Genomic DNA, 72,089 nt, shown 5'->3' on the forward strand with positions numbered 1-72,089 from the left:
TTATTTAGTTTAGTCAAACAACTCAAAACCCCCAACTTGTGACTCAGACAGACCGAATAGACAAGTAGATAGTGACCGCCTCCCTGTGGAGATCGACCCTACTTACCGCTGACTTCTGTCGGTAGTAGCTAGGTATTTATTTTTGGTACATAACGACCGTATTAAATTTTGGCGCCGTTGCCGGGGAGGCAACTATTTATTTGTTTTTTTAACTTTGTCTGTTCTTAGCCTCAAGGGATTTTTCCCTTGAGGCCATTCTAATATTTTCCTTTAGTGCTGTTTTGATAGGCCTTACAGGTTCTACCTAGACAGTTCTAGGTAAAAGATCGTCAAAGGGAAGGCTTGAGTACCTTTGACCCGTCACCTTTGTCCCATTATATGGCGTAGCAGGTGATTTACTGCGGGAGATGTGGTGCTGCTGAGCACAATGCAGCTTTTTGCATGGCAGAAAATGACGCGGTCTATGAGTTCAGGCTTTGGGGACGAGCTAGCCATTCCTCTGTAGTTGTGCTGCCGCATCTACTCTATCAACGGGGCTACCAACAGCCTCCGTTTGTCTGGCCATCGAGACAAGAAGCTCCTCCCCCTGATAGGCAGAAAGAAGAGATTGCGGAGCTAATATCTTTGATGAAGGAACTTGCACTCAAAAGGCAAGAACATGATAGACAATTTTTTGCGCAAATTGATGAGCTCGAGTCTGAAATAGCTCAGTTAGCTACTGAGTTGAAAATTAGGCAACTAGAGGAAGCTTGCGTTACCTACGTAGAGAGCGGTTTTTCCCATGAAGAAACCATGTTGCCTGATGCTGATGATGATTTCTATGACTCGGATTACGAAGTTCTATCATATAGTGACGCTTCAGACGAAGATTCATGCACTGTACAGCAAGAATCACTCGATCGAGTGACATTTATTAGTCGATCGAGTGAAATACCTGAAGAAAGGTTCGATCGAGCAGAAAATTCCACTCGATCGAACAACTGCTTAAAGGGAGTACTCGATCGAGCGATTATCAAGAGGAAAGTCCTCGATCGAGTAATAATTCTGCTCGATCGAGTGGTTTGGCCATTGAGAGCAATGATTTGTTACTTGGGTTCATTTTAGACGACAATTTTGATGATGACAACGGTTATGGTGAGTCTCCCCTATTCAAAGCCGAGTTAGATGCACTTGAGGCTGCGATTTATGGGATGAAATCCACTGAGGAGGGTGACGAGGAGGCAGCTGAGTCGGTAATTACTCCTAGCACGGAAGAGGTAATATCTTCCTTTGTCAATGATTCCGTCATTGAGAGCAACCAACCCGAGGTAGTAGACGATAATTCTATTATTGTTTGTTTAAATAGTACATTGCCTCATTTGACTTATGCTTCGCATTTTAATGCTTTGCCCCTTCCCAGTTGGTCATGCAATTTAACGATTTTTCACCGTCCTTATCATTTCAATTTCGTTAATCTGAAACGATATCCTAATTTCTTATTAATTGCTCCTGAGCTTCTTTATTTTGTGGACAAATTTAGGAGCTCTCATAGGAAATTTGTTAGGCTTAAACAGTTGTACATTTTAATTTCCTATATCTTTATTCCATTATGGTGCTACTTATGCTCTTGTGTAGCACATGCGCAGATATATGATCTCATGCTGAGAGCTTTGAGCTGCTTTGATTGTAATTGACTGGAGCAGCTGGATGAAGAAAGAAGGTCGAGCTGGGACCTGTCTGAAACTAGCGCTACCCGGGGAGGCAACCCGGAGATTTTATTTTTAATTGTTTTTCAAACATTTCAGTTTTTATTTTGTTTAATAATCGGTTCCCTCGATCGAGTTTTCTTGCTTTGATTCGCTTCCTATGACGCCACTATGAAGCTGTTTGTGACCTCCCATGTTGCTGGCTGGTTTGGGGAGGTCTCTACTTCGCGTATTCTTGTAAGTTTTTCCGCATTTCTTCACTCTCCTTTTTTAGTTTGCATTTCCTTTCCTTATTTTTGGGTACAATGAGGGCATTGTACGGTTTGGTTTGGGGTGGTTATGCATCCATATCTGTGTCTGCATTCAGCTTTTATTGTATTCCTGTTATCACGTTTAATTTTCATATTTCATATGCATTGTTATTCTAAAAAAAAAAAAAATCAAAAAACGAAAATAAAAAAAAATTCACGTTTATTTTTTTGCATATAGATTGAGTCGGAACGGTAGATTTCCGTGATGATATTACACTTTAACTTGTCATTTTTTTACTTGAGTCTTGCACTTTATTGACAGTTATTAGCTGAGTCTTGCGCATATCTACGAGTTAATGTCAAAAATTTAGCTGACTGTTTAGACTTGACCGATAAATTGGCAACCTACTCTATAAATTCGAGTTTTAGAGCCTTATAACTGGTGACATTCATGACCGGTTTACATAGGAATTGAGAGTAGTACTCCTTGCATAACATGTCTATTACTTTTGCACATTTATGAAATTTAATTTCTTGTCAATTGCATACATTCGGGTTTGTGGTCGGTGTCACATGCAGGGAGGTGCTTGCAAATTTCCTTTTTCTTATATTTTTCACCCATTTAGCTCCACTTAAGCCAAAACTTGCCTTTTTGACCCACTAGCTACATCCCAAACTGAGCCTGCCTAATCAAGCTAGTTTAGCATGTCTTTTGTGGTATATTTTTCCGTCTGCTATTTGGCCCGTGTGTATATGATTGGAGTTGGTGGAAATTGAAGAAAGGAAGAAAAAAAAGAAATTGAAAAAGAAAAAAAAATGAGAAAAACGTGAATGAAAAAAAACAAAAAAAAAAAAAATTGAAAAAAGTTGAAGTTCACGTGAAACAGAAAGAAGAAAAGAAAGAAAAAGAAAAAATTGAATTGAGTTGTATGAATAAAAGAGACCGACTGTGTTTATTTCTACCTTGTGACGGTCTCACTCCTCTGTTTTTCTACATCTTTTTGAGGAGATTGTGTATTGGGTAGTGAGTTTTGTGCCAAAGAAGGGCACTTGTGTTTATTTCTTAGTCAGTTGAGATTCGGACGGTCTTATATGGTCCTGTTTAGGAACTAGCTTGACGCTTTTACCTCCACATTTCCATAACTTGTTTTGCCTTTTCTCACCTGAACCTCACTATTCCCATATTATTTGTAAGCCCTCTTTGTGACGGACATTGTTGGTTGGAATCTATGTGTAGTACTTGAATCGTCTATCATTTTTGTTGCATGCATGTTATGTACGTCGCAGTCTAGGTGAGTGACTGTTTTCTCTTTCTCTCTTATACATATATTTTCACCCTTTGCTTCATGAGAGAAGAGTGGCCACGTGAGAGTCCGATTTTGTTGGTCTTGCAGGGTCGATTGGTCAGCTTTATTTATGGACTTTTTATAATTCGTTTGCGTAATGACCATTGTAGCTATAACTGTTGATTTTAGTTTGCATTTAACTGGTTTAAGTAGACACGTTATAGCTAGCTCTGAGTTATCTTTTCCGTTCCATTAGTTTGCATTTAGTTTACTCGAGAACGAGTAAAGGATTGGTTTGGGGAGATTTGATACGTGCATTTTATATAGTCCTTTTAGGCCTTTTTATGCACGTATTTCTATGCTATTATCGTAGTTTTATGCTACGAAATGCCCCGAATATGCTACTTTGGTTTGTTTTGTCTTATTTGCAGGAATGAACCAGAAAATAGTGAAATCGAGCCTTTTACCGTCTGTTTAGCATGCATTTGGAAGAAGAGTGAATTTGGAGCGGGAATGTAGCTATTTTGAGATGCGCAAAGAAGTAAGATAGCTAGGCGAGCAAAGGAAGAACTTTAAATTGCTAGTGCCTACTTTGAAGAGCCATATCTCGAGTTCTACAACTGATATTCAGGTTATTCCAATTTGAGATGAAAGCCTGTCCTCTTAGCTTTCCAAATCCACCGGAATCGCCCTGTTTGCCCAAGTAACGAAGAAATGGCAGCCGTTTGAAGTTCAGTGCGCAAAGCAGGAAATTGTGCGCTGGAAAGTACTCGATCGAGTACAATTATGTTCGATCGAGTCCTTTTTCTACTCGATCGAGTAGTTGCATTTTAGGACTTACTCGATCGAGTAGATTTTCTATTCGATCGAGTGGTTTAAGCTTTATTTTACTCGATCGAGTAGTTTTAAACCACTCGACCGAGTGGTTTCTCTTATGCGCTCGGGCTTTTAGCTTTAATCCGTCATTAGGTTAAATAAAATCCTATTTTTCTTATAAATAGGAAGGGGAGACGTAATTTGTAACTCTACACACACATCACACGTTACTTTTTCCTCTGGTTATTGTTGAATACTATTTTCTCTCCTATTTTTCTGGATCCTTTTCTCTCGTAACTTTCTTCCTTTCCCTTTTTCTTTAATTTAATTAATGCTTATTGTTTTTCTTCCCTTTATTCATGTTCTTTCTTTATTCATGTTTAGCTAATTCTCTCTGCTAGGATTAGGTGATTCAATGGACTGATGTTAAATTGCTAATTAGGTTTATAGGTTGTCGTTGTTGTTGTTGTTTTAGTCTATGTTGTTAATCACTGCTATAATTGTATCCTGCTAGTTGAATCGATGCAATTAGCCTTTTAATTTTGGTAAGCCTTGACCTAGACCGAAAGGTTGGAAGGGGTGAGACCCGCAGTGAACAATGTGATGCTTTAGTGAAGGCGAAAGTTAAGCTAATAGCATTTTAGGGCGAATTGAGACCGAAAGGAGATATTCGTTGCCCCTTAGACCGACACATCGACTGATCTGTGACCTTAACTGCGATTGACTGACGTTCATTGATAACCCGAAATCCTAGTTCCCTCTCTCGTCCTTGTTAATTTCTCTTATCTTATTTCTCTTGCTTTATCTTATTTAGTTTAGTCAAACAACTCAAAACCCCCAACTTGTGACTTAGACAGACCGAATAGACAAGTAGATAGTGACCTCCTCCCTGTGGAGATCGACCCTACTTACCGCTGACTTCTGTTGGTAGTAGCTAGGTATTTATTTTTGGTACATAACGACCGTATCAACTCACATTCTCATTGTTTATCCCTTGTTCTTGCATGATGGGACAAGACTCCACCGGGTGTAGACCTTGACAATAATTGCACTCTGCATTGGATCTTTGTGCTCCATCTTGATTGTTTCCCATTAGTTGAGCTACCATTTTTGTGAGATCATCCACGGTTTTCTCAAGTTTTTGGTTGGAAGGAGAGGGTGTTTCAATTGAGTGGAGAGTCTTATACCCTCGGCCCCCTCTCCTATAGCTTCTTGCGCTTGCGGCTAGCCTCTCTATAACCTCATTTGTTTCTGCCACGGAGTAGTTGTCAACCCCTCCACCCGTAGCGGCATTCACCATTATTTGGTCTTGTTGAGTAAGACCGTCACAAAAGTTTACCAATAGGTCATCACCACTTAGTCCATGGTATGGACATTGGGCAACCAACTTCTTGAACCTCTCTCAATACTCATACAAGTTTTCACTTGAATCTTGCTCCGGAGAAGTGATGGCCTTCTTGGCATGGTTGTGTCTTGAATCGGGGCAGAACTTTTCAAGAAATGTCGATTTCATGGCCTTCCAAGTACAAATGGTACCCGGTGGAAGGTAGAATAGCCAATCCTTTGCCGCATCTAGTAAAGAGAATGGAAAGGCCCTCAATTTGAATTGGTCTTCAGTGACACCATTTGGTATAGCACTCTCACACATCAGATGGAATTCGGAGAGATAACGGTTGGGGTCATACCCCGCATGCCCATGAAACTTGGGTAAATTGTGGATAAAGTAACCCTTCAACTCAAAGTTTGCATTGGCTCCCATGGGTGGGTAGCCAATACATAGGGATTGAGTATCATAATTTCTTGCCCGGAGCTCTCGGATGGTTCTTGTATCATTAGCCATTTGTGGATATTCTACTTCTATAAGTTCAACCGAAAGTGGTTCGAAGGTCTCTTGTTCAAATTGTCCTTCCCTTTGAGGCCGAGTATACCAAGGGTTTGTGAACAACCAAGAATATGCTCCAAATTCGTCTTCTCCTTCTAAAGTGGACTCACTACCTTGTTGTTGGGACCTAGGTATAAACCTTTACACTAAACAAGATAGATTAGAACTACCACTTACTTTTAACAATAACAAGGAAATAAGAACAACAAAGCATAAATCACAACTCAAGTTCTAGTTACGTTGCCTTCCCAACAACGGCGCCAAAATTTGATAGCAAAAAGACTAGGTGTCGTAATACTAGAATTAACCACCAAATTAACAATTTATAAGCCTAACTAAACTCTACTAACTTAAAGCAATAAGGTAGTAAAATGGTAAGCTAGGTCGAACCCAAGGGAATGACTTTTGAACTAAAGACTTGAATTTTAACTATATAGCAACTAATTAGGAATCTATGGACTAATTAAGACACTAACCATAATTAAGACTTACTAATTAAGTTTATCAACAAACAATGATTATGAACAATGGTTAACATGTAGTATGACATAAATGGAGAAAGTTTGATTTTGAAGTAGCATAAGGAAAAGTAAAGATCCAATTTTCTTCATAGAAGAAAAACAACAAACACTAGATATGCAACAATCAAATATGGGAAAGGACTTGATGTAATTCTCTCTTAGTATCCCAACAATGATAAAGTTTGACTCTTTTCTCTCTATTATTATCTATCCAATACTATCATCTCAAGAAACTGACACACACAATTAAACCATATATGTGAATCCTTCAATTCCAACCACAACTCATTAAACCATGAATGAAAACTAGAATTGAGCATGAAGCTTTCGCCAAGAGATGTAAACTAGAATCAAATCCTACTAGATTAAACCATGCTAGCAAGAAAAGACATGTAATTTCCTACTTGATATATAAATCCTTTAAACCAAATCAACATACAACAAGTTTGCTCCAAACAATTCTAGATATATTAAGCCATTTCTCTACAATATGCAATAGTTGGGTAAATAAGATACAAGAGTGATCAATTTATACATTCATCTACTCAACATAATAATTTAAGAACAAAGGAAAGAACAATAGATAAATTTAGAGAGATTTAAGAGTCTTACAACATCAAAGTTGGATACTTTGATCAAATTACACCAAGTTAAAAGCTTAGCCTTCCATATCCTTAGAAGAATCCAAGAAATGTGGAAAGATTGACATCCAAATTGAATAAAAGATTACAATTTTTATCCAAATACTAAGTCTTTCTTTCATATAAGTTTTTGAGATTTTTTCAATAATGAGATCATAATCTAGGTCTTCAAAACATGGACTATATATAGGGCTGCACTCCCCTCTAGGTTAAACATGGTTTTGGGTTCCCACGAAGTGATTAAGGATGGAAGATCAATGCTCCAAGGCTGAGGAGGACGCAGGCTGCGTCATCCACCGCAGGCCTGCGTCATACGGCGCAGGCTGCGTCAATAGATGCAGGCTGTACCTTGGACTGATCTCCTCTCCAAATTTGCTCGTTCTTTTCACGATCCTTTCATCATTTGGCCTCCAAGCTTTTCACCAAGGTTTGTCAACTCCTATGCTAGCTCATGTGGAACCGTCTTCACTTGATTGCTTGCTTAGAAGTGTGGCTAGAGGCTCTTGCTCGGGATTCCGAACTCTCCTCTCAAAACAATGCTCCACACATGCATTAAAACTCATTAATCACGACAAACAATGGGTCGGGAAGACTAGCTCATTATTCCGACAAAAAGATCCTTAAATTAAACCAAACTAGGCCTAAGAAGGCCTTATTAACTCGACACTATGGGCTCTATCAAAATACTACTCATATCAACAAAGTACACTTTCTTTTCTAATTATCCATGCAAAAGAACTCTACACGTTTAACTGTGAGTAGTCTTAGGATGGGTGACGCTCCTGATCCAGAGTTTGGGTCGGGATTTTACAATTGGTAACAGAGCACTGCACCAAATATGTTATTATTCGGGTGCGGTACCCCTTAAAGAGGTCTATTGATACGCTTAAAATCTGACTAGTGCTTAAAAAGATTTAAAGTATCACTAATATCAATAAAATGACTTTCTTTTCTGGTTATCTATGCAAAAGAACTCTACAGTTAAGCGTTGGAATGGGTGACCTCGTGGGAAGGCTCATGGGATACGCATGAGTGAGGACAAAATGCGTTGGAAAGGATGCGTGTTGATCTATGGGCCATGTACACAGCCTCACGAGTTACCGTAAGTGACTGCTCCCGAACCAGGGTTTGAGTCGAGGTGTTACTGGTGTTATCCAAGCAACCATGCGGCCGTGTTATGAGCCGGTGGTCAGAAGTACCCGGGTCACCCACCTAGCGTGGGAGGATTTTGGGCTTGGCTATGGTCAGATGTTGTCAGGCGCAACGCCCAAGTGGGGTGTGTAATACTCCACTGAACCGAAAATGTTGATCGGGTGGGGTACCCCTTGTAAAGGTCCATCGATAGTCTTAAAATCTGACTAGTGCTTAAAGGGCTTTAGAGTACTACTCGAATCAACAAAGTAGTGCACTTTCTTTTCCGGTTATCCATGCAAAAGAACTCCGCAATTAAATGTGCTCGGTTGGGAGCAGTATTAGAATGGATGACCTCCTGCGAAGGTTCCCGGGATGCGCATCAGTGGGGAAAAAATGCGCTGAAAAGGACTCATGTTAATCTGTGAGTCATGTACACAGCCCGACGAGCTACCATGAGCAACCGCTGCCGACCCTAAGTTTGGGCAGGAGTGTTACAACTATTATTATTATTATTATTATTATTATTATTATTATTATTATTATTATTATATTTCAAAACCGGAACTTTTATTAAAAAGTAGAACAAAAAATATGATAAACTACTTTTTTTATAAAAAGAATAAAGTAATTACAATAAATTTTTCATCTCATATATCTGAAATGGTACTTATTACCACACTCACAAGAATAAAAAAAATTAATAACCGAAAATTTGATCAAATAAGTTCAACTATTTGCATGATTGATGTAAAATAATTATTTGCTAAAAACCAAAAAGACAATGGTGTAAAACCTAAAAACCACTAGTTTTTCTACCTTTAGGCTAGAATTTATATACAGCCTTAATCACACGAGGTAAATAACTTTACTATGATGAGCTGAGTTTAAGAGTCGTTTTTTTTTTCCTTTTTCATAATTTGATAACCTATAATATATAATCAAAATTTTGTTATAATGGATTTTTTAGCCTTTAAACTGTGAAAACAAAAAGGTCAAAGTAAATACTGTTATCATCAACTTTCACATATACTATTGCAAAGTGGTATTTTCTTATGCTTTAGAAAAATTGAGCGGTATTTTATTATCCTTTGAAAATTGTGTTCCCCAAATGATATAAGATAGCATCAAAACATGAAATATCTCAAATCAATCAAACTATAATACTCGTTTAAGAAAAATATCATAAAACCAATGTGTATTTCGAACAAAACCTAAAAATATTCTAAGACTTATGCTACAGAGGTTGTCGACATAATTATGATATTCAGCTCAATCGAAATTAAATAAATGAAAATAACCTAAAAAATAAATATTCGAGGAGATTAAAATATGTAGCGTCAAGAGGAAAAATATGCGAAGATGGATGCATGATGTACGCAATAGATGCATGTTCACACATGTAGACTGAAATTATTGAGAACATTTTATATAAACCACTTGCATTTACTCTATTGAAAATATTAATTAAAATATTAATCATGCATGCAAGTGCATGGGTTTGTGCAACTTGCCAGTTGCCACAAATTAATCGAGGTTGAGGGCCTAAGGCTTCTTACATTATTCTGTAACTCAAGGAAATTATCACAACTTTACGTAATAACATTGTTTTTTTCTAAAGATTGTATTATCTAACTAAGGTAATTAAATTGTTTTTTTTTTTTAGACAAAGGTGGTAATTGAATTGTTGGTGACATTTAAGTAATTAACCAACAAAAATGACCTGCGTACCTCTATCACTAAACTTTAGACATTGTGCAAAATAGCGAATGGACAGTAGTCTAAGTAACCAACGCCTACATAAACGTAGTTGATAAGACGTATTTAGTAGTAGATGTTAATTTAGATGAATTTGTGCGAATTACGGGTTTTGCGTGTGGTTTTGTGTTAAAATCACCTACCTCTATCTCAAGTTTAGTTTCCTATTATTGCACTTTGTAGTTTTGTGTTTCCTTCGCGTCTAAATATAGAAATTTAATTCATACGAGTATTGTATTACTAAAATAAGCTAAGATAACTTGGAAAATGAGAAAATTGGTTTAACAAGAAACAAAGATTGTGCAAACATTGGTTGGCCTCCTGAATTTGGGAAGAAATAGGTTTGATAATTTTGGAGCCTTATCTCGACTAGCTTCATCATCACTGACTCACCATCCATGTGGTATTTCACCCATGCAGTCAATTAGCCTTATCTAGAACTTGTTTCAAATGGCCAGATCCAAATGAGTTTAAGTGTGATTATGAGTAAGGATGTTAATCCGGCTGATTTAAGTAGGTATCGTTATTACATTTGTTTCAGTTGGAGCCAGTATGAGCATATAATTACAACATGAAGTGATAGACTTTTTTTTTTTTTTTTGGTGAAATGTGATATATATATATATATATATATATATATATATATATATATATATATATATATATATATATATATATATATATATATATATATATATATATATATATATATATATATATATAATAGAGATTGAATCATGTGAGACCCTTCTTAGGGTGAGGTATATGCATCCATTCTAAACCATTGGATCTAAAAAATTGTAAATTCATCAGATTATGACACATGTCCCTATATTATCTAACACATACACTTTACATCTCAAAGCCATTTACGGTGTCCTCCTTCTCTCTCCTCACTCTAAACTTCATCTTCATCTCGTCACTCGCCATTAACGCAGGAGCTTCCGACCGCCATTGATAGTGAGCTTTTCATCCGCCATTATCCTCCTCAACTTAGGTACTTTCGATTCAATAGTTTTCATTTCAATTCATCCGTAATTTTCATTCCGTCTTCTCCGATTCATCTCGTTTTCGCCATTATCACTGTACTTTCATTTATTTTAATGCAGGTTTTAATCGTTATTGATCAAAATCGAGCACAGTATGAACGCATAAAATCAATTCACCGAAGAAGACGCCTATTCTCTCCTCCAACGGTTTTTTTTCTCTTATTCTCTTATTCATTTCTAATTTATAATCACTCCGTCTCAATCATTTGTTTACCTTTTCTATTACTCCCTCCGTACCAATCTTGAGACGGAGCGAGTATTTACAAATGATTGGGACAATTCAATTTAGTTTCTTATTAATTAATTAAAGAATTAAAAATAGGTGTCCGGCATCGACGATATTATCAGTGCTGCGAGAAGTGGCGCAGTATCCATCGGTAAAGATAAATTGGGAAAACTTGTTGAAGAAGACAAGTAGTGGTATAAAGTCTGCTGTTGAGCTTCAATTGCTTTAATTAATTAATAAGAAACTAAATTGTGGTAAGTGTGGTCTTACTTATGACTCTTTATTCTAAATCTTATGTTATTTTGAAACACGTTTAGTTTGGTATTATTATCTGTATCACTTGTTTTATTAATTTGTACAGTAATTGGTTAGCATTATAATCTTGCAGCTACCACTTACTATGACTTTGGGTGAATACACAGGGGTTGTGTGATACAACCATTTTCACCTGGCTTATTATTATGCTTCTCCTGGGTGTTAATTTTTTGGCATGTTGGTCAGCTTCGTCTGGTCACTGTGATCAGATCTTATATGAGCAGGAGTACATACATCACTGTATGGTATGGGATGCTGGCTATTGCTTCGGCTTTACCGTTATGCTTTCAGTATTCACTAGAATTGCTTATGACTTAAATTTTCAAGTTAAAAGGATGATCAGTAATGGTAGTAGGTGCTGTGGTGTAGTGTGTGAACCTTTTGTAGAATATAGTTATAATGGATATAATCGTAGTTGTAATTTTACCCTCGTTCATGTTGTTTAGATTGTAATTTTAACCTTTTGTAGAATATAGTTATAATAAATATTGCTGAAATTTGAATTGCTATGATATTGGTACGAACTAGTGGTGATTTTTGCGTCGTGAAAGGAATATGTTAGTGTATGTCAATAGTTTTTTTCACAATTTCTGTCATTCTAAAGTTTGATTATGTGCATCCATCTAGGGTACCGTTTATGTGGAGGTAAGGTTTATGAGGAAACTGCTATGGGAGAAAGGGAGGCTTTCAGTTAATCGTGGGTCCGTGGCTTGTTTTCTAAGGTTTACTGGAAGTTTGATTTAGGTTATAGCTTCTGATTCGTATAGATGACAGTTGTGACCGATCGTCTGTTTTTAGATGATGTGCTGAACCACTGCCAACATTTTGATAATCGGATTAGCCTACGTAGAAACATTCGTCTTTTTTATGTGTAGATAGTACAATATTACATGTGAGAGTGAGAGTTGAGACCAGTTTGGAGCAGTTGTAAGTTAGATAGAAATCTCTGTAGTTAGCATTAAGGCGTAGAAAAAGACTGCCTGAAACCACTGTTTGGCTGATTACGATACTGTTATTGTTGTTTTGAGAGGGAATTCATTTCATTTTATATAGAGCCGCAGAGTCAGTATAAGTTGCTCACGAAATTGGTTGTGATTTTTGACTTTCCTGGTTGCGATCCATGTGGCCTAAATTCTGTAACTGAACAAGAAGACGTTTATGGACGGAGCAATAATTGTATGGCTGTCAATGAAAATAACAAGAATCTCACTTCAGGCAGCTGTGAGAGAGACTTTCAGAAGTTCGTTCCTGATGCCCGTTCTACAATCACGGAGTCATATGGTAATGAATCTAGGGTTGTTCATCACATTGACACTCAATCGCAGGTTAGTCTTTTCATTGTTGCATATCTAAAGACTATTAGCTTAAGGTTCCCCTTATTTAATCTTTGTTATGTACTCGTATATCTTAACGGCTATTAGCTCAAATGGGAGAGCAATGTGCAAATCTTGCACAAAGGCATGAGTTCGAATCTCATATAGCCTAGTTAATTTAAGAGCAAAAAACGTGATTTTAACCACTTATGATGATCAAGTTTCACAAAACAAGCTCTAAGATTCACTGAACAAGGTCTGAGATTCACAAAACACAGTCTGAGATTCACCTAATAAAGAAAGGAGCAAAATAGGTGATTTTAACCACTTATGATGATCAAGTTTCACAAAACAAGCCTTAAGATTCACTGAATAAGGTATGAGATTCACAAAATAAGGTTTGAGATTCACCAAATAAGGAAAAGAACAAAAAACGTGATTTTAACCACTTATGATGACCAAGTTTCACAAAACAAGCTCTAAGATTCACTTAACAAGGTCTGAGATTCACAAAATAAGGTCTGAGATTCACCAAATAAGGAAAAAAGCAAAATAGGTAATTTTAACCACTTATGATGATCAAGATTCACTAAACAAGCCTTAAGATTCTTTGAACAAGGTCTCGAGATTCACAAAACAAAGTCTGAGATTCACCTAATAAAGAAAAGAGCAAAATAGGTGATTTTAACCACTTATGATGATCAAGTTTCACAAAACAAGCTCTAAGATTCACTGAACAAGGTGTGAGATTCACAAAACAAAGTCTGAGATTCACCTAATAAAGAAAAGAGCAAAATAGGTGATTTTAACCACTTATGATGATCAAGTTTCACAAAACAACCCTCAAGATTCACTTAATAAGGTATGCGATTCACAAAATAAGGTTTGAGATTCACAAAATAAGAAAAAGAGCAAAAAATGTGATTTTAACCACATTTTTATAATACCTTCATTCGTTCCGAAAATATTTTTGTGAAAAACTTATTTACATACTATGAATTTAAAAATATTAATAACATGTTAATATTTATAATATTTTAACAAGTATATAAGGTCAAATTTTGTTAACTTTGACTATGAGAAGTCGAATATTTATAATATTTATAATATTTTAACAAATATATTAATATCATGTTAATATTTATAATATTTTAACAAGTATGTTAATATCGAGCTTTGAGATAAAGTGTATATTTATAATTTTTGACGGCCATTAATTTTCGACAATGATAAATTTCATAATTAATGGATTATTGAGATCGTCCATGGATCATTATAAACTCGTCGCAACTAATGGATTATCTAAATTGGGTGCAATTGGACATGACAGAAAAGGCCAAAATCCAAAAGTCCACTACAGAAATACTAATTAGGCTTTGAAGTAACACTAGCAGTCAATAACCAACATGGGAGTTGAACCCACACCTTGTGCATTGCACAACGCTCTGCCATTTGAGCTAATTGGTTTTAAAATAATTAAATCATTCCACTAGTTTTCATCATGTGAGTTGTTCCCTTATCTTTTTCCACCTTCATGTTGAGGAACAAAATTAATTGCGGTTTTTTTGAATATGTGCTACTTTAGTTCATTCCATCTTGAAAGAATGTGAAAGAAAATCATACCCCCATTTATTTTAACCACTTATGATGACCAAGTTTCACAAAGTAAGGTTTGAGATTCACCAAATAAGGAAAAGAGCAAAAACGTGATTTTAACCACTTATGATGACCAAGTTTCACAAAACAAGCTCTAAGATTCATTGAACAAGGTCCTAGAGATTCACAAAACAAAGTCCGAGATTCACCGAATAAAGAAAAGAGCAAAATAGGTGATTTTAACCACTTATGATGATCAAGTTTCACAAAACAAGCCCTAAGATTCTTGAATAAAGTATGAGATTCACAAAATAAGGTCTGAGATTCACCAAATAAGGAAAAAAACAAAAAAGGTGTTTTTAACCAAGGACTGAGATTCCTAACACTTATGGTGACCAAGTTCTAGAAAATTATCTTACAAGTTCACAAAACAAGCTCTAGGATTCACAACATAAGGACTGAGATTCACAAAATAAGGCAAAGACCAAAATAGGTGATTCCTAACACCTATAATGACCAAGTTTAGAAAATTATCTTACAGATTCACAAAATAAGCTATAGGATTCACAACATAAGGATAAATATTCACAAAATCAGGAGAAGAGCAAAACAGGTTATCTCTTATCACTTATAACAAAATTTAAGAATATTAGCTTCTAAGTTCACAAATTAAGCTCTAAGATTAACAGAATAAGGTCTGACATTCACATAATAAGGTTTGAGATTAACGAGAATAAGGTCTCCGAGATTCACAAAACGAGGTCCGAGATTCACCAAATAAGAAAAAGGGCAAATGATTTTTGGTTGATTAATGGCCGTCAGACATCTACCAAGTAAAATATCTTACTCCGCAGAAAACTGTCTTTCAACGAGTCAATGCACTATCACTACAATATGTATTCTTTCATCTTTATTAGTCATCTAAACATAGTATCTCTGTCTCTTCCCCTGCCATAGTGCCATGGGCAAAATTCTTTGAGACAGCAGGAGTTGTTTCCTTAAGATGGTGTTCAGAGCAAATGTTGAGATTCTCATACACATAATGAGCTTCTTTTGGTTATGTACTTATCTTGACTGAACTCTGCAATGCACAAAATCATTCTACCACTATTCATTGATCCATGAAAATGACTGTATTTTTCAGGTCAACACTGGAAAACTAACAGCTACGGTATGTTCTAATTGTCTGGAGTCATAACTTTATCAGGCATACTATTTATTTGCTTTCATTTTCATTATTTTGTGAATTGGTGGGAGCTACTCATGCTTACTAAACCAGTATATCTTGATTAGATGCTGAACAGATTCTCATGTATAGCATTGGCCGGAGTTGCAACTGAGTATCTCTTATATGGACAAGCGAGGCGGCCTAGCTGATATCAACAAGGTTTGTTCACCTTGGACCCATTTTCCCTTGTATCTCATTCAGATTTCAATTTTATTTTTTACAGAGCCACAAAATTCATTCACTTTGACCCATTTTTTATTGCAATAACCGATAAACTAAAGGACAGAGTTTTTATTGCAAGACTGACAATTTACAGCCAGCACAAAAACAAACCAGGAAATTTATACTGATGCAATTTAGTGCAGACAGGCGACAGCAGACGCTTATTATCAAATGCTATTTTAACAAGTTGGACTATAGTCACTACAATAGTGCTTCTTCAAGAAAATTTCAATTCCGAAATCCACCAAGACTGTCAATTTACAACCAGCACAAAACAAACCAGGAAATTTATAAATTATACTGATGCAATTTAGCGCAGACAGCAGACGCTTGTTATCGAATGCTATTTTAACAAAACTTGGACTATAGTCACTACACTAGTGCTTCTTCAAGAAAATTTCAATTCCGAAATTATAACAAGTACAACAACAACAACGAAAAAGATCGCAAACAAGAAAAGAAGAAATCTTCGCATAACAACTGATAAAAATTAGGTAATGGGTAAAAAAAGGAGAAAATAAAAACCCGTGTAATTGTCGGACAAGGTTAAGTTACCCAAACCCATGATTGAAGAATAAGACTCATCATCATCATGTTTTAGTCTTATTCTTATCCGCAAATGATCCAAATTTGTGGATGCGGGTAGGTCATGCAATTGGAAAATCGCTACAATTGATCTGAAAATGCTCAATTGATCAAATTGATCGAAAAAACGCCGGAATTGATCAAATTGATCGAAAAAAAATCTGGAATAGATCAAACTGATTGGAAAATCGCTACAATTGATCGGAAAATCGCTGCAATCTACGAACAATTGCTTCACTTGATTAGGTTATGGAGATTGATTTGGGAAAGATGGCTGAGAGGAGTTTTGATGATGAAGAAAGAACGTTGTTTGTATAGGGTTGAGTGTGTGTTTGTAATAATGTAATTGAGTCAATTTTAATCTAAGCCCGCGCAATATATCACAGTCCGGTCAACATGTATCATTTTGGTGAGACCGGCCGCCTCGCCATAATGAGGTGCCTCACCTGATCCGGCCTCTATATATATATATATATATATATATATATATATATATAGTGAGCATCCCATGAGTCTAGCATCTTAGATGAGTCTAGCATATCAATAAGAACCGTTGGATCTTATTGATCCAACCAAATCCGATTATGACACGTGTCTTAATTTAAAAAAAAAAAAAAAAAAGTAGGCGTTACTGATATAATAAGAACGACACATTCATTATTCCTCATAAATTTTCACTTCCTTTTCTCTCTCTAAAACGCCTGTCTCTCCCTCTAAAAAACCGCTTCACGTTCTTTTTCTTTGGCGTTAATTCACTAAACCATAAATTTTTTCCGTAAATTTTATTACATCAAGCAAAATCGCACTAATCAAGTGAAGATCATTATTATATTTACTCGAACAATCGTTTGAAGATGACGAAGAGGTATAAAATCGCTCTATTTCATTATATTGTTTTTAAACTTATTTTTACTTGCATGTTGTTTCTTTGTTGCTATTATTGTTGTTATTGTTGTTGTTTTTAGTGTTGATTATACTCTTTTTTCTTCAAATAATCATCGACTTAGGGTTTCTATTTTGCTCAAAGCAGGAAATTGATTTTTCCGCGAAAAATTAGGTTATTATTGTTGTTGTTGTTATTGTTGTTGTTGTTAGTCTTGATTATAGTGATTTGAAGCGTTTATTAATTGATCGAAGAAAGAAATTGAGTTTTAGGTAAAAAATTAGGTTATTTTTGTTGTTGTTGTTGTTGTTGTTGTTATTGTTGTTGTTGTTAGTCTCGATTATAGTGATTTGAAGCGTTTATTAATTGATCGAAGAAAGAAATTGAGTTTTCAGTAAAAAAAATTAGGTTATTACAGTTCTTGTTGTTAATGTTGCTATTGTAATTGATTTAGGCTAACTGTTTTGCTCGAAGAGAGTAGCGATTTTTCTGCGTTCTAGTTTTTCGCTTCAAAATTAGGGTTAATGATTTGTAATAAATGAGTAATTAATGTGTGTTACCGTTCTGCTTTCGATTGATTTATTTGTTCGTCGTGTTGAGTTATTTGTGATTTGCAGGGAATGTTCATTTTCCTGAAGTTAATAATATTTCGAACAAATCTCTGAGAATAATATTTATCAAAACTGTCATAGTAAAAGTGTATCCCCTATCGTTTTAAAGAGCGCAATTTGCTTCAATGATGTTCTTGTAGTTTTATATTAAAACAATTGTTTGACAATCCGTAACTTTGTCTCATTCTGTGAGGATACTATCATTCTTATTCCATTCCACATTCTTTCTCAGACTCGTCCACCATCATTCCTCTTGATTTAATATTTGTAATTGTTCTAGTTTTAATGTTATTCTGTTTTGGTTTTTTGATAAACAATCTCGGAAAGCGAGAGGTAGTACCGAAAAATCGACGTCGATAAGAAGGCCAAAGTGGAAGCATCGGAAAAGACAGCGAGCAAAAAGCGCCGACACGAAGCCTTCCAAACCGTCGGCCACGAGAAAAACGTCGAAGCATCTCATGTTGATCAAGTATGTCCCTATAACTCTTCGTCGTGTTGGTGATTTGCATGAAATGTCCCTTTTCCTGAAATTAATAATATTTCTCAACAGATCTACATTAACAATGTTCTTTGTAACACTATCGAGTAAAAATGTATCCCCTATCCTTTTCAAGAGCAAAGAATTGCTTCAGAATGAGTGTTTCTTTGTAGTTTTATATCAAAACAATTGTTTGACAATACTTGTAGAACTGTCTCATTCTCTCGAGGATACTATCATTCTTGTTCCATTCCACATTCTTTGTCAGACTCGTCCACCATCATTCTGCTTCAGTTTAATAGTTGTAATTGTTTTAGTTTTAATGTTATTCTGTTTTGGTTTTTGATAAACAATGTCGGGGAAAGCGGACGTAGTAACCGAGAAATCTGCCGTAAGTAAGAAGGCTAAAGTGGAAGCTTCGGAAAAGACAATGAGCAAAAAGCGGCGACACGAAGCCTTCCAAAATGCCAAAGAACGAAAAACGTTGAAACATCTCATGCGGATCAAGTATGTCCCTATGACTCTTCGTTGTGTTGAGTTGTTAGTGATTTGCATAAAATGTCCCTTTTCCTGAAGTTTATAATATTTCTCAACATATATACATTAACAATATTCTTTAACAGAACTCGATACAAAGAATAACGTATACTATCCCCTATCCTTTTAAAGAGCAACATCATTACCTATCGTGTAGTAGGCGTAATTGATTTACTTTTAATCATATTCGATTTTGATTTTTGGAAAAACAATGCCAGGAAAGCGGAGGTGCCCGAGAAATCAGCTGCGACGAAGAAGGCAAAAGTAGCAAAGATCGGAGAAGACACCTAGCAAAAAGGTGCGACACGAAGCCATCAAAACCAACAAAGACAGAAGGAAGTCGAAGCATCTCATGCATCCGAGTATGTGTCTAAAAATATTTACTCGGCCGCAAGTCACTACTATTAGGGTTTATGATATATTGTCTCATTGTTACGGTAAAGAAAGTAATCAATTGATCTTTAAAAAATTATTCGACCGCCATTATTCGTATTCCATTTGTCATTTCTTCAACTACTTGACTACCATCATTCCTTTTCAATTTAATAGTTGTGTCATGTTATATTCTTATTGTAAACTTCGATTTTAATTTTTGAAAATAATAATGTCGGGAAAGAAGAGGTACGAGAAATCGGCTCCCACTAAGAAGGCTAAAGTGGCCGCATCAGAGAAGCCACAGAGCAAAAAGGTGCCGACAGAGAACGTGCCAAAGCCGACTAAGAAGATGCAAACCGAAAAAGTGTCAAATCCTACGGTGAAAAAGGCGACGAAGGTGCCTACAGAGAGTCTACGCCAGAAACACCGCTCCTTCAAAAAGGTGCCGGTGAAGGAAAGTAAGGTGCCTCGAAAAGGTGCTTAAGCCACTAGCAAGGTACCAAAGGAGCGGTGCGAATGTTCCGATCCAAACAAAGTAAAAAAGAAACCAATGTGCCGAGGAAGAAAGCGTGAAAAGCCGTCGCATGATGTGCCGGTGTTGTCGAAGGAGCAATCGGTGCCCATTGAGAAGCAAGCAAGTGCACCTCCTCAAAAGGCAGCAACTGTGCAACGTCAAAGGCAGCGACTAAGCAATCAAAATCGGTTGCAAAAGAGACAAAAGAAGAGGTGCCCAAAAAAGTTAATGTAACAAAGGGTCAGACCCCGAAGACAGCAATGGCCAAATCTGCAGAGTTGGTGACAGAAGAGGTGGCAAAGAAGGTGCCCAAACAAAAGACGGTGGAGAAGGTTGTCGCAAAAAGAAAGTTTCGGCGGCAAAAGAGCCAACACGAGAAAAGGTAGTAAGCAAGAAAGAGAGTGTGAAGGTGTCGTAAAAAGAAACCGACAAACGCGAGTGCCAAAAAAGGTGGCGAAACAAAGAAACCAAGACGAGTAACAAAAAAGAGACCTAGAGATAAGCCCATGTCATCTGAAGAAGAAAGTGATAGAGGTTATGAGGTTTCGGATGACTCGAGCGTCAGCTCCAAAATGTCGAAGAGGGCTAAAACAGAGAAGAGACCAGCCAAGACGGTGGTGAAGGCTGAAAAAGAAGAGGTCTATAAAAAATATGTGTCTTTCTAGTGGCCAAAACTTGTATGTTTAAACTTTCGGTTTGATTTGATATTACAAAGAACACCTATCTTGTAACATTTTTATGTTTCAAGATTACTCTACCGTAATGGATGTCTTTGTAACATTGTCGATTATACTTGTTTGTTAATTGATCTTAGAAGGAAATTAATTTTCCATTAAAAAATTAGGTTGTTCTTTGTTCTTGTTGTTATTGTTATTGTTTGTGTCGATTATCTTTGATTCGTAATAAATTTAGCCTAACTGTTTTGCTCGAAGTGAGTAATTGATTTTCTGCGTTCTAGTTTTTCGCTTCAAAATTAGGGTTAATAATTTGTAATAAATGAGCAATTAATGTGTGTTACCGTTCTCCTTTCTACTGATTTATTTGTTCGTCGTGTTGAGTTGTTTAAAGTTTCAGTGTTACGGTAACACCTTTCTTCGTATCCTTGTTTTGTTGCTTTCTTACTATTTGGTTTGTTGGCATAAAATAGTGTCACACTTTGTTTAAGCGCAGTGGTGCTAATTTACACTTCCTTATTACAGGCCGGATAAATACCCAACTAAGTGCGGGCCCGGTCGTTGGTCGATGTTTTGAGCAAGTTTTCCGTAAAAAGCAAAAGAAAGCCATTAAAGAAATTGGTTTTGGAGGACTATTGAAGATGAATATATCAGTAGTCCCTTCCGGCTAATGAGACTTGCTTGTTGAGGCTTTTGATTACGACAGTTTCAAGGTTCATGTTAGTGAAACAAAGGAGTTTGTGCTGTCACAGTATGATGTTCATGACCTATTTTTACTGCCGGTGAAGGGTAATAATGTGGTGCTGACCGCGACTGGTCGCGGATCCCAGGCTGAGGACACTGAGTTAAAAACAAATGAAGAAGGAAGTTCAACATCTCTACAAAGACAAAACATCAAGCTAGATTTGGTGACTAGTTGGTTTAAGAATAACAAGGGTGCCTGCGGTGATGAGTTCAAGCAGATGTTCGTTCTTTATGCGCTCTCCACTTTTTTAGCGCCGACTCCAAATTATTCTGTTGATTTCAGACTGTTGAAGGCTGTGGACGATGTTGAAAAAATAAAAGGTTTTAATTGGTCAAAGTATGTCTTTGAGAAGGTAGCTGAGGGTGTCAAGGGGTTGAAGACAGGAACGGTTAAGTGTCTTTGTGGGTGTATTGTGGTGCTACTGTTGTCCTACATTCACCGGTTTGAGTTCCATGGCGAGGTACAACCAAGCGACTTACCTACGATACAAAGCATTGGACAGATGAAAGTCTTTCAAAAAGAGTCAAAGACGAAGGAAAGATTGGCTGTCTAGGAACTGATGAGATGTCAGAAACTGTCTATCCTATTTGTCTTGGCAAAGGATCCCCAGATGAAGGTAATGTGGCACTGTCAGTGTAATATGGTCACTGTAATATGGTCACTGTAATAATGTTACTGTAATGGCTTTACTGTAATAACATTACTGTTACCTTACTATATTATTAATTATTAATATTAATTACTAATTACTAATATGTTTCTGTAAATAGGATAGGCAGAATCTGATGAGGGTGAGGATGACGAGGGAGTTTTTCTTAAGAGTAGTGAGGGAAGGGAGTACATCTTGATGGAGAAGCTTCCTGGCATTGAAACAGATGCGGAGTTGAAGGAAAAAGCTGTTGATGTGAGTTGTTTTTATAAATTTAATTGTCTGCAATTGTTACAACTCCCAAATCTGGTATCTAATTCGTTTCTTTCTGTCTGGTTTATTGACTTAGGAGACCGACCTGATGTTGCTGATGTATAGAAAGGATTCCAACCTTGTTCACGAGAGATTTGCTCAGCGACTGAAGGTTTTCGAATCAAAGCAGAAACAGAAATCACCACTAAAGCCTGAATACCTTAAATATGCCGAAGATGTTGTGAGAAAGGCTGAATCGTTGAAGAGGAGGGCGAATGACTTCCCGGTATATACAAGGTCCAAAGTCAGTAGGAAGTTGGAACCATTTCCAACAGAGAAAAGTCCTAGGACAGTTAAGTCAGAATCCCTGGTAAAGGAGGTATTGAGCAGTTTAAGTGAGCAACATCATGAAGAAGATGATGAAGAGGATGAGGAGGTTCATGACGAGGACAGGCAAGATGAGATGGAGGACGGAGTGGAAAGTGATGATGAGGACGGGACTGATGATGGCAACGATGATGACGGGACTGATGATGGAGAGGATGATGATGAGGACGGGGATGACGATGGCGGCGATGTTGAGAGTCGTCTTAAAAACAAGAGGCTTCAAGAGGGTTGCACGGACATAGATAACGATGAAGAAAGTGCCGAAGAGGAGGAAGACGATGAACAGGATGAAAAGGAAAAGGAGGATGAAGAGGAAGAAGGCCAAGAGGACAAAGAGGAGGATGTAAAGGATGTTGAAAGCCAATCTGGTGAAGGTAATAGATCGAGTAACAATGATGTTCTGTTATTACTTTTAGTTATAGTTTTACAATAACATCTTTATTCTTGTAATATTTTATATATATTAATAGTTAGTAATATAATATTCAATTACTTACTTCGATGCGAGATGAAGAGGATGATGCGGAGGAACAGGATGATGCAGATGAAGACGATGATGCGAGATGAAGAGGATGAATCGGCAAAGGTCAAGAGGATGACGGAGATGAAGAGGAGGAGGATGATAAAGACGAAGAAAATGAAGACGACAAAGAGGGGAGTGGCGAGGATGATAAAGATGCATCTGATGAAGGTAATATAGTAACAATACTACAATAATCTAATCACTTGCACTAACACTGTTACATCATCATTGTTATAGAGTTTTCATTTTACAAATAATTACTAATAATCAATTACTTTCCTTTTAGATGAAAACGATGATCTTTGATGAATATGATGCGTCGGGCGGGGTGACAAAACAACTAGCGAGCCAGGAAGATGGATATGGTGAAGGTAATAGTGTAATGTTTGTTATAGGCTTTACATTCTTGGGTGCTTTTTTAACAAACAATTTAGTAATATATTTTCATTCATTATCTTTTGCACGAGATGACAAGGAAGAGGCCGAAGGTGATGCATCGAGCCACCTGAAGATAACCCAACTAGTGAGGCGGTGAAGAGGCATCTCTGAAGGTAATTGAAGAATCTATTTAAACTCTTTGTGTCGGAGGATGTAAGCGTAACAATGTTCTTTGTGACGTAATTTTAATGTAGAAATTTACGAGTGTATCTATTGTGTCTTTTTTGGTTCAAAGAAAAATTGTTAATATATATTGAATCCAATTACCTGTGACACAGATGACGAAGAAGAGGCAGAAGTTGATGAATCGAGGCAAGCACGAAGACAACCTGACCAATGAGGCGGTGAAGAAGGATCTCCGAAGGTAATAGAGAAATCTATTTGCACTCGTTGTATTAGCCGATGTAACATTTAGCATTATTCTTTCGTAACATCTTTGTTATAGTGCTTATTTATTCGTGTCGTAGTTTTATCGAAGTTTGAGTGATATATATATTCAATTATCGCTACACAGATGACAAGGAAGAGGCCGAAGATGATGCATCGGGCCAAGTCAAGAGAACCAACGATCGAGGCGGTGAAGAAGGATCTTCGAAGGTAATTGAAGTAGCAAATTTGAAAGAACACTGTTAGTATAACTATGAGGCATTGTTGGTCCGAAAAACATTAGTAATTTATATTCAATTCAATTACTTGTGCCCGAGATAATAAGGAAGAGGCCGATGATGATGCATCGAGGCCAGGTTGATGACCAACCAACCAAAGTGAGGGAAATGAAAAGGAAGATGACGATAAAGATGAAGAGGATAATGGGAATGAAAAACCAGATGAAGAGAACGATGATGATAAAGATGAAGACAGATCTTTGGCGATAAAAACGAAGATAACGAGAAGGAGGATGAAGCAACCGGTAATGAAGACGCCGATGGGAATGATGAAAAAGGCGAGGAAGGAGAAAAACCCGGTGAGGTGATGATGAGACGGTTGGCGGACGAAGAACCAATAACTACTCGGTGCGGTCAGGTAGCGAGAAGATGACAGCGATGATGAAGTTGATATTGTCGATGATTGCGATGATGAGATCTGTATGACGATTACGACGAAGATCTGGCGACCACTATTTGTTACATGTCGAAACAACTGAAGACTGGATGCGCGTGATGGATCCTCGCTATGGCTGCACAATCGAATGTGGCCTACCAGCTCCGGATCTAACACTTGTGTCCAAGACTTTGATAAAACACAAGGAGATAATGGCGCCTATTCTTAAAGTTAGGAAAGAAACAATTGACTATTGTTTTATCGACGATGACGAGAACCTCTCAGATACGTGAGTACTTTATTTACTCTTGCACTGTGATAAACAAAACGTTTTACTTTGCAAGTGAATACTTGCATTTCAATTGAATAGTTATTCTTGTTAAACCGTTACTCTATTAAAAGGTGTTCTGACTATTACATATCATTGTCCAACAGGGAAAGGCTTGTCTCGTATGGGAAGTATCACTTCATTCCAAGGGAAGATTTAATTTCATTGGCTCCTGGTGAGCTTATTTATATAATGGTGACTGAATGTTGGTCAATGTTGCTCAATGACTTCATCTCCAGAAAGGTAGCAAGTGATACATCATTGAGGATCTTCATGGGCTTGGGCAATCTGTATGTTACTGTAATAAATAAATTTTTATTCATATTGATTTTGTGTTTTTATAATGTTTATTGACTTTGTATTTATATTTATTTTTGTAGGACGCATTAGCAACTATGTCTGTTGGAAAACCCGTTCAAAAAAGACATTTAGAAGGTGAAGTTTTGCTGTCCTTCACACAGTGGATCAAATACAACCCGAGTCCACTGAATTTAGACTGTGATATGGTAAACCACATTACTGTTAATATTTTTTTTATTCTTATATAAGTAGTGTATAGAAGTTCTGTTTAGCAATGATATATATCTGCTTAATTGCAGATATTCATTCCACTCATTCTGGAGGACCACTTTTTCTGTGCTTGCATAAATTTCATGTCGCAAACCGTTGACTACCTAGACAACAAACCCTTATATGCCAGATCCCGAAAAGCAAAAATGGCAAGAAATGCGGTAAGTTTCTCTACTTACAGTAACAATGTTATACCTTTAAATTTCCATTAAAAAATTTGGAAATCATTGTTATAGTAACATAGATACAGTAACAGTATTACTTTTTGTGCAGGCAAATATCATGGGGAAAATGTTGTCAGAAATGCAAATTGCAAAAGGCTCCAAAGTGGAAAGTTTCCCACTGCAGAATGTGAAATTTAAATGGCAGAGCATTGCAAAAAATGTGGATTGTGGGGTTTTCATGATGATGCACATGGCTTTCTACACGGGGAAGGTTTTTGACTCTGAGATGGGGGATGAACGGAAAAGAATGTTGTACCGTGCTGAAATATGTGCAATACTTGTTCTTAGCGACTTGAATCAAGTACGAAAAGAGGTGCAAGGGAGGATATCAAAATTCAGGAATGAAAGGGAACAGATGAAGGAAAAGCTCTGCAAAAAGAAGGTGGAAGAGAAGAAGGAAAAAAGGAAGAGGAAAAAGGAAGAGGAAAAAAGGAAGAGGAAAAAACAAAGAAGCCACGGGAAAAACAAAAGGAGGAAGAGCCCAAGCAGAGGGTGAAGTCGGTTGCTTACAAGCGTTCTCCTAGAGCAATTGGTGAAGATAAGGAGATAATATTTAAATTTCATAAAGATGATGGTATGGGATGTTCTCTAGGTCACGGTGAAATTGACGGTGATATATTCCTAGTCTCTGAATTTATGAGAGCAAATCGAAAGCTGCTTTGTCAAAGTACAACTAATCCGAGAAGGCACGTTCTTGATTATGCGTTTATGGATGATATCGACTTCCACAAAAGGTAAAATACTTGTTGTTACTGTGAAAGTGTTCTTTGTTACTTTGTTTTTCGTAAAAGTGTTTTTAAACACTTTGTTTATGTTACATTGTTTTAATGAAAACTCTTGAGTAATCGACTCTTATGGTTACGAATAACGGTGAGATCGATTGCGTTTGGAGACAACGGGAGGTTGACAAGAGCGATATACTCTCACTACGTCCTAGGAGTCACACAAATTGGATGGTGTTTGAATCTTTGGTCTCTACTCTTGAATTATGTCGAGAAACTGACAAAAAAGAGGCACAAGGGCAGTAGGGCCAACCATACTTTACTTAGGACTAGGTTACATGGTAAGTTGCATCGGTGTTAAATGTCTGCTTCTGTTCAATAACATATGATTCTTTTACAAGGGAAATCTAACCCTTACATTTTTTTTTTTTTTTTTAAAACTACAGCATGCTCTACTGGCTGTGATGCAGGAGGATAGTGAACGATCGATATAAAGAACGAGTTGTTTGAAATTTGGGATAATTTCATCAACGCGAGCAAGGCAAATTACAGACTTGATGCCGAACTTATTTTTATATCTTGTTTGGCTGGCTATCACTACTTCTGTGTGTGTATTAATTTCCTTAACAAAGAGATTAGTGTGATCGACAGTCAATCGTATGCTAACTGAGAGTCTTCATTCACTTACGACATCGCAATGGCAGCAGTAAGTCCCCTGAGTTGTCAAATTGTATGTTTACGATTTGATTTGATTTCGGTGTTACGATAATCATTATCTTTGTAAAATTTTTATGTTGTTTCAGTGTTACTGTTACACCTATACTGTAACATTGTTGATTACTCAGATTTCTTAATTAATAGTAAAAGGAAATTAATGTTCTGTTTCTGACAGGCCGGTTGCATGAGTGACTACCTGGACACAAAGGGCGACGTGAGGGTAACTGAAATGCTCCGCTATCCTGTGGTAAATGTGAAGTTTAAATGGCAGAAACGGGCTTCCGTATTTGAAGAGTCAGCCTGTATCACTATGACAACTAGTCTCCAATTTTTGGGATATGCAAACAAGTCTTCTTTGCTCAACAACACATTTTATCGGCGGGCATGTGCTTCCCAAATTGCTGCATGTTTGCTCATGGCTGACATCAACAAAATACGGGCTGAATTGTTGGACGCTGTTGAAATCTTCAAAAAATCAAAGAAAACAATCTGGCCTGATATAGCTGCAAGGAGGGAAGCCGCTAGAATGCTCAAAGGGAAGGCAACGGAAGATGAATTGTCAGACAAAGAACCACCGATTGAGAATGAACCGAAGCCACTCAACACCGAAATGCCTGTACTTCGTTTTAAAGTGAAAATCAAGTGATGTACTCTAAAACAATGTTACTTTAACAACGTAATAGTGGCTGTCATAGACAGTGGAACATATTTTGGAATATATTACAAATAAGTTTGTTACTATAACAGTAACTTATTATATGCAGAATTCATTAACTATGTTACTGTAACAGTGTGACAGTTTCAAAAGTGAAAAGAGAAAACATAATTTGACGTTTTGAATTCTTCACTCTTGCAGCTGTTATAACTGCACTTCATAGGGAAAACGAAACATGGGTTGGATAAATTTCATGTCTTATTTTGTCTTTTGGAATTCAAAAATTAACTGTTTTTTTAAAGCATTTAATTTTGAAAACAGTTTTTAAAATGTTAGTAACAAAAAAAGTCGAGACAAAATGAAAATAATGTTACTGTAACACTGTGATAGTAATAAATGAAAATTATAATAAAAGATTTTGACGCTTTGAATTCTCCACTCTGTGCAGCATTTATAACTGGACTTAATTATGGGGAACATGCACGTGGTTAACATCAATCATCATTTAAAAACAGTTTTCAAAGCAGTTAATAAAAGTGGTTTTTAAAGCAGTGATTTTTTTTTAAAAAAAAAATAACTGTTTTGTTTTTTACAATTATCTATAAATAATCTCATTTTAAAAAAACCACAATTATGTTACTGTAACAGACGGTTTTGACGCTTTGAATTCTACAATCTGCAGCAGTTATCTTTCTAAAACAGTTTTTCACTTTGTTCAAAGTGACATTTTTCAAGGCAGTTATTTTTTTTATTTTTTTTTTTTAAAACTGTTTTGTTTTTTTCAATTATCTATAAATAATCTCATATTTCATTCAACATTTACACTTCATTTTCTAAACAAAAAAAATAAGCCAAGACAAATTCAAAGGTTTTTCATGTCTAATTTTTTTTAAATCTTTTGTAATATTAAATATCTATAAAGATTATAGATGGTTTAATATTACAACTGTTGCTAAAATTTCATTTATTATATGACTACCTTGCTCTAATTGAGGGAAAACAGTTTATGTTTGTTTATAAATAGATTTTGTTTTCTCTAATTTAGGGAAAACAGTTTATTTTTCTGTTTTAATAGGTTTTTTTTTTTTTTTTTTTTTTTTTTTTTTGCAGCAAGAGAAAAATGGAACGAATTCAAAGGAAACTAGAAGACACCAAGTTTGAACTGGAAGAAATGACAAGGCATAGAGATTCATTACTTGAGCAGGTTATATCATCTGATAGTAAGGTAATAGAAATGCTAGAACGAGTACAAGTGCTTGAAAATGACTTGAAAAATGCTGAAGCTCATATCAAGTTTCTGATGGCGGAAAACAAGTGTATTGGGAAACTACTAGAAGAAAATAAGTGAAGAAATACAGAAACCGATTTAGACCGTCAATTTCTCCTTGGTGTTACTGACTCTTAGGGAGTCATATGCTAAACTCAACCCTTCGATTAACAGGAAGTGGCCTCTTGTTGTCAAAGCTATTTAAGAGATGGAAGGTTACGGGAATAATCGAAAAAGGAGTTGCTAGAGGGCGAAAGCGTGATTCATTCTCCTCCGTGAATAAACGACTAAGAAGGGAGTAAAAGATTTAATATTTCCTTTATTTATTACGATTTTTATTCTTTGTGATGACTTATATTTAAGTTAACTATCATTCTTGTTTGTAAGTATTTCATTTTTAATCGGTGTTTGTAACACTTGTTTTTAATGAATGACATCTTAATTCGGTTAATTGTCCAATTTACTATTAGAATTGTGGTATATTAAATTGAACAACGATTATGTAACTATGTTTAAAATTGTCAAAAAACGCTCCTAAAACGGGACGGAAAAGGGTTTAGGGTTGGATTAGGCGGCACCGCTTCGCGGAGCCGCCTAATCCAACCCTAAACCCTTTTCCTTAAACAAAGGTTGTTCGTAGTACAACATCATTACGGTAAAACCAAACTAAACCCTAGGGAAAGACGGGAGCTAACCCTCTGTGGACGGGATTTAAATTTGGGGAAAAACACTCCTAAAACATACGACAGGATTTAAATTTGGGGAAAAACGCTCCTAAAACGGGACGGAAAAGGGTTTAGGGTTGGATTAGGCGGCACCGCTTCGCGGAGCCGCCTAATCCAACCCTAAACCCTTTTCCTTAAACAAAGGTTGTTCGTAGTACAACACTTTAAAGGTAAAACCAAAACTAAACCCTAGGGAAGGACGGGTGATACCCTGTCGTGGACGGGATTTAAATTTGGGGAAAAACGCTCCTAAAACGAGACGGAAAAGGGTTTAGGGTTGGATTAGGCGGCACCGCTTCGCGGAGCCGCCTAATCCAACCCTAAACCCTTTTCCTTAAACAAAGGTTGTTCGTAGTACAACACTGTTACAGTAAAACCAAACTAAACCCTAGGGAAGGACGGGAGCTAACCTGTCGTGGACGGGATTTAAATTTGGGGAAAAACACTCCTAAAACGGGACGGAAAAGGGTTTAGGGTTGGATTAGGCGGCACCTCTTCGCGGAGCCGCCTAATCCAACCCTAAACCCTTTTCCTTAATAAATCGTGGTGCAAAAAAACCAAAACTAAACCCTAAGGAAGGACGGGTGATACCTGTCGTCGTGGACGGGATTTAAATTTGGGAAAAAACGCTCCTAAAACGGGACGGAAAAGGGTTTAGGGTTGGATTATGCGGCACCGCTTCGCGGAGCCGCCTAATCCAACCCTAAACCCTTTTCCTTAAACAAAGGTTGTTCGTAGTACAACATATTCAAGATAAAACCAAACTAAACCCTAGGGAAGGACGGGAGCTAACCTGTCGTGGACGGGATTTAAATTTGGGGAAAAACACTCCTAAAACGGGACGGAAAAGGGTTTAGGGTTGGATTAGGCGGCACCTCTTCGCGGAGCCGCCTAATCCAACCCTAAACCCTTTTCCTTAATAAATCGTGGTGCAAAAAAACCAAAACTAAACCCTAAGGAAGGACGGGTGATACCCTGTCGTGGACGGGATTTAAATTTGGGAAAAAACGCTCCTAAAACGGGACGGAAAAGGGTTTAGGGTTGGATTAGGCGGCACCGCTTCGCGGAGCCGCCTAATCCAATCCTAAACCCTTTTCCTTAAACAAAGGTTGTTCGTAGTACAACACTATTCCAGTAAAACCAAAACTAAACCCTGGGGAAGGACGGGTGATACCCTGTCGTGGACGGGATTTAAATTTGAGAAAAAACACTCCTAAAACGGGACGGAAAAGGGTTTAAGGTTGGATTAGGAGGCATCGCTTCGCGGAGCCGCCTAATCTAACTCTAAACCCTTTTCCTTAAAAAATCGTGGTGCAAAAAAACCAAAACTAAACCCTAGGGAAGGACGGGTGATACCCTGTCGTGGACGGGATTTAAATTTGGGGAAAAACGCTCCTAAAACGGGACGGAAAAGGGTTTAGGGTTGGATTAGGCGGCACCGCTTCGCGGAGCCACCTAATCCAACCTTAAACCCTTTTCTTTAATAAATCGTGGTGCAAAAAAACCAAAACTAAACCCTACGGAAGGACGGGTGATACCCTGTCGTAGACGGGATTTAAATTTGGGGAAAAGCGCTCCTAAAACGGGACAGAAAAGGGTTTAGGGTTGGACTAGGCGGAACCGCTTCGCGGAGCCGCCTAATCCAACCCTAAACCCTTTTCCTTAAACAAAGGTTGTTCGTAGTACAACAGTGTTACAGTAAAACTAAAACTAAACCCTAGGGAAGGACGGGTAATACCCTGTCGTGGACGAGATTTAAATTTGGGGAAAAACGCTCCTAAAACGGGACGGAAAAGGGTTTAGGGTTGGATTAGGCGGCACCGCTTCGCGGAGCCGCCTAATCCAACCCTAAACCCTTTTCCTTAAACAAAGGTTGTTCGTAGTACAACACCTTTATTCTGATAAAACCAAACTAAACCCTAGGGAAGGACGGGAGCTAACTTTTTGTCGTGGACGGGATTTAAATTTGGGGAAAAACACTCCTAAAACATACGACATGATTTAAATTTGGGGAAAAACGCTCCTAAAACGGGACGGAAAAGGGTTTCGGGTTGGATTAGGCGGCAGCCGCGGAGCCGCCTAATCCAACCCTAAACCCTTTTCCTTAAACAAAGGTTGTTCGTAGTACAACATCATTAATAAAACCAAACTAAACCCTAGGGAAGGACGGGAGCTAACTTTGTCGTGGGACGGATTTAAATTTGGGGAAAAACACTCCTAAAACGGGACGGAAAAGGGTTTAGGGTTGGATTAGGCGGCACCTCTTCGCGGAGCCGCCTAATCCAACCCTAAACCCTTTTCCTTAATAAATCGTGGTGCAAAAAACCAAAACTAAACCCTAGGGAAGGACGGGTGATACCCTGTCGTGGACGGGATTTAAATTTGGGAAAAACGCTCCTAAAACGGGACGGAAAAGGGTTTAGGGTTGGATTAGGCGGCACCGCTTCGCGGAGCCGCCTAATCCAATCCTAAACCCTTTTCCTTAAACAAAGGTTGTTCGTAGTACAACACTATTACAGTAAAACCAAAACTAAACCCTGGGGAAGGACGGGTGATACCCTGTCGTGGACGGGATTTAAATTTGAGAAAAACACTCCTAAACGGGACGGAAAAGGGTTTAAGGTTGGATTAGGCGGCACCGCTTCGCGGAGCCGCCTAATCCAACTCTAAACCCTTTTCCTTAAAAAATCGTGGTGCAAAAAAACCAAAACTAAACCCTAGGGAAGGACGGGTGATACCCTGTCGTGGACGGGATTTAAATTTGGGGAAAAACGCTCCTAAAACGGGACGGAAAAGGGTTTAGGGTTAGATTAGGCGGCACCGCTTCGCGGAGCCACCTAATCCAACCTTAAACCCTTTTCTTTAATAAATCGTGGTGCAAAAAAACCAAAACTAAACCCTACGGAAGGACGGGTGATACCCTGTCGTGGACGGGATTTAAATTTGGGGAAAAGCGCTCCTAAAACGGGACAGAAAAGGGTTTAGGGTTGGACTAGGCGGAACCGCCGCGAGCCGCCTAATCCAACCCTAAACCCTTTCCTTAAACAAAGGTTGTTCGTAGTACAACGAGTGTTACGAAAAACTAAAACTAAACCCTAGGGAAGGACGGGTAATACCCTATCGTGGACGGGATTTAAATTTGGGGAAAAACGCTCCTAAAACGGGACGGAAAAGGGTTTAGGGTTGGATTAGGCGGCACCGCTTCGCGGAGCCGCCTAATCCAACCCTAAACCCTTTTCCTTAAACAAAGGTTGTTCGTAGTACAACACATTACTGATAAAACCAAACTAAACCCTAGGGAAGGACGGGAGCTAACCTGTCGTGGACGGGATTTAAATTTGGGGAAAAACACTCCTAAAACATACGACATGATTTAAATTTGGGGAAAAACGCTCCTAAAACGGGACGGAAAAGGGTTTCAGGTTGGATTAGGCGGCACCGCTTCGCGGAGCCGCCTAATCCAACCCTAAACCCTTTTCCTTAAACAAAGTTTGTTCGTAGTACAACAGTGTTACAGTAAAACCAAAACTATACCCTAGGGAAGGACGGGTGATACCCTGTCGTGGACAGGATTTAAATTTGGGGAAAAACGCTCCTAAAACGGGATGGAAAAGGGTTTAGGGTTGGATTAGGCGGCACCGCTTCGCGGAGCCGCCTAATCCAACCCTAAACCCTTTTCCTTAAAATATCGTGGTGCAAAAAAACCAAAACTAAACCCTAGGGAAGCACGGCTGATACCCTGTCGTGGTCGGGATTTAAATTTGGGGAAAAACGCTCCTAAAACGGGACGGAAAAGGGTTTAGGGTTGGATTAGGCGGCACCGCTTCGCGGAGCCGCCTAATCCAACCCTAAACTCTTTTCCTTAATAAATCGTGGTGCAAAAAAACCAAAACTAAACTCTACGGAAGGACGGGTGATACCCTCTCGTGGACGGGATTTAGATATGGGGAAAAACGCTCCTAAAACGGGACGGAAAAGGGTTTAGGGTTGGATTAGGCGGAACCACTTCGCGGAGCCGCCTAATCCAACCCTTAACCCTTTTCCTTAAACAAAGGTTTTTCGTAGTACAACGATGTTACTGATAAAACCAAAACTAAACCCTAGGGAAGGACGGGTGATACCTGTCGTGGACGGGATTTAAATTTGGGGAAAAGCGCTCCTAAAACGGGACGGAAAAGGGTTTAGGGTTGGATTAGGCGGCACCGCTACGCGGAGCCGCCTAATCCAACCCTAAACCCTTTTCCTTAAACAAAACAAATCGTATAACAAATCGTATAACATGTTATCTTTGTAAAACTTAGGAAATATGCTCCTAAACGGACGGACAATGGTCCTAAAACAATATTTATTCTTTGTATAAAATGTTGTAAGTCTTTGTATAAAATGTTAACTATGATGTAGGAAAATCGAATGACTTTTTATTGTGACATGTTATTGCCACAAAGAACACACAATTCTAATTTTTATTTTTTCTTTGTGACATATTATTGTCACAACAACACAAAATCCTACTAATTATTGCTAAGGTCACAATGTTCTTTGAAACATCATAACAAGTATCAAACTTTTTCTTTTTATTTGCTTTCTCAAGACTACATCACTATGCGAAGAGGGCATGTTCTCGGTCGTGGGTAACTCTTTCTTTGCGGTATGCACATAGCCTCTTTGGCTTGGCTGCTTTTTCAATGGCCTGTTGTTTAGCAGACTTCAATCTTTTTCATTTGCCCTTGTTGCGTGCTTGTTCCGGAGGGTGGATAGTGACTACAGACGACGAGCTGCACCCAACAAAGATCTCCATCTCTTGGTCTTTTGTAAGCGGTTCAATACATAACCTGCCTTTAGGAACTCAACTAGGAGGGATGCTAACTCTTCCGTGTGTTCAAGCAGTAAAGTTTTTAACCCCAACTATCGACGGAACTCGACCATACGTTGCACAAATGACTGTTATCAGAAGTAGCCATATATGAATCCTCAATGACATTCCCATTCGAATCAAGCCTGGAAGTAAAATAGCAGGTTACTGTTTATCATGGTGACAATGTTACTATAAGAAATTATGGTTACAATGTTATCAGAAAACAATTCTTGTAACAAGTTAAAATCCTTTGTAATAATGTTTTCGAATCAAACCTGTTCGCTGCGTGTGTGTTATTTAGCCAACGATCTACAATGTACTTGCTTGGTATTCGCCCAATTCCTTTGCCCTTGTACACCCACACAATATGCCTGCAGAGTAATCCAATTCTTTCGAACAGTTTACACTCGCATCGCATCTCGTGCTTCTAAGGTCCAACCTCACCTTGAAAATTCTGTCTGTCTCAGCATCGATTACATGAATTATGCGCACATGCTCCTCCTTCTCAAAGTCATCAACACCACATGAATCGGCAGCCATTACTTCTTCTTGAAACACCTTGAACACAGCATGTGTGTATATATTAGCGCCATGCTTTTCTATAGGTAATTCTGTCTTAAGCTCGGGGAATGAGTGGTCATTTGTTATAATCATCGCACCTTCGTGTATATAGCGGCTTTGGTCCATAGCGATTTGGAACCTGGTTTTAATGCAACAAGGATTCGGCAACAAATTATTTATGTAACAATGAAACAATGGTACTGTTGTAACATACTTTGTTCCCTGCATCTGTAAGGAATGAAAAAGAGTTGTTTACCTCATCCAAAATTCGACCAGTGTACCAAAGTGATTCTCATAGCGCTTGAAAAACGAATTTGTACTTTCTGATCACTGTGTTGTTCTTAATATGCAACCCAAGGCAAGGTCACGATGGTAGGCAGGAATCCAATGGTGTCTGTCGTCGAACATTATGGTCAACCAATCATTATCTTCCAGCTCGAAATCTGAAATGACCTTATGCCACTTCTCTTCGAACTCCGACGCCTCCATATCAGGGTCCCAAACAACAGCGTTGAAGCGAGGAAGGAAGTCCGTGTCTCGCAGCAGAGTCTTGAACCAACTTTTGTCGTGATATTTTGTGTAATATGCCACATACAATAACGATGCCTATTTGTCTTGAAAACGAGAAGGAAAGCTTTGTTGTATGCGTCATAATGAAACAGCAAGTCGAACGTGATATTGACCGGTGATAGGGAAAGAGCAAGTGAGTAAATTTAAGTAAGTCTCATTCGTTGAGTAACATTGTCACACTATTACCTTCTTTATGCCAGGGCATTGATCCGTGATCATGAAGCTGCGGCTCTTTTGTCCCATGGCGGTCAAGAAATCTTTGAAAGGTCCATTGGAAGGAGATGTCATCCTCGTGTAACAGGAGACAACCGACAAACAACACCGACTTTCTGTGGTGATTAACACCTGTGAATGGTGTAAAAACCATATCATAGTTGTTGGTTCCGTAAGTAGGGTCGAAGCTCACAACATCCCCAAAGAATGAGTAGTTTCTAATACATGTAGCATCAGCCCAAAAGAACTTTGTTAGACGGTTTTGCGGATCAACATCATAGGCGAAGTAGAACTGGGGTTGGGTCGCTTTGAGTTTCTCGAGTCGATCGATGAAAAGGTCAGCATCTCTTAACCCAATGTAGCACTTGATATCTCTTTGAAAGTTCTTTAAATCTATCAATGTAGCACCGATATTTTCATACCCATTGACAAGTTCCTTAACTGTCTAAAAAGGTCAATCAGCGCCAATATTCAACTTGGAGTTGTCCAAGATAAGCGTCTTCGGGAACATATCAAGGGATCGTGAAATCTTATCGAGATCTCTGTCTGAGGCGGATGTGAGACGATGATTGTGGACTTGAAAACTCGTCAATCATAGTGGGCTATCAAGGCCATGTAGAAGGGCAAATCGGACGTACGCTCGGCATCCAATTCTAGTGATTTTAACTCGCCGTAATCTGTACTAGTTGTGGGACGAACCATCACCCATATTCTCATCATCCTTGGTTACGGGACGCTGTTGTTTCGGTTTAGATTTCTGAACCCTTGACGGTTGCGGACTACGAATTTTTGGTGTGCAACACCATCTCGTAGTGTTTTCGTCTTTGTGCTTCCGAGGGGTAAATCCACATGCCCGAGCATAAACCTCGTAGAACTTGATTCCAGCCTCAAAGGAGGCGAAAAGCGCACCAATGGTAGGTCTAAACTTGTGCTCAACCACACGCATCCAAAGACTCACCTCCATTAGGCATGTGAGATAGAACAAGCTGATTATTTGGTTGAGGATTGGGTTGCTCTTGGACAATTGGCGTAGAATGGCGTTGAGTGACAAAGACTTGAGTCAGTAATACAAAAAGGAAAATACGAGTATTAGTGACCGAAATACAACGGTGGTATTACAAAGAGTAACATTGTTCTGATAATACTAGTACTATGACAATGTAGTGACATAAGGATGGACGGGAGAACAGGAAATATGCGAAGAGGCTGGACTACAATTTAGAACAAGAAACTAAAGTACATTGAAGTAACAGCAGAACAAGAGGACATCCAGAAGTGGTACAACATATGTTATATGTGCAATGGAAATGAATATATGTGATTGTGTTACAGTAACATTGATATTGTAACAAGCTGAGCCTGTAAGCATTGAATGTAACAGGAATATACAGACAAGGGAACAGGAATATACAAGACAGGAAAAGAGGTCAAATATAATGAAATTTGACCGAAATTGAACGAGAAAATCAACAAATACAAGGATATGTGACCTAATATTTAAGACAAAAGCAACTACGAGTATAATCAAAGGAAAGGAGACCGTAAATTGAAGTAGAAGTGAACGGATTTCATTAAAATTGAAGCAAACAGAAAATCGATTAACCTAAAAAACTGAAAAGCAACAGAATAAAGACAAATATAATCAAAATTGACGGAATGTGACGATAAAGCAACTGCGATTGTAAGCAGAAGCAGAGGAGAACGCAAATATGAAAATTCGATAGGAAAAACAACAAATATAAGGAGATTGCACCTAATATTTAAGAGAAAAGCAAATACGAGAATAATCAAAGGAAAGGAGACCGTCAAATTGAAGTACAAGTGAACGGATGTCATTAAAATTGAAGCAAACATAAAATCGATTAACCTAAAAAACTGAAAAGCAACGGAATAATGAAATTACAATAGCGAATGATCAGCGACATAGAATCCAGATGAAATCGCGAAAAGGAAAACTGAAAACGAAAGGATTACGGAAATTACCTGTTTGCATGTTAATGTCGGTAGAATCTGCATCCATTGTAGCAACGAGAACCTTGAAAACACACGAATTTGATTGATTTGTGAATGAATTGATAAAAGCGAGTAAAAAACAGGAACCTAGGGTTTGTTTGCTTGATTCAGAGGATTATTTTGACTTAGAGAGATAGAGAAAGCGAGGGAAAGAGACGGAGGAGAGAGAAAGTGAAACTGAATTATGAGGGGAGGCTTGAATTCTTAGCTTTTATAGGTTTGTTATAATTTCTGAGATTTAATCTCAGCCGTTGATTAGGAGTAGATCTAATGGATGAGATTAAAATGCTAGACTCACCTAAGATACCTAGACTCACTTGATGCAATTTATATATATATATATATATATATATATATATATATATATATATATATATATATATATATATATATATATATATATATATATATATATATATATATATCAAAAATTAAATGTCAAGATACATAGTTCAAGGCATTCAAAAACAAACTACATGACCCCAACTTGCTTAAGCTAATCTAAATCTGATAAAGTCATAAGCTTAATGTCTCTTCCTCGAGCTCTCATTCTCATGTCATCAACAACCTGATCTGCAACCTTCTCAGGCCTCAACAAAACACCTTCATTCCAACACTGATTTCTGTGATGCCAAACATGATACACAGCTCCCACAACCAGACCTGCATGCACCCCTTTCTGCAATTTTGATCCCTGAGCTTGGATACACCAGTTAAGCACATTAACAGTTGGAATAGGTAGTCTAGTCTTCTGATGCAGACATTGTACTACCTTTTTACTGTAAGCACACCTAAAGAATACATGATCCAAATCTTCAGTTGCCTGCCCACATAAGTAACAGCAGTCATCTATGTCCATCCCATAACTGACCAGTTTTGCTTTGGTTCTGAAAGCTCCATGGGCAAGTAGCCAGCCCAAGAATTGATGTTTTGGTACTACCCACTCATTCCAGACCACTCTAAACCAGTTATTCTTAGTTCTGGATCCCTTGAGCCATTCATAACAGTAAGCAGTAAAGAAGCCTACTCCTTGTATATCCCAGCTTCCATTGGTATATGCAGCTGACAGATCCTGTTTCACACTACATATTCTCCTCCACACCCAACTAGTATTGGCACTAGGCTTATACTGCATCCACTCCTTTCCTTTTAGATGATTATGCTGCACCCATTTAACCGAAATAGATTCCTTTCCTTCAACAATCCAGTTTACCAGCTTACCTATCATAACTTTGTTCATCATTTAATTTCCTGGTTTTTAATCCCTAGACCACCCTCTTCTTTAGGCCTGCAAACAGTGTCCCAAGCCACTAAGGGAACCCTTCTGTAATCATGACTATTATCCCATAGAAAGTTTCTACAGGTTGCCTCAACCTTTGCTAGGATTCCCTTTGGTATCACAAACATAGAAGCCCAATAAGAGTGTAAAGAAGTCAGTACAGCTTTCACTAGGACAAGTCTCCCAGCATAAGAGAATTTCCTAGCTCCATAGCTGTGTATTCTGCTACAAATCTTCTCTACTAGGCATTCACAGTCCTGTTTCTTCAATTTGGCAGTCTGGATTGGCATACCCAGATATTTAAAGGGCAGCCTACCCTCTGCAAAACAAAACACACTCAGAATGTCTTGTTTGAGCTGATCTGGTACCCCCTGAAGTAGGCATTAGACTTTGAGGCACTAATTTTTAAACCAGTTGCTTTGGAAAAGGTCGAATAGGATTGGAGTAAAAGCATCATAGATTTAGCATACCCATTTCAGAATAAAAGTACATCATTTGCAAACATCAGATTGGCCAATTGCAGTTGCTTACACATTGGATGGTACCTGAAATCATATTTAGCAGCAGCATATTTGATGGTTCTTGTCCAGTATTCCATGTAGAGAGTAAAGATTAAAGGAGATAAAGGATCCCCCTGTCTGAGTCCTCTTTTGCCTTGAAAATAGCCAAACATTTCCCCATTAATGGACAAGGAAAATGAGGCAGTAGTTATGCACTACAAAATCATCTCCTTAAACTTCACAGGAAACTTAAGCTCATCAATAAGCTTCTCTACAAATGTCCACTCTACAGTATCATATGCTTTTTGCAGATCTATCTTAAACAAACATCTTGGAGATGCATTAGGACGTCTAATTAGATCCTGACAAATAAGAATATTTTCCTGTATGCTCCTATTCTGGATGAATGAATCATGGTTATGATCAATTAGGAATGGCAGTACTTCAGCTAGTCTGGCACACAGCAACTTGTATATAATATTATAAACTACATTACAGCAGGCTATAGGACGGAATTGTAGCACGGTTTGAGGCCTATCACACTTTGGAATCAAAGTCAAGTTTGTTGCATTCAGCTGCTTCAACAGCTGCCTTTTTTGAAAAAAATCCTGGACTGCATTGATTACCTCCCCTCCTACCTCATTCCAAGCATCCTTAAAGAATTTGCTTGTGTATCCATCAGGCCCTGGAGATTTGATATCGGGGATACTAAAACACGATTGCCTAATCTCCTCCCCAGTGACAGGTCTCAGTAAAATAGCATGGTGCTCCTCCCTACATCTGTGTCCCTGATCAATAATTTTCTTGTGTATCTTGGATGTATCTTGCTTAGTCCCAAGAAGTTTCATATAATAATCCAGGAATGATGCCTGAACTAGCTCAAGATTGTCACACATATTGCCATTCATGTCCTCTATCATGATCACCCTATTCCCATTCCTTTTCTTTTTAAGTAGTCCATGAAATATGAACTATTTGTATCTCCCTCTTTCATCCAAGTCTGCTTTGCCTTTTGTGCCAGGTAGCTGTCCCTAGCTATGCTTAGCTTTTTTAACTCCTGAGAAGCCTCATATTCTGCAGTGATAAGCTGCACATCAGAAGGATTCCTTCCAATCTGCTCCTGCAGGTCCTGTACCTGTTTTTGGAGTCTACTAGTAGTATGTTCAATATCATTATACCTCTCCCTATTCAATCTTTTCAATGCAGGCTTCAAGTTCTTTAGATTTTTAGCCAGCTTAAACATATGTGTGCCAGCAAGACTTTTGTCCCAATTGCTTTTAACAGTAGGTAAGAACTCATTTGCATCACCCCACATGTTGAAGTATTTGAAATATCGTTTCCCCTGGGTACTTTTTGAGCTACTTAAAATGCAAGGAGTGTGATCCAGCAAGCCCTCAGGCAAGAAATGAGCATACAGGTCAGGCATATGATCACACCAATCCTTATTGATCAGGAACCTATCAATCCTACTGTATATACTTTCCTTAGGTTTTTGTTTATTGTTCCAAGTAAAGAGGGATCCTGTAGCAGCAATATCAATAACTCCACAATCTGCCACACACTGTCTAAAAGGTTCAATCTCAACAGAAGGAGTATTACCACCTACCCTCTCAGTAGCTGATAAAACACAGTTAAAATCTCTTGCAATAGCCCAAGGACCGCTAACATGACTAGCAAGTCTCCTCAAATGATTCCACAAAGGAGCCCTCTCATGTATTGAATTGAAAGCATAGACCATTGTCATGTAAAAAACACTTCTATTCTATAAGAATTCAACTCTCATATGGATGAATTGTGCATTATATTCTAAGAATTGAACCTTGACTGCCTATGGTTGCCACACTATCCATATCCTACCACCATTCTGATGCCCATTATTAGTTGAAATGCACCAATTATTAAAATTATTTACAGCTTTATTCAAAGATTTGTTCTTTATTTTTGTTTCCAGCAAACCAAATAACCTAATATCTTTATTGTGTAAGAAATAATTTATTGCTTTTTGTTTTCCTACTATATTCATACCTCTCACATTCCAGAATCCTATTTTATCCATTGGAAAGTGTAGGTTTTAGAATGTGACCATTTGCACCACCACTTCTTCTAGGAGGAGACGAGACAACCTCCTTGTATGAATGTGCTCCAAAAGATTCAGAACTATAACCATCTGCACTATGCTCTGCCTCTGTAATTTGTACCACTTTTTAACTGGTGTGATAGTCCTAGAACCTGTGTTCAGAATTGGTCTTTGAATACTATTTTGAGGATTAGATATAGGTGCTATTGTGGCCTTTTTCATGACTGGTCTCCAGACCATCTGAACAGGTTTATGACCCGTTTTCTTGTGATCTCCCCTCCTGCAATTCTCCTCTTCATGTCCCATTCCCATGCATTTTTTGCAATTAATCGGCTTCCACTCATAGTCTACCTCAATTTTGATTACAGAACCCTTTTCATCTTTGAATTTTATCTTTTCTGGCAGTTCTTGATCAACCATTAACACTACCATCACCCTTGCATATCCTAAACGGGTTTTTTCCTCAGTAGCTACATCACATTTAATGAATTTGCCTACCAGGGATGTAATCTTTGGTAACCCCTTTCCCCAAAATATCAATGGAAGGTTATGCAACTTAATCCAAGCAGGTACTGAACTTACCTCCTTTTTTTTCATCTCTAAGTCTCGTGTCCATGATTTCAGAATCATTGGCTTATTGTCAAACATATAATAACCAGAATTTAAAACTTTATCTTTCATTTCTAATGATTTGAAACGAACCAAAAAGACTCCATTAGGCATAAACGATATTTTGTCAATGTTAAACTTTGTCCAAATCCGCCTAATGAACCCTTCTATAACCTCCTAAGGGAGATTAGCTCCTAAAATATAGCATACAACAGCCTGACTCTAGTATTCAATCTCCTCCTCCACATCATCTTGCTCAATCTGCAACATATCATCACACTCTGTTTTTGGAGCCTCATCAGGTGTTTCAGTCCCCTGTTCTGCAGTATCTCTCACAATTTCCACATCATCCTCTATGTCATCCACATCTTCTACTTCGTCCTCAGTTTCAACCTCTAATTCAGGGATGCCTGTTATCTCATTAATATTCTTTGTTTTCCCTTCAGCCTCAACATCTGGTCTAGTTTGCAATACATTAGGGTTTGCAGTTTCTTCATTTTCCTCTATTGTCTCGTGTGACGAAGATGCCTCAATGATAGAACTGAATACTTCTTCCTCTTAGTGTCATCTCACGCTGCTTCTGTTGAATTGATTTCCTAGCCATTGGCCCGAAAATCAAAAAAAAATCAGAATTAAATTGCATTAAATTCGCATTAGGGGTTTCATCGCTATAGGGTTTTTCTTTTAGCTAGAGGATTATTCTTGTGATAGACTTGTCTTCCTTAAAATTGGTTGTTATAACAGAAGCAAGAAAGAACAAATAAAAACAATAAAGACAAAACGCACATATTTACATGGTTCATTAACGGTGTGTTAGCTATGTCCACTGGGCAGAAGGGAAGGAGTTTTATTGATATGTGAGGAGTTTTCAGATTACAGATTCAGACGGTATGATTGCTAGGTAGAGGCTTAGAGAGTTTATATAATACTCTCTAAGACCTAATACAGAATGACCTAATAAAGGCCCAAGACAGACCTAGCCCATGCATAGTCGTTCGAAGCGACGACTAATAGAATCAAGGCATAAACCCAACATTGGTAAAATTTACTTTATAAATCAAGGACTTCCTACGTGTAGGCATGACGCAATCCTAAACGAAACGTAATACATCCTCCTATTCTCTATGTTACACTTAATTAATTTTTTGGTAGAATTTAGTGGTGTGAATGTGGATGTAAATGAAAGTAAAAGAGAAAATGTGGGCTTATAAGTTATAATAACCACAAAAGATAGACAAATAAAGAAAGTGGAAGATGTTTGTGAATTTGTCTTTTTAAGAGATTTGGAAGATGTTAGAGAATAGGAGGCAGTAGAATGATATGCCGAGTGGTCTGAACTCCCAAGTTAAAACTTGTCTTCTTTATAAACATTGGTAAAATTTAAAAGGGTCTTTCTAAAATGTGCCCAATAGACACATAATAAGCCTTATCTAAATTCAAATTAATACACTTAATTAATTTATTCACTAATAGAATATTTCCTCACCCAATGGGGAGTGAGAAAAATAAGAAAATGATAATTATAATTGAGAAACTTTAGGGAAATTGAATAAATTAATGATGGAATAGAGGTTAATCTATGCCTAAACAATTATTAACATGTGCCTATTGGAATGAAATGAAAAATTTTAAAATTCATCCAGGTAAAAAAATTATTACTAATTTCAAAAATTTATAAAGTGAAAAATTCTTTCGCCAAAAATAAAAAGTTGACACCTTTGGCATGGCCAAACAACCAATTTGCTAAAAAAAAAGTGAAAAGTTTGCCATTTATGACAAATTGCTAAGAAATGATATTGTGACAAATTGACTAAAACGTAATAACCTTATTTAATAGTTTAAAAAGGCTACACATACACGAGGTGTATGGAAAACGGCATACACGAGGCTACTCATGACCTCTTAGTGCAAATACACTTGCTATTACCATCGTGACACATCCATCTCTTTGCTAAATATGTATCTCTTTTGTTATTTATATGTTAAAAACAGAGTTAAAATAATATTTACTTATAATAATTATTAAATATATACTTCTAACTTATATTTAATGTAATGTGTTTACTGAGTTAGTTAAATATACTTGAAAAAATTGAACAAAATGTTTACGATTTATTTATGGTAATTATCATTGTACCCTTTTTTTTTTAACGAAAAGAACAATTTATTAATAGAACGTCATACGCCACTTACAAAGGATAGGTATAATCAAAAACAAATCTAATGGAAACCAAAGAAAAATAATTTTCTTATAAACTAGGGATCTCAAAACAGGATCTGACAATTCGGCTCGTCCTATTATCGCTATCTTCATGTAGCTTTTGAGGGGATCTTCATTTGATTTATGAAATAAAATTTACCTCTGACTGGTTCCAAAGATCGTTAACAAATCACTCGTGCCCTTTGAAAAAAACACGCTACGAACCTTCAACGAACTATTCTTAACTATATTACTGATGAGACTAAACCCACGAATAAATGGAAAAACCCCGAAATAAAGGACAGAAAAACGATCCTCACCAAAAGGGAGACTTTTATTGAATAAAAAATAGATCTGCATATTATTGATTGAAATATGAAATAATTTTGGAGCTTACCATCGATTTATAATCAATGGAAACCCCACGTATAACTGATGGAGGTGAGGGTTTTTAGAGATTTTTTTTAGAGAGGGAGAGATTAATTTGAACCTTACCAGAAATATTATTAGGTAATTTTTATTTGAATAAAGACACTCTTTTAATTATCATTGTAACTTTAGTTTACATTTAATTAAGATTGGTGTTCGGCCCCACCGAGCTACCTCTATTACCATTTAAATTTTACTTTTTTATGAAATATAATTGTGTTTGTATTTTTTAACTCAAACTTTTACGATTTATAATATGTTGTTCTATGATATATCTTGAAATTATGATGAGATTAAAATTTATCAACAAATTATATGAAACACATTCACTTATTCTTCCTACGTTGATATTATTACGTCCACGACATACCCCTGTTAATACTATTACGTTCACTACTCTTTCGTTTATTGTTGTTTCTTTGACTATTTCCGCTATTTTTATAGTTAAATTCTCTACTCGCGTTAATTTTATCAAACTTATATATTTAAATAAATAAAATATTTTCCTTAAACCGAATTGTTGGATAACTTTCTCCGTTGTTCATCTTTTTGTTACTTTTATAATATTTGTTGTCACTCTTTGTTATTTTCACTACTCCCGCCATATTTAATTATTTTTTTCACTACTCCCGCATTTAATTTGTTAATTTCACTATTTCCATTCTTGCTACTATGACTTTCACTACTCATCTGCGCTATTATTGTCACTTTTACCACTCAAATGGGTGATTACTATCAGATTTATTACATCAAATATTGCTACAATTATTTTCAATATTAATAGAGTTACTTTTGCTACTTACACAATTTTATCAGGCTTATATATTTAAATTAAAGGTGGTCAAATGCGGACTTAGGACGGATGTGAGCCGGGCTAGCATGATTTTTTGGCCCACAAAGATGTTAGAAGGTTTTGAGCGGGTTCGTGGGCCGGGCCTTTTTAAAATTTGGAAAATACGTTGTCCAAACCCTCTTTGTTAGCGGGTCGGTCTCGTCCCGTCCATGAACATCTCTAATTAAATAAATATATCAAATCTTTGTTAAATCTTTTTCTTGCTTAATTTTATCAAATTGAACTTTATATTAGTTTATTATATAAATTTATTAGAGTTATATTAGAGTTATATATTTAAATAAATATGAAATATTATACTAATAACCCATTTCATATACCATTAATTTATTGGAGTACTAAAATATTATTTAAGAACGATCATTATTATTCACTAACTAAAGTACAAATCTAATGTATTATGAAATATTATATCTTTTGGGAATTTTTATTTTATTTATTATCTCTTTATAGTTTTCATAAGCCATTTCATTTACCATTAATTTAATTTATTCAAGTATAATATTGGCTGTAATTAAACTTAATTTGTTTATTATATTAAAAAAATATATACTTAGTGTACAAAAATACAATGACACACTAAAAAAGGCTCTAGATGCATGAAAACGAGTACTAGGTTCATGAAAAGTGTTACATACAAGAAAATGATTATTAGATGCATGAATATTAGTAAAATGTATTTCGCCTCAATTTTCGTCTTTAACGTTTTGCCAAGAGATATATTATCTAGACATTAAATTGTACATTGAATCCAAATATGTCGTTATTTTAAAAATAAAATTTTGTAAGGGAAAGTTCTCACGGTTCTCATTATCTTGTGGTTCTCACCGGATCCCAAATTTATATATGTACCCCTTATATATCTAAGATGAACATAATGAGTTATAGATGGAAATTGAGGCTGAATACAATCGACATACAATTTAATAATATATTTACACATGACATCTAGAGCGTTATAATAATTTTTCGTTATAATACTTGATAATTTTTCATATTATAATTATAAAAAAAATTGCCTCAATTTACTAAATATTTTTCGTTATAATAATATGACCTTATATTAATTATGTAAATTGTAATTAAAAATAATAATTACCATAGGTACAAAAAATAATTTATTTAATTTTTATCAAGTACATTTAACTAACCCAGTATGTACATTGATTTAATAATTAATACTGAAGGTACATGGAATACAAGTTAGAAATACAATTAATAATTATTATATGTACATATTGTTTTAACATAGGTCTTAACAAAGATATATTTCAAAAGATATGCAAAAATGACAACAAGGTGGATGTGTCATAGTGGTAAAAAGGGCATTTAAACCAAAAGGTTATGGGATCGAGCCTCAACGAAGGCTTTTTTTGAGGTTTGATTTAATAATAAATCTAATGTATAAAATAAAGAAATAAAAAATTTCCATAAATATAATTAACTAGATGTAGTTAACAATTTAACTACAAATGCTAAATTACTAACCTAGCCTTAAACTAACTAATAGAGGTTAACTCTAGTTTGCCACATGTCACAATGTAATTGGTTGTGTATGGAAAGACTCATACACCTCGTGTATGTGTATCATCTTCCCTAATAGTTAGTAGCCAATTCCGTAGCAAATTTAGCTACAAGGCTCTTAGTTATGGACATATTCCGTTGAAAATTTCGTCTCTATTTGTAATTAGCTGCCGAAATCAAGTGATTTGGTACTGAAATACCTTTAGCTATATAACTTTCATCTTGTAGTGTAGCTACTCCTACAGCTAGGGGGTTAAAAAAGGTCGTCGACGTTTTTTAACTAATCGTTGACATTTTTTTTTTTAAAAAAAAAAAGATAAATACTACCCTTTTACTCTCACTCTTTCTTCTCCTTTCTCTCCAAATTCTCCCAAAACCAAATTAAATTAACAAATTTAAAAGAAAAAATACAACATTTTGATGACTGAATCGGTAAGTTTACTTACAAATAATCGATAATCTATCGAATTGTAAATTTCTTTGGACTGTCAATCAATATCTTATTGGACATTCCATAATCTTATGTTTTACATTCGAATCCGCAATTAAATTAAGATGTTGGACAATGTAGTTTGGACATATATTATTTGTTAGTTAATTTGATCCATAATTTACAACGTTGATGGGAGCCGAAGACGTTGAGTATCAACGTCTATGCTGGGGGTGGACATTGATACTCAACGTTGCTCTTAGCATGGACGTTGAATGTTGATATTCATGCTGGTGGTGGACGTTGACATTCAATGTTCACGATGGCCTTGGACGTTGAATTTGAACGTCTGTGGTGGTTGATATTCAACGTTGATATCAACGTCCATGCCTATGACAAAGTTGATGTCCATAGTTTGACACGCCCGCAACGTTGAGCATCAACATCCCATTCTCCTCCAACGTTGAGTATCAACATTTCAACAAAAAAATAAAAAAATATCCCACTACCAGCAACCATGAATCCAACAAAAAACAGAATTATTACACCCACATTTTATAAATTCACATCAATTAATCAATTAAAAAAACGAATGGAAAATCTGGACAAAATTGAAGATTAGGAAATGAAACCAAATTGGGGGACGTGGTTAGAGGATGGTGGCGAAAATTGGTGTAGTGGTGATGTAGTGGAGGGTGATGTGTTAGCGGTGGAGGGGATTGGTGGTGCGATGGTGGGCGACGAAAATGAGAAGAGAGATTAAGAAGAAAACGGAAAATGAGAAGAAAGACCAAGAGGGGGAATGGTGATGTAGTTGTGGGCGACGGCTGCTATGGTGGTGCGGGGTTGTGGAAACAGCGGTGGCACCAATAGTGACAGCGGTGGCTGGGGGTTTGTGATAGTAACATGAAAAAAGTAAGAGAGAGAGAGAGAGGGGAAACGGTAGTTATGTCTTTTTTATGAAAACGTCGTTGATTCGTTATAAAACATCGACGACGTTTCGCAACTCGGTTCCTATAACATTTAAGATGGGCCCCTTTATTAGTGTTCAAACCTATTTCAGATGAGTTATTATAAGTTAGGGAGTACGAGTCATTTTGTCAAATCAATTTTTTTGTTATGCATCATTTGACATTTTAGATTTCATCATTTTTTGGGGTCAAATTATTAGGACTTGAGAAGTATCCGCTTCAAATCGAGTTTTTTTGAGGTTCGATTACTTCGGATTTGGGATTATAGCTAAGGATGAGTATCGGATGAAATTTTTGTGCATCGGATTACTTGGACAAGGGTATTTTTCATCCGGCCCTCGCCGCAATCACGTCACCTGTCACCCAAGAAATGGATAGTGACCAATATCCTCTTTGGGTCGCTCTTTTCACGAACCACGCGAAATCTACTCGTGTGCTTCATCATATCATCGAACCTAAATCAGGCAAACCCACTACACCGATTCGGCCGATGAGAAAGAGTTGTGGGAGACCATTTATGCCACGGTCCTTCAGTGGATCTATGCAACGCTTACTATGGACCTTCTTGAAACTATCGTTGAAACGGAGTCCACCGTCAAGGAGTGTTAGAATCGGATTCAAGATATTTTCCAAGATAACCAATATAGTCGGGCGGTTACTCTTGAACAAGAATTCTCCGCTAGTTCTATGGGAGATTTCTCCTCTGTCTCGGCCTACTGTCAAAGGCTGAAAAGCTTGGCCAATCAATTGAAGAATGTTGGGTCTCCTGTCACCAACAACCATCTTATTCTCCAATTGGTTTCGGGTCTTGCATCGGCTTATCAACGCGTTGGTACCCTTATACGCCAAAGTGATCCTCTCCCTCAGTTCTATCGTGCGCACTCCATGCTTACTCTTGAAGAGGCCGATATTGCTAAAGCAGCCTCCACTGCCCTATATGTTAACAAAAACGAAGATGGCTCTGGTTCGTCTTCACAATCGATTCTTTGTCGCCCTCCTGCTCCAGCTAACAATAACGGAAATAAGAATGGCAATAAAAAGAAGAATGGCGGTAATAAGGGCAACAAGGGTGGAAAGCAAAGTGATACAAATTCTGGGGGGTGGGGGGGCCTACCTTCTCGTGCGATCGCCATCACAGCCTTTTTCCAACGCGTGGCATAGTTGTGGTGGCTGGCCATGGCCGGGGATAGTCTACTTGGCCATATCCTCCGTGTCCCTACCCCAATGCTTTGGTGATTGGCCACGGGCACCAAGTACTCGCCAGCAACCACCTCCTCGAAACAAGCTTACTCAGTCGAGAACCTGCCTACACCAATGGATATTGAGCAGGCCTTGTATACTCTTGGCATGACTCCACCAGATCCAACCACGATGGTTCATAGATACAAGGGTGACATCTCACATTGCGTCAGACGCAGGTAAGCTCTCATCTTATGCTAATTCGAGCATTAATAATGGAATAGTTGTTAGCAATGGTCAAACGATTCCAATTAGCGGTTATGGCAATACGACACTCGACAAACCAAACCCTTCACTCCGTCTTAAAAATGTCATTCATGTACCCCATATTGTCAAAAACTTAATTTTTGTCCGAGAATTCACAACTGATAATTCGGTCACCGTAGAATTTGACCCCTTTGGTTTTTGTGTGAAGGACTACAACACGGGGACGTGTCTCATGAGGTGTAATAGTCGAGGGTAGATATATCTCATTACTCAGACCATTTCGCCATCTTCTGCTGCTTTTACTATGCATAGTCCGTCTCTTTGAAATGACAGATTAGGACACCCAGGGGCGCTTATTTTTAGTTCACTTCGAATTCGAAATTTGATCCTCTGTAATTTAAATAAATTGTCTTTCGTTTGTTCTACTTGCGCTATTGGAAAATTTGTGAAACAACCGTTTATTTCTTCTTTTACAAATACTATGTTACCTTTTGATATTATCCATTGTGATCTTTGGACATCACATGTTACTAGTTCGTCGGGTCATCGCTATTATTTAATCTTATTGAACTACTTTACAAACTTCATATGGACTTTTCCTTTGTCTCACAAATCAGAAGTTTATAAACGTTTTTGTCAATTTCATAAATATATTAAAATTCAATTTGAACGAAGTGTAAAAACTATACAATGTGACAACGGTAAGGAGTTTGATAACGCTCTGTTTTGGGTGTGGTGTGTTGCTCATGGCACGGATTTTAGTATATCTTTCCCGTACACCTCACCTCAAAATGGGAAAGCGGAACACAAAATTCGCAGTATTAATAACATGGTTAGAACGTTACTTCTTCGTGCTTCTCTCCCGTCAACTATGTGGTACCATGCTCTTAAAATGGCTATGTATTTGTTAATTGTTCTTCCAAATAAGCAATTAGAATTTCAAACACCTCTTTTTGCTCTTTATTTGAAACACCCGCCCTTTACTAATATTCGTATCATTGGTTACTTATTCTACCCTCTTATTCCGTCTACAAAAATTCACAAGTTAAAACTTCGGTCCACCCCTTGTGTATTTCTCGGATTCCCGGATAATCATCGTGGGTATAAATGCTACGATATCAAAACCAAGAAAATGCAAATTAGTCGTCATGTGATATTCAATGAGTCTCTTTTTCCCTTTGCTGAACAACCCGCATCTCGCTTGTCTGACTATGCACCTCTTGTTAATGTCGTAAACCATCATATGCCTTGTCCTGATTTTCCTAAACCACCATGGACTCCCCCTGCCTTCCCACCTCACGGCCAGCCTTGTAACACACCGCCAAATTCCCCTACACCGAGCTCACCTCCGACGCCAACTGACCCACTCACCTCACAACCCCAACTGTCAACCGTGTCCAATCCTATAGTTTTTAAACCCACTACACGAGCTGATCATAGCATACGTAAACCCCAGCCAATTTTTGACCTAAATACTACAGTTGCCATATCTCCATTACCTCGTCATCCAGTGTCTGCACTTAAGGACCCTAATTTGAAATTGGTCATGGACGACGAATATCGTGCTTTAACTGATAATAAGACGTGGAGCTTAGTCCCTCGTCCTTCAAATGTGAATGTTATTCGGTCTATGTGGATTTTTCGTCATAAATTGAATTATGATGGTTCATTTGAGAGGTATAAAGCTCGTCTTGTAGGTGATGGTAAAACTCAGTAGGTTGGCATCGATTATGGCGACATTTAGTCCGGTGGTCAAGCAAGCTACCATTCAGACGATTTTGAGCATTGCCCTTTCCCACGGCTAGTCCATAAATCAATTGGATGTGAAGAATGCGTTTCTCCATGGTGATCTTTATGAAACCATGTATATGCATCAACCATTGGGCTATTGTAATCCTCAGTTTCCGGACCATGTGTGTCTCCTTCATATATCACTTTATGGGCTGAAACAAGCTCCCCGTGCCTAGTACACACGGTTTGATAATTTTGTAACAACGATAGGCTTCTCGCATAGCAAGTGTGATCACTCCTTATTTATCTACAAAGACGGAGTTAATATTGCTTTTCATCTTCTTTATGTAGATGACATTGTTCTCACCGTTTCTTCAGATGCCTTACATATTTCAATTATGAGCCGTCTAAATAACTTCGAGTTTGTAATGAAGGACCTTGGTCCCTTGAGCTATTTTCTTGGTATCGTCGTTCAAGGACTTACTAATGGAATATTCGTTTCTCAGACGAAGTATGCTACTGAGGTACTTGCCCGTGCTAGAATGTCTATGTGCAAGTCTGCTTCGACTCCTGTTGATACAAAGTCTAAGCTTAGTTCGGCTCCATCTGTTCCATGCATGGATCCTCATTTGTACCGAAGTCTCGCTGGGGTGCTTCAATACCTTATGTTTACTCGACCTGAGATTTCTTATGCCGTTAAGCACGTGTAATACTCGGATAATTTAGGACCCACAAAGGACCTAAGGACACATGACGGAACCCACGTATACTCGGAAGTAAAGGATGTCCCCTCCCACGAGACCAAGTAAGACCTAAACTAGACCTAGTCGACTCCCAATGGACCGAGTAGAACCTCTAGCAGATCAAATGAATGGCACTTGGTCAAGTAAAGAGTATACTCGACCGAGTGGGTGTCACTCGGTCGAGTGAACCGGTCACTCGGCCGAGTGGCACTGTGCTGTACTCGAGGTATGATATTTCGGGATTTCATCTTATCCAAACCCTTACCTACTTCATTCTTCTTCTTCTTCTTCTTCTTCTTCTTCTTCTTCTTCTTCTTCTTCTTCTTCTTCTTCTTCTTCTTCTTCTTCTTCTTCTTCTTCTTCTTCTTCTTCTTCTTCTTCTTCCTTCTTACTCTAAAACACTCTCCCCTCTCTCTAAATTCTCCCTAAACCTTCCCCTTGACCCTCAAGCTTGGATTGATGATGGAACACCTCTCCTAATATCCAATCTAGCTTTGGTGAGATGGTCTCTTGAGACGGTTTTATGAGACGGAGTCGAGTCGGAATCAAGTAGCTTGTGAAGAATGCGAAAAGGTAGGCTATCTTACTCGGTTTCAATATTGGGTATGCATATTTAGTTGTCTTTCCTCACAAGCATGAGTCGGTTAGTATGTATGTGGGATCGAATTCATGAATTGGTTATATGTTAAATGTTGTTCTTCCATTGGTCATGTATGGTAGTGGTTGTACTGTGTTGGACGTCTTTAGTGGTGGTACTTGATTGTTAAGGAGACGTAAGGCAACCGTCTTGCGCTCGGGTCGCCCCTTGGAGCTTCCCACTCCAAGGGGGATATGCGCATTAATGGCTTGAGTCACGGAGGGACTCATGTGGTTGAGGCACGAAGAAAGCAAGCTGGTTTAGTGGCTAAGTACTCGATTGAAGACTTTTCTGTTCGATCGAGTGAATATGGTGGTCAATGATGTTCGATCGAGTCCCTGTTGTACTCGATCGAAAGGTGGTATTTTCAAAGTGCTCGAACGAGTGCATTATCTGTTCGATCGAGGGGAGTTGCTGGAATAGTGTTCGATCGAGTCTCAAATCACTCGATCGAGCACTTTGCTATTTTACGCGAGATTTTATTTTGCGAGGACTTATTTATTTTGTTAAGTATGTTTAACAAATATCTTCCCTATATAAGGAGAAGATGTAATTAGGTTTAATTATCTTTTACTCTCTTAATCACTCCTTAATCTCAGAATTACTCTTAAGCAGACACTTTCTTTTTCTCTTGTTCGTACGTTGCTTTCGTTCTTATTGCCGGATCTCAAACTTTGTAATCCTCTTTACTCTTAATTCAATTTAATTTTCTTTTGCATCTTTAATCTGTATTCTTAATTACTGTTTTAATTATTGTTATTGTTAAGTTTATGTTATTTAATCTTCATCATCGTTATATCATGTCTCTTGCTATTTCATCCATTATTGTTGTTTGTTTCATCATAAACATGAGTAGCTAATTCCTTTTATGTTAGGATTAGGGGAGCTATGGTAGTGAAACATGAAGGAAATGTAGATTCATATACAAACTAACATACTCATATATGTCTAAATTAATTTGTCATAAAATTAAAACGGATTTTATGCATGCAAACAATAATAAAATAGAGGAGAAATCATGTCCTTACTTTGATGATTTCGGTTAAATGGGCACAAGAGAGATCACCTTTCTCTCTTGTTCTTGAGCTTTTCCTTATGGAAGAACAAGATCCAAGTGTAGGATCTCTCCCTAAGCTTTATACCCAAGGCTTTCTCTTAATTTAATTAATATTACAAATACTAGTATAATATTAATCAAGGTAGAAAATTGAACCAAAAATATTTTGGTATTGCTCCTAAAACCGGGTAGGAGAATAGATGAGGAAGGATGACATTTTTATCTCTCTAAAAATTATATTATCAAGTAAGAATGAATAATTATCTAACCACACACTACATATGGTGAATGATAAAGATAATAAGTAAAAGAACTCCTTGTTCTTTCCAAGGGAGAACCGGGTAGGGTGGAAGGAAATGGCCTATGCATGGCCTTTGTGCTCTTACACAAAAGGCACTAGGTATGCATGCCTAAATTAGAGTAATTATCATTATGCTTACCACTAACTTAAACAAACACAATATTTGTTTAAACAACCTCCCATTTTCGGCACATATGATAATATGAGATCCATATTATTTTTGTCAAATGTCAATATGTCACATGTCATATGTGACATAAATTTGTTATGTAATTTTTAACATGTTAAAAATCAACGTATTAATAAAAATACGTCACATACAAAAATCGACTTAGTAATTTCATAATTACTTGTGCCAAAATATTTTACCAATTTATAAATCGTATTTATAATAATTCATTCAAATTTAATTGTTTCTGTAAACAATAATTTCATCCGAGTAATGATACAATTCAATTACTCAGACCGTATCTCATTTAATCACATTTCAATTTGATACGTAAATTTTACTTCCAAAATCGTCCGTCAATTTTCAAGTAATTTAATTAACTCGCAACATTATACGATTAATTAAATAATCAATTAAGAGTGTTGCCTTATAGGTATGACCTAGGGGGTCAACTGATCACCACCGTCGCACGACAGTAATGTCAAACTCTAGTCAGCCAATCATTACCGATATATGTTGACCAGTTGACAGTAACAAAATTACTTCCCAATTGTATTCTTTAAAATGAGATTTAATAATGATATTTAAATCACATGATCGCACTATTGTTGAGGACACATTTCCCAACAATCTCCCACTTGTCCTCGACAAGTGTGCGTCACCAATTCTCTTGTCCTATTACTATCTCCCACTCAATGCAAGGTGTCTTTCAGGTCGTACTTGCAAGTGATCATATCGAGAGTGGTTTCCTCGATCTGGAGAATAACTGATTGACCGGACTTATCTATCATAGATACTTTCCGAGCGTGGCCACGCATTTCCAGTTCATTACTCCTCGAGTGGCCCTGAGATATTGTTATAACCCTGACTAGGGGTGGACAATTCCTATCACACTCATTCCTTCGACTAGCCACACCATCATAACCCAAAATATGCCCATTTGACCCCATTTACGAAGGTCGTAGTAACACAAATCAAAGTTAATCTGAAACTGTGCCATCTTAGGCGAATAGTCTTTAGTCAAAAGAATCGACTCATTAGAATACTATAGTAGCTCTCGCCACGACCAGGCTATATAAATTTGCCAGAACTCTATAAGCGGTAATAAGGCCCGACAAAATGTTCCTAACAGTCTGCCTATGTGATCGACTAGTCATCTCATATGACTCTATGGCACTTGAACTTGCCATCAATCGCCTCACACTCTAGTCACTTCGAGACGTCACCTCATACAAGTGACTATGGGCAAATACAATGTTAATCCGTGTTCACTTTAACGGGGTTCAATTGTCTCCACAACCCGTTTGGATGTAACAAAGTATAATAAAAGAGTTTTAAAATTAAACTCGAACGACAAATGTGATTATCACATACGAATAGTCAATGCATGATTACTATTTCATATTCTATAATCTAATTTGATCTTGTACGTAGTTGTTCATTTCAATTCAATTGAAATGACATGACTCATCATGTTTAGCCTTTGAGAAGGCTTTGGTTAGTAGGTTTTATCAACTTCTTGTACCTTACTCAACCTTACTACATACTCGTTTTCCTTTGTAATGTATACATTTGCATTACAAAACTTTCTGAGTATGTGTCGAGATCCAATCAAGACATAGGCCCTCTAGCCTAAGAATAGCTCCCACTGTTTTCACAGTGTGCATGACTCATCTTTCTTGCACATCTCATGATCGCAAGTGTACTCAATTTCCGTTATAAATATCTCTCATTGTTCTTTATTGCCTAGAACGATTCTGGAAAATCTACTTCTTAATTAACATTGCCACAATGGTATCTTAACCATCCTAATGTGTTTTGATTATGGTTTTGTCGGAAACCATGCGCAATCTCAATTGTCAATTGTCACTTGTGTAACACCCTTACACAATATTGCATCATAAACACTTTGCTTTACTTCCTTAATGCTTCTGCAAGCACTTAAGGGTAATCTTTATAGCTTACTTGGTAAAGATTACTTAAATTCGATTTTTGAAAACAATTCATCATACTCAAAGCATATGAAGTGTTATACATCATTTCTTTTTAATTGATTCGGCAGCGGAAGCAAATGAAATCAATCAAATATGTTCAATTTAAATTGAACTAGTCATGAATCTTATCAACATAAGACTTCTTACTGACGCTAATATCATGTGGATTTATCTTCATAAATCCGGATATTCAAGATGTATTATAATACTCCAAAAGTCTTAAATCATTCTCAATGATCAATATGTCATCCACATATCGAACTAATTAAAAATTCCGTAACTCCCACTAAACTTCATGTATAAACACAACTTCTTGACTTATCGAGAAATGTTTTATCACATGATCAAAATGTTGATTCTAACTCATTGATGTCCTACTTAAGACCCTCTCTTAAGTTTCTCATTACCTTAGGATTGCAAGAATCTACTAAACTCATGATATGTATTGAATACATTCCTTCAATTGAAGAAGCGGGTTTTAGATTCACTTGCTACGTATTTCATAACCTCATAATGAAACACAATCCTTAAGAAGATCCAAATAGACTTAAGCATTTCAACTAGTGCAAAACCCTTTGCAACCAATCTTGCTTTGAAATATCTCTTTATTAGTGCAAAACCCTTTGTCACTAATCAAGCCCTTTCGTTTCGGATTTTCACGGCTCTAGGCCTTGTATTGAGTTGTGACTTAAACACTCTTATGTAAGTCATATGTTCATTACTTTCTAGAAGTAATCAACTTGAATCAACCAATTTCTTTTGTAAGTTATAAGCTTTTTACTTTCTTAAAAGTAGCATGAATTCATCATTTTTAACAAGTGACGAATTTAACCTCCTAGGTTTTAAAGAAACAATATTTTACACAAAACGTCTCATGTAGCCAAGAAAGACCAGTTTCTTGCGACATAACATCCTCTGTGGCATTCTTTGTGGCTCTTGAATAATTTCTCCCACTCTGTCTTCTAAAATAAACTTGTATTTTAGAAAGACAGCTTCACGAGCCGCAAACCCGTTTGTTTCTTGTGAAAACTGAGCATTTGTTTCTTGTGAAAACTTACAAATATGGTACCCTTACCATTTCATATCTCATATGATTTAGTGGAACATAATTTAGACAAAATGATAAAATCCCCAAGGGATCAAGTAACTCAAAGTAACTTGATCGAAGTCCAAACCATATCGAATAGCGTTTGATTTCTTATCCAACCACACATTGTCCCATAATGTGTGTTAAGAGAGATTAACTTGTGATACTATATCACATTTGCTTTGGCTTATATCAAAGTCTTCACTTTGATAATCCCATCACGACTAAATCGTGATTTCTTTAACTTTTTAAACTTCTTTAAAGATTTTCTATTTACCTTATTAAGTTAGCACATTAGCGTCAACTTAAATCGTTGGTAAAAGAGGATGATCAACCTATTATGGATCAATGATTTATAACCTCGATCTCCTTTTCAACCAAAAGGTACGAGATATCTTGCTTTGAATACAAGATACGCATATACCATTAATAATCTATTGGTTTCAAGAGTACTCGATAACTCTTTGCGTTCATCATTCCAAAATCTTAAGGTTTAATCTTGGGTTACCAATTTTTGAGTCTTGCATCATCTTCATGATATAATATTCTAGTTTGGTTTAGAATATAATCACCTTGATAATGGGCTAGCCATACATCAAATCGTGGTGTATAGGGTCACAAAAGTGAAAACCTCTTTTGTATCTTAACAAGTTTATATTCTTATTTAGAGTTTATGCACTTAATAGTCATAATTAAGTACAACTTTAAATCCAAAAACTAGATTGAGTACACAATTACTCTATCTCTCGACATTATTGTTGCTAGTCGTCATATTCTAATCATCCTATGTAACAAGTACAATGATGAAAACCTCCACTGGTTTCTAATATTGACGAAGTGGTACTAGCAAAATTTATGTTTAATCAAATAAACATTTAAAGAAGAAGGTCCCATTAGATGTCCCACAACTAACTTGTTGATTCTTCAATAATTTGGGGCAGTTTCCTTTCTTGTGTCCAACATTTAAGACAATGGAAACTTTATTGGTCGGGATTGATAGGTTTAGTATCGTCATTCCTCAATGACTTTACTTGTAACATTACCTTGTATCAATTCCATTATTATCTTTACTTCTTGAACCTCGTCCTCATCTTAACGGTTTAAGAGAATGCTCCCACTCATTTCAATGAGTCTTTGCTTTGCCAAGCAAAATTGAATTCATGAAGATTACTCTTCATTTGTTCGTTTTAGTCTAAAAACTTTCATTGAAGTGGTTGCGTTATTTTGGTCAATTACGAATTCTGAAAATCTAATCACCAAAACAATTTATCGCTTCAAGGTACTTAATTCAATTAAGCATATGAAACATAGTCCATTGTAAGTAGAAGTGTTAGTCAAGAATCAAAAACCTGTTTGATAATGAATAACTTTAATCTATACTCTTTACAAGAGATCCTTATCAATGGTTCATTTGAGGTTTTAGAAGCAAATTCATATTTGTCTTTAGTTATGATGTTTTAATGGAGATTCGTATCAAAATCGAAATGATATCGTATATGAATTGTGGTAAAGAAATAGAACAATATAATAACGGAATAGTGGAAAACAAAACATTCATCGTTATATTAATACTTGTAAACAAGTATAGCATTTACATAGTGACCTCTACCCAACTATGATAAATGATTCCAAGATCCAAATTCATATTAACTTGGGCACGGGGTAGCCGATGAAACCCTTATCAATATAACTCGGTGGATTAACTCTTTAATCGATTCTACTTTTAGAACTCTCGGTCGATAAAATTACTCTAATATTTATCTATAGCCCAAAACACATCAACAAGGGCACGGGGTAGCCGATGAAACCCTTATCAATTACTTTTGTTGAGTTCAATCCAAATTTCGAATAAATGTGTCCATTATCCAAACCCACATTAACTTAGGCACGGGGTAGCCGATGAAACCCTCATCAACATGAATTCGGTGGATTAACATTTATCACCCACTTCCCCTACGTAACAAGGTTTGTACCCCGGGGTAGCCGAGTGCACTCCCTCGCGAAATAGGTTTTCATGGTTTCTACTATTTGGTAAGGCTATGTCTCAATTAATTGTTTTAGCGAGAGGTCATGTCAATTTATTATCTATCACGTTTTAAGTGAACTAAAGCGGTGAACTACGATAATTCTAATTGACACGGTCGAAAAACCCGATAAAATAAGGATGCATGTTTTAGTTATGGCGATTTAGCGATGCATGTGACATAAAATAAAATGCAAGCATAAAGATAAATAAATCCTAGTATGGCCTTTCCTAAAAAAGAAAAACTTATTTAACTATTACATATTCGGAAACCAACTCCATTGGTCCCTTGAACTTCGGTTGTGGCACGCATCTCGAGGTAACACCGTCTTTATGTATCGCCATTCTTGAAGAAATCCGTCTTTGGGAACTCCGGAATGAATAAAATTACATAATAAATTACATAATTTCCTATTATACATTTGTAACTAAAATAAAATAAATCTATTAAATTACAAAACGGTGATACGAGATCACAATAAAAATTACAACCGAATCGATATTCCCATACATTTTGGGAAATACCAATTAAAATCTAAAGCCATACTAAGTAAAATTACATAATTTAAAAATTACATAAATTAAAATTATGACAATCATAAAGAAAATGCAGCATTATAATATGTATGAACATGCTTAATTTTATGCTAAATCGCCTTTAAATAGCCAATATTGTATATTACTCGGTTTTTACGGATTTGCGTGATTTCAACATTTTTATAATCACAAAAATACATAAACTCATATTTATGCATAAGTTAATTACCCTAACCTCTTAGGACTCAAAATTTAGTCTTCACTAATAATTTGACCATAATTAACCAATATTTTATAAAATTGTTCATAAATGGTCCAAAATTACAAAAATAAGCTATTAAACTTCAAATAAATCACAAAATTTAAAATAAATTCAAAATTTGAAATTTAAACTCATGAACATTCTGGAAAAATTCCATGACACTCATAATGTTCAAAATCTTAGGTTAAAAAATTTCGAAAAATTTACCGGAAAAACAATGTTGCAGTTTATCGATTTTTAATAAAATAATCATAAAAACATGGAAAAATTATTTTCACTAACTTTTCAATTTTAGATCTGAAAAAGATAATAAAATGCAACATTAGACGTTTTTCCTAAGTCATAGATTATGTTTTATTAATTTTCACTAATAATGTCATTATTTATGCTATTTTTCTTCAAAAATCCATAAATCATGCAAAAAGACTTCTTTATAGCCAATTATTTTACACACATCTTGTAAAATTGCATGTGACAACATATTAATTTTCTATGACCAGATTCGAAATTTAACTCATATTAACCTATTTTTCACTTAAATCCGAATTTAATAATGAAAAATTCATTTTTCGAGCATAACAAGTCCAAAAATTATGAAACTTTACAGGTTATCTCAAAATAATATATGTGACAACATATCCAAAAACAAACTGAAAATTCGAAGTATAGCTAATTTTAGACCAAAAATGACATTTTTACTCATAAAATCACAAATAAATGCCATTATTGTAAATTATGAACAATAAAAATCCGTAAAATTAACCAAAATATCCTAAAACATTTTAGGACCAGAAATATTAACATGCATGGATGGAATTCGTGATATCTCATAATAACACAAATTTTACAAGTTTTATTTGTTATTCTTATAACTCGGAAAAACTTTTAACCGATTTGCATGCAAACAACCGTGGCTCATGATACCGATTGAAGGAAATGTAGATTCATATACAAACTAACATACTCATATATGTCTAAATTAATTTGTCATAAAATTAAAACGGATTTTATGCATGCAAACAATAATAAAATAGAGGAGAAATCATGTCCTTACTTTGATGATTTCGGTTAAATGGGCACAAGAGAGATCACCTTTCTCTCTTGTTCTTGAGCTTTTCCTTATGGAAGAACAAGATCCAAGTGTAGGATCTCTCCCTAAGCTTTATACCCAAGGCTTTCTCTTGAGACGGTTTTATGAGACGGAGTCGAGTCGGAATCAAGTAGCTTGTGAAGAATGCGAAAAGGTAGGCTATCTTACTCGGTTTCAATATTGGGTATGCATATTTAGTTGTCTTTCCTCACAAGCATGAGTCGGTTAGTATGTATGTGGGATCGAATTCATGAATTGGTTATATGTTAAATGTTGTTCTTCCATTGGTCATGTATGGTAGTGGTTGTACTGTGTTGGACGTCTTTAGTGGTGGTACTTGATTGTTAAGGAGACGTAAGGCAACCGTCTTGCGCTCGGGTCGCCCCTTGGAGCTTCCCACTCCAAGGGGGATATGCGCATTAATGGCTTGAGTCACGGAGGGACTCATGTGGTTGAGGCACGAAGAAAGCAAGCTGGTTTAGTGGCTAAGTACTCGATTGAAGACTTTTCTGTTCGATCGAGTGAATATGGTGGTCAATGATGTTCGATCGAGTCCCTGTTGTACTCGATCGAAAGGTGGTATTTTCAAAGTGCTCGAACGAGTGCATTATCTGTTCGATCAAGGGGAGTTGCTGGAATAGTGTTCGATCGAGTCTCAAATCACTCGATCGAGCACTTTGCTATTTTACGCGAGATTTTATTTTGCGAGGACTTATTTATTTTGTTAAGTATGTTTAACAAATATCTTCCCTATATAAGGAGAAGATGTAATTAGGTTTAATTATCTTTTACTCTCTTAATCACTCCTTAATCTCAGAATTACTCTTAAGCAGACACTTTCTTTTTCTCTTGTTCGTACGTTGCTTTCGTTCTTATTGCCGGATCTCAAACTTTGTAATCCTCTTTACTCTTAATTCAATTTAATTTTCTTTTGCATCTTTAATCTGTATTCTTAATTACTGTTTTAATTATTGTTATTGTTAAGTTTATGTTATTTAATCTTCATCATCGTTATATCATGTCTCTTGCTATTTCATCCATTATTGTTGTTTGTTTCATCATAAACATGAGTAGCTAATTCCTTTTATGTTAGGATTAGGGGAGCCATGGTAGTGAAACATGAAGGAAATGTAGATTCATATACAAACTAACATACTCATATATGTCTAAATTAATTTGTCATAAAATTAAAACGGATTTTATGCATGCAAACAATAATAAAATAGAGGAGAAATCATGTCCTTACTTTGATGATTTCGGTTAAATGGGCACAAGAGAGATCACCTTTCTCTCTTGTTCTTGAGCTTTTCCTTATGGAAGAACAAGATCCAAGTGTAGGATCTCTCCCTAAGCTTTATACCCAAGGCTTTCTCTTAATTTAATTAATATTACAAATACTAGTATAATATTAATCAAGGTAGAAAATTGAACCAAAATATTTTGGTATTGCTCCTAAAACCGGGTAGGAGAATAGATGAGGAAGGATGAAATTTTTATCTCTCTAAAAATTATATTATCAAGTAAGAATGAATAATTATCTAACCACACACTACATATGGTGAATGATAAAGATAATAAGTAAAAGAACTCCTTGTTCTTTCCAAGGGAGAACCGGGTAGGGTGGAAGGAAATGGCCTATGCATGGCCTTTGTGCTCTTACACAAAAGGCACTAGGTATGCATGCCTAAATTAGAGTAATTATCATTATGCTTACCACTAACTTAAACAAACACAATATTTGTTTAAACAACCTCCCATTTTCGGCACATATGATAATATGAGATCCATATTATTTTTGTCAAATGTCAATATGTCACATGTCATATGTGACATAAATTTGTTATGTAATTTTTAACATGTTAAAAATCAACGTATTAATAAAAATACGTCACATACAAAAATCGACTTAGTAATTTCATAATTACTTGTGCCAAAATATTTTACCAATTTATAAATCGTATTTATAATAATTCATTCAAATTTAATTGTTTTCTTAAACAATAATTTCATCTGAGTAATGATACAATTCAATTACTCGCATCACCGTATCTCATTTAATCACATTTCAATTTGATACGTAAATTTTACTTCCAAAATCGTCCGTCAATTTTCAAGTAATTTAATTAACTCGCAACATTATACGATTAATTAAATAATCAATTAAGAGTGTTGCCCTATAGGTATGACCTAGGGGGTCAACTGATCACCACCGTCGCACGACAGTAATGTCAAACTCTAGTCAGCCAATCATTACCGATATATGTTGACCAGTTGACAGTAACAAAATTACTTCCCAATTGTATTCTTTAAAATGAGATTTAATAATGATATTTAAATCACATGATCGCACTATTGTTGAGGACACATTTCCCAACAAAACAATGATGTTGTGATTAGATTAGATGGTTTACATGTGAGAACTAATTCATAACAATATAATTGTAATCGTTTGGTTGAGTGCACGCTTCTAAGGCGGATAGTGGACCGAGAGGACCTTTCCTTTACCCTTTCTCACATGTAATCGACTGATCTCGTTATGACAGAATTGACTAATTACCATGGTGAACCGACTTCCTAGCATTTCTCTCTTTGTTTGATTACAACCTATTTCTCTTTACTCTTTTTATGCACTTATTCTCTCTGTCTTAATCTCATTCAGAAGTTACAAAATAAATCAATACACCCCAGTTGTTACCGTGACGGACTTAGATAGCAAGTAGATATAATAGCCTCCCTGTGGATACGATCACTACGCCAAATAAGACATTCAATAACGGTCAAATAATACAATTACCGTTTTTAAATAGAAACACGGGACCGTTATTGCAACGACGGTTGTTAAATACATACCACGGTTGTACAAATAACACGCGACCGTTATATAACATCAAGAACCGCTATAAAATCTTTTAAGAAACCGTTATTAAATCTTAAGAATGGTTTCAAATCCGTTGTCTTAGTTTACTATTGACAACGTCTTATCGTTCCAAAACCGTTGTTAAATATTATATATGATAACGGTTCATTTCGTTATCTTATTTAATTGAATGTCAAAATTTAACAATGGCTTTATTGCATGAAAAACCGTTGTTATATTCATCTGTTGACAACGGTATGTAACCGTTATCTATTTTTATTGATGAAATTTTGACAACGGTTCTGCTTAAATAAACCGTTGTAAAAGTTTTGAACCCGACAAGGGTTATCGTTCGTTATCTTATATTTTTGGCAGTTTGAATGGGAGGCAAAATATCGTTCGTTATCGTTTTTAATTTTTTTTTTTAAAAATGATTTTAACCTGTTCTAGCAGCTGCTGAAATGCTATTTTTTTCAGCGGCGTTTGTAGCAGCTGCTGATTAGGCCGCATGTTTGGTACGCGGAACGATTTGTGACAGTTCATAAGTTTATCGTCAAGTGATTGCTCAAACACTGATGTCTACCTCTTAGTTGTCATCTACACGCCGATACGGTCGTTTTGACAGTAATTAGAGTACATTTGGAGTACGGGCTTAAAACCGTCTTCATTTTCTGATAACCGCTAAATCCCGAGTCAGAATGTTCTGGAATATTCCGGATATTTCTATTCCATATTTTATAAATCTTTCACAATCTTTTATTCTTTGGCAAAGAATTTCCCGTAATATTCATACAAAATATTAAGGAAAATAAGATTATCCCGTTATTCCATAAACCAAACACGGAAATCTTTCTTCCGCAGGAGGAAACCACTGGGAACGACGCGGCAGTCTGCGCCTCTTCCAAGAGATGCAGTGACTGCTGCGCCTCTTCCCAGGTCCATTTCTGCGTATTTTTCGTATCTTTTCATATCTTTTCGTGATTCACTTCCAAAGTTTCTCCGAAAACCCTATTCCTTCACGTGATTAGTATAAATAGGAGCCTTCGCTCCTCATATTTCTCACGCGAGTGTCCGCCCTTCTCTTCTCCCTTTGCATTCTAGACCACGTTCTTACTTTTTGGCGTCTACGTGCTTGAACATTCGACCACGTAAGCTCGGATCCTTCTGAGTACCAGCCTCGTTTGCATGACCGACCAATTTGACCAACTCCACAACAATCAACTTAATTAATCTTAATCGTTTTCCTCTTACGAGGGCACTTTCGTTACATTCGAGTCGAGCATCACTAATCATAAACTTAGTTCATCTCGTTTCGTCAAACTTGTAAGTCTGAGGGTGTAAATCCTTCTTCATTTATTGTTATTTACTTTTTGTATCATTAATGTAAGATTTATGTCGAAAATACTTCTTAAAACCGATTTATAAAACCATGCTTTAAAACCCTTTTTACGGATTACCAGAAGATGATCGTTGAGAAAGGACGCAGCACCTGCTGTGCCTCTTTGTGAGGCTGCTGCAGTTCCTGCTTCCTTTCTTCTTCCTTCGTCCTCTGTCAATTCGTTGTTTTTTATTTGCTTTCGTTTGTTCCTTAATTCCTTGACATAATAGCATAATAATTTCACATGTATATTATTAGTCATCATTAACACGTTTAATTCATCATTAGATCCCGACTTAAAACCCTTATAATCCAATATTTGCAAGTTTTCGTCATTAAAATCAATCCGGGTTGTAGGGATTCGATTCTTTCAAATTGAGTCTCTGTAGTTCGATCTTTGATATATTTCCATCTGTCTATTGTCGTATTCGTCATTAATTCGTCATTAATTCGTCATACTTAACCTATTTAGTTCACCTATGTCACTAGTCAATCTTTCATTCATGTAATTAATTCGTTTGCATTCGTTCCACCCATGTTTTGTTGCTTTTATGACTCATTCACATGTAATTAATACATTAAATCACTTTCATCCGAGTCGAATATCATAATTAATCCTTAAATTCACCAATTCACATTTAACGATTTGCGATTCGGCTTCATTGCCGAGAACTCACCCTTGGAGCAGACGCAGCACTCTTTGCGTGTTCTGAGGTTGACTTCTGTCTCTGAACTTCCGTTCTGCTTTGACCTAGTTTATTTAGCTTACGTATTTAATTAACTATTAATCGTATTATCGCCTAATTCCTGTTCGCCTATTTGTTTATTTTGTTCTTTCTCAAATTATCCGTTTTGAAAGTATTTTCGATATAAATCAATTGAATCCATTGTGATCATTGTAATTTTCATTATTTCATTGTATTTCTTTTATTGTATCCCTTGTATGCTGATGCCTGTCGTTGTGTGCACCAAAGATAATATTTATAATTCCAACTACAACTTTAGATAGCGGTAGCAGGGTCGAACCACAGAGAGGCGATGCAATTATTAGTCGTCTAATTTTAGTCTTAAGGTAACAAATGAGTGGGGGTTTTGATTTGTTTTGGTCTGTAACTAAAGGCAATAAAAGAAAGGTAAACTAAGCAAATAGATGAAATCAAATAATTAAAGGGGTGCTAAGATGGTCGGTTCACTGTAGTTTCGGCGGCAATATACTAGGTAGGTCTAAAACAATCACGTGAGACGGGTAAATAAGAAGTCCTCTCGGTCCATTCTTAACAGGTAGCATCTTTCGATCTCGCTACAGGTCCCTAATATCACTAATGCTAACTTTCGTCCTGAAAAGTGATTTAAAAGGCTAAATTAACTCATCTTTCGATCTCATTAATCTAGTCGTCTTAATTAGGTAGGCTATCTCCCTTCCCTATCTTTCGATCTTTATTGGGTCGGTCAATTCCTAGGCATTCAACTAGTCGCGTGCACTCGATTCGTCGAACATAACAATTAAATTAATTAAAACGAAGCAATTCTCACGAGGCCAGTCGATCGACCAGGGAACCCAGTCGATCGACCGTGGCGCGTTCTAGGTCGTACTATTCTAATGCCGCCTACACTACAGATTCCCTACATCCTAGCACAAGGTATTTAGCTACTCATACTAGAAATAATGACAGCAATAAACTTAACAATTAAAACATTCGAATTCATACTTAAATTAATTAAACGAACAATTAACATAAAACGATAATTTGGCTTCGGGAGATCTAACCTAGCAATTCTAAATTATCAGCAAATTAAAGCAATGAAACTGAATATAAGAACAGAAGAGTACCGTATAGAACAGGAAGGAAAGATCAAAACCGAATGCAAAGAGTAAACTTTATTGACGGAAAATAATCTGACTAATGAAGGTTTAGAACTTGATGATAAAACTGAATTAAAGCTTCATCCCCCCCTTTCTTCTGAATAACCTAGGTTACGTTATATAGAATATCGCGTAACACTTATTCCTAAACCTAATATACAATGGGATTTGGAAATCTCGTTCTATTAATTCACGTCAGAATTAACGGTATGGTCGATCGACCACAGCAGTCGGTCGATCGACTGAACTATGCTGAACAGTAGCTCCTGTAAGTCGTGCGTTGGTCGATCGACCATGAATGCCAGTCGATCGACTGCTTTAGCTGATAGTCCGCTTCTAATTCTTCATAAAATTATCTTTCAGGCCTCGAAATGCGCACCAAGCTCGTTCCTTGAGTAAATACTTCACGTCAAATGCAATGCAAGGTACTCGGGGACGGATTTAGCTTGATTTCCGCTGGATTCTTCACATTTCTGCAATAATGTACAAAAACACGAAAGTAGACGGAAAGAGGGAGAATAGTAGCATAAACTACATAAATGAGCTCTGAAATGCGTGTAAAATGAGGTGTAAAACATCATATTTAAGACACGCATCAAACTTCCCCAAACCAAACCCTTGCTTGTCCCCAAGCAAGAACTAGACTGATCCTAAAAGCCTAATGGAACGAGTTCAATCTCAGAGCGAAATTCTAACCGAATAGCCTAAACCAATTTAATGCAACAATTAACAAACAATTAGCAATGTGAATCATGCAAACGAGTTATGAAGTCGTTAAAAACCTGCTGAACCGTCAACTGTAGAGACTTATCAAATCGGACTCTCACGGGTCGCTCATAACACACATAAGCACAGGTGAATGATGTAAAGATAGAAAGAATTCATTTTGTAGTGACACTCACCTAACTACGACCTATAAGAACACGCCTGCAATCTAATATGAAAACAATCTCTACAACCGTACATATGCATTCCAACCGAACAAATGACCATGACACATGTCGAGGTAAATATGGATATGTGAGGTATGGGTAAGAAGAGGCTAAAGTAAATTTGGATAAAAACAGAGTTAAAAGCCAAGCTAGTAACTAAGGGAACCAAATTATAACAACATCCAACTTCTTGCTCAAAAATTCAATCGAACGGTGCTAATAGCAAGCTCAAATCTCACAATCTCCGATATAATCAACTCCCCATAAGATATGAATGCAACATGGGAGCAAAAATCGCCATTTAATAAAGACCTTGAATTATGCGAATTTTCTTTTCTCGGGCTTCAGTCGATCGACCAACGAGTCCAGTCGATCGACCGTCCTCTACAGTACACATGCGTTTCTCTTTCTTTTTTTTTCTTCGAATCATTTTCCTTTTTTTTTTCTTTTTTTTTTTCTTTCTCCTCCTTCATTCTTTCATCCAACATCATCTTAATAAGAGCATTAGCAGCCAAAAATGAAGTAACAATCCCAAGAACATAAACTACTAGCTTGACAAGGGCAGGCTAATGTAGGATGTAGTTAACGGGACAAAAAAACTATTTTTTGGCAGTGTGAAGCTTATGGGCAAAATGAATAAGGGAAACCTCTTCCACATGTGTCAACAAACCACAAACCGAATGCATACAGGTATTAAGCAGATGCGTTCATACTTATGCATATTGATGTAACATGTCTCATACAATCCTAGATAAACCGGTCATGAATGTCCCCAGTTATAGGCTCTAATAACTCAGAAATTTCAGTAGTTTGCCAAAATTCTAAGTCAAGTTTAAAGTTCAGCATATAATTAACGAAAACTCGTAGACTATGCATATGATTCTACTAATAACATGTCGATTAGCAAGGCTTAGGCATAAGCATTTGAAAATGCAATGTCATCATTGAAATACTACCGTTCCGACTCGACCTAAATGCTAAAATAAACATGCATTTTTTTGAATTTTTTTTTTCAATTTTTGTATACATGGAAAATAAAAAACAATGCAAGACAAAAATGTAAACGTGAATGCAAAACAGAATGAAATGCAGCGCAAAACCCTTCCCCAAACCAAATCGCACAATGTCCCCATTGTGCAAAATCATGTAATGAGAATAGCAAAGGAAATGGTATTTTGCAAGAAATAAATAAATGGGACATAAAGTTAAACTCGGAAACTCACAAGACTTTAAGCGCAGAAAAAGGAAACCTCCCCAAACCAGCGTGAGCTAGGAGGTTTCAGTAGCCAGCAGTGCTACCAATAAGTACCTGAAAAGAAGCAAAAGCACCACGCCTAAATCCGAGAAAACAATTATTGAAACGCAAAATTATGTGTAAAATAAAGGAACGGAAGAAAACAGAAATGAGTCGGAGAATAAAGTGAAAAAAAGACTCCCTCAACTCCGCAAATCGATCAGACACAGCAGGGGAATGATCGTGAACAGGTACAGCAGCGAAAGTGGTCGATCGACCACATCACCCAGTCGATCGACCAGAGTGAACAGGAACAGAAGCTGTTGGATTTCGCAGCTCAGTCGATCGACCATACTAACCAGTCGATCAACTGGAAAACCTGCTGTAACTTTCTGATTTCTTCGAATTAGCTCAATAAATTGAGCTATCAAGGTCTATGAACCAACAAAAACACATAATAACGCGCCCAAAATTGCGCAAAACCCATAGTAACTGACTAAAGCATATAAAATCCTAAGCAAACTTATTAAAATGCGAAATCTCGCGCACACAAAAGCACTAAAAAGGTCCAAAAGCAATATAATGAATGGTTTTGTAAAGGTCTTGATCAACTAATAGTTGATCAAGAATGGCCACGGAATGGCCCACTTGCTCGGCTTCTGGCTACAAGAAGTAGCCTCTACAGTGCTCATCTCTTCAGCTGCACTCTTATCAACTTCAACATCCGCAGAACTCAACGGATCAACAGCTTCAACATCTTCCCAAGCAATGACCTCCTCCGGCTCATCAAAGTCTAAGTCGGACTCCGTCACTTTGACTGGCTCCTCATCAGGCTCCTCATCAGTGCCATAGCTAAGACATCCTAAACCGCCTCTTTGAATGATTGGCTCCTTCACAGCTGGAGCAACATGCGGCTCTTCCTTCCCCAAACCAGCTCCTGCAATATCCAAAACAGAAGAATCTTCCTCCAATTTGCTCCCAATCTGGGGCGGAGGTGTTACAACAGGAACAGGCATAGAGGCAGGCATATCAGGAAGCACAAAATAGGATTTCTTTTCAGAAACCGTATTACAAGTAACTGGCCACATAGGGTCTTTCTTCTTAGCCGTCTGGGCAAAGACAATGGAGTGTTTCCCTACTTTGAAGGTCAGAGTACCTGAACCAACATCTATAATCGCACCAAGGTGTGCGTAAATGGTCTACCCAATATGATAGGTATGTGAGCATCCTCGGGCATATCTAGTACAACGAAGTCAACAGGGAAAAAGAACTTTCCTATTTGCATGGGAATGTTCTCTAAGACTCTATTATTTGGACGCATGATTCGATCGGGCATCGTCTTTGTCATGTTTGTGGATCGCAAACCTAGTCAATTTCAACTTCCTAGCAAGACTCAAGGGCATGACACTAATACTGGCTCCTAGGTCACACAAGGCCTTCTCAATAGAAAAGGTGCCAATACTACATTGGACTGAAAAGCTTCCTGGGTCTTCTAGCTTATGAGGTGCAGTGTGGGTCAGATAAGAACATGACTCCTCAGTTAGTGCGACAGAATGCACAGTTTCAAGTGACTTATTTTTAGATAAAAGTTGCTTCATAAATTTCATGTAAGCAGGCACTTGATTAACTAACTCAAGAAAAGGAACTTGTACGTTTAAGCTACGAATAACATTTTCAAACTTGTTAAACGATACCTGTTCCTTTGTCGGCACTAATCACTCCAGATAGGGGGCTGAAAGAAGCAACTTAGCCCTCTCCTCTAGGTCTCTCATGCCGACATCAGTGGACTTAGGCTTAAAATCCACTACCTTCTCTTTGTTGTAGCTTGAACCTTCTTCGGACC

The 72,089-nt window shown here is 36.9% G+C and overlaps 2 protein-coding genes across 2 annotated transcripts; both read right to left on the reverse strand.

The window, feature by feature from the left end:
• Window positions 1-38,528: 38,528 nt before the first annotated feature.
• Window positions 38,529-39,272, reverse strand: LOC141639190 (uncharacterized). Its single transcript, XM_074448367.1, has one exon. The coding sequence runs from the start codon at window positions 39,270-39,272 to the stop codon at window positions 38,529-38,531; it is 744 nt and encodes a 247-aa protein (XP_074304468.1).
• Window positions 39,273-40,733: 1,461 nt separating this feature from the next.
• On the reverse strand, window positions 40,734-41,549 carry LOC141639191 (uncharacterized). The gene has a single exon (XM_074448368.1). The coding sequence runs from the start codon at window positions 41,547-41,549 to the stop codon at window positions 40,734-40,736; it is 816 nt and encodes a 271-aa protein (XP_074304469.1).
• Between the last annotated feature and the right edge of the window lie 30,540 nt (window positions 41,550-72,089).

The sequence above is a fragment of the Silene latifolia genome, unplaced genomic scaffold, assembly GCF_048544455.1.
Source record: "Silene latifolia isolate original U9 population unplaced genomic scaffold, ASM4854445v1 scaffold_293, whole genome shotgun sequence".
In the NCBI taxonomy this organism is placed as follows: Eukaryota; Viridiplantae; Streptophyta; class Magnoliopsida; order Caryophyllales; family Caryophyllaceae; genus Silene; species Silene latifolia.

Excerpts from the sequence above, each read along its gene's own strand:
- LOC141639191 (XM_074448368.1), bottom strand. The coding sequence starts at position 41,549 with ATGGTCTATGCTTTCAATTCAATACATGAGAGGGCTCCTTTGTGGAAT.
- LOC141639190 (XM_074448367.1), bottom strand. The coding sequence starts at position 39,272 with ATGAACAAAGTTATGATAGGTAAGCTGGTAAACTGGATTGTTGAAGGA.